General features: G+C 37.5%; 1 protein-coding gene across 5 annotated transcripts; it reads left to right on the top strand.

Moving 5' to 3' along the window:
• The first annotated feature begins 37041 nt into the window (after positions 1 to 37041).
• On the top strand, positions 37042 to 59364 carry adad1 (adenosine deaminase domain containing 1 (testis-specific)). 5 transcript variants are annotated; one of them, XM_041989337.1, is made up of 14 exons: positions 37042 to 37180; positions 37250 to 37307; positions 39344 to 39507; positions 39632 to 39772; positions 40067 to 40237; positions 42678 to 42749; positions 43922 to 44050; positions 46244 to 46367; positions 52616 to 52786; positions 52901 to 52976; positions 53102 to 53258; positions 57111 to 57345; positions 58500 to 58632; positions 58728 to 59364. In XM_041989337.1, exons 3-14 carry the CDS (start codon positions 39345 to 39347, stop codon positions 58839 to 58841), a joined length of 1686 nt encoding a protein of 561 aa, XP_041845271.1. In that variant the 5' UTR covers positions 37042 to 37180; positions 37250 to 37307; position 39344; the 3' UTR covers positions 58842 to 59364. The 5 variants fall into 5 exon arrangements, with proteins under 5 accessions (XP_041845271.1, XP_041845269.1, XP_041845268.1 ...); XM_041989335.1 differs by having other exon boundaries at positions 39337 to 39507; XM_041989334.1 differs by lacking the exon at positions 37250 to 37307.
• The last annotated feature ends 12725 nt before the right edge of the window (positions 59365 to 72089 follow it).

Genomic DNA, 72089 nt, shown 5'->3' with positions numbered 1-72089 from the left:
TTTCAAAAACATAATTCATTTCTATTTTGATAGCAATTAATATAAAAAACCCTCAGTTGATTTTTAAAGGACAGAAGGGGTACCAATCAGCAGCAGAACTCTTTCCAGTAAATTGAGATTAACTGAACTCCTTGTTTGACAATTTTAGACAATCCAAAAAACAGAAATGGGATCTAAATTATTTTACCTACAGGAAGAATTTATATATATATATATATATAACTAGTTTTAAGAACCAGCTTTTAGCTATATTATTATTAATGTTATACCTGCAGTCATACAGTTCCTAGACCCCATATATGGCCACTTTAAATCATCATGACTGAACTTATGCAGATTTTTGCATTTTTGCACCTCTAATGAAGGCTAATTTGGCATTCGTCTTGCCTCCTGTCTCGTCTCTGAGCTCCCTTCAGTCAGTAAAAGTCATACTGATATTGGCTCTAGTCTTATCTCTTGCTATCATTTTCTGTTTTTCTTTTTCTCTCTTCCTCCGATAATGCCGCTTGTGATTCTTTGTTGAATCAACCATGATGCATGTTTAAAATGGCCAGTTTGTTATTATCCAGTTGTTGCTGTAGTGTGACACAGAGCTGTAAAGCAAAACTGGAAAAAAAAAAACAAAGTTGTAAGGTGTAGTTTCTCAGCTCCAGAACGCTACAGCTCTAGTAATGTTCACAATAAATGTCAGTGTCCCTTTAAAATGTATCAGAGGCGTGGAGTTTCAAAACCATTAACTTAGTTTAAATTTTTTATGCATTTTTTTTTTATTAGATTTCTGTCATTCATTCAGAAATCTACTGATTTTTATTCCCAGTGATGTCTGAAAAAATTTCAACACTGAAACGTCACAACAAAATGTCATGAATTTTTTGCTCAAGTTGAACGATTTCTAAAGGCCCATTCATGCTCTATGCTAACGACCGGAATCAATCTTTCGGTCCATCTCCCATGCCCCTTATGTCGATAATTTGGTCTACTTCAGAGAGATTTCAGATGTGTCTTTCCATTGACTTTACACACCTGGACAAAGAAAAAGTTCACACATTCTAATATTTCACCGGACTACCTTTTGCTTTGATTTTGTCCGAAATTCACTATGGCATTGTTTCAATAAGCTTCTGCCATGCCACAAGATTTATTTCCATTCTGTTCCTTTACTTTTTTCACCATCTTGTATTGATGATGGGAGAGTCCGACCACTGTACAAAGCCTTCTCCACTGATGGAATAACCTACTCTTTCATTATATTCAGGTATCAGCTCACCTCATTCTTTGGACACATAATGTTGCTGAACATAGACCTGACCAAATGCAGCAACCCCAGGTCATAGCCTGTCCCCACAGACTTGTACAGAAGACACTAGGCATGATGGCTGCATCACATCATCTTCCTCTCTTCTTACCCTGATGTGCCCATCACTTTTGAACAGGGTAAATCTGGATTGATTGGACCTTCTTCCATTGCTCATGAGTCCAATCTTCATGCTCCCTAGCAAGTTAAAACCTGTGTCTACAGTTAGTCTCACTAATTAGTGGTTTTCTTATGGCTACACAGCTGTTCAATCCCAATCACTTGAATTCCCTTTACATTGTGTGTGTGTGAAAATGTTCTTACTTTCACTATTAAACATAGCCCTGAGTTCGACTGGTGTTTTTCACAATTACAATTACAATCAATTAGGATCTTTTCCAGCCACATTTCTTCTTGGAAGACAACGGTTACCCATTATTCTTCCAGTTTTTAATAATTTGTTGGACAATTCTTGACCCAATTTTAGCAGTTTCTGCATCTCCTTAGATGTTTTCTCTGCTTGATGTCAATGATTTGACCCTTCTTAAATAAACTAACATCTTTTCCATGACCACACAATGTGTCTTTTGACTTGGTTGAAGTAAGACGCTCCTAATTGCGTCAGTTGGGGTTAAATAATTCGTTACCAGCTGAAAGGTTTTCACCCATGCAGTAATTATCCAACAAGAGGCTCATATCTATTTCTTAAGTAAATCCTTGTGGCAACCCTGTTTTTGGTCATTTAGCAAGCAGAGCTGTAATGCTAAACCTGTGCAGAGTTGTTCAATTAAAGCAATAAAAGACAGGTTTTAGCATAGTTTTCTTCACTGCTACTGTTTCACACAAAACAGTGATTTAACATCCAGAATTGGTCTTACAAGGAATCTAAAAAGCTAACAGGCATTAGCTTAAATTTTGGACGAGTTTTGGTTGTGTTTTTGTTGACTTGTTTTGGTTTTGACTTTTACTTTTTCTTTTTTCTTTATTTCATGTTTGTATTTTATTACAGTAAATTTCTTGTGCATTTTCTCCAGGATTCCATCCTGCTCTAGTTGTAAAAGAAATCTCAGTTAGTTATTGCCACATTGTGTTGATTTGTGTTTGCAGTGTACGTATACGTATGTTGCCTGTATCGTTCTTTGTCAGATTCTTGTTATAAATCCCAGTTGGTTTCTGCTCTATCCCCTGGCTTTTAGGCTGTTTGAATTTATCTTTGCACTTTGGGATTCCCTACTGGGATAAAATACAAGTCTTGTAAACACTTATCTCTGCAATGGGGTCTTCTTCTGACACACACTTTGACAACGGTACCCACATTTGCAGAAACAGGTTTGTTATGTGTGATATTAAGGAGATGTGCACAATAAGTTAAGTTACATGCATGTTTGCTGATTTCAACAGTCTCAAACCTGGTTTTAGTGTTCAAATATTTCACACTGTGGAACTGCAGGATCATTACTAGGACAAAAGTGGCCGAAAATAAACGAGAAAAAAAGATATAAGTAAATGAAAAAAAACACTTACCAACCCAACAGCTACTTCATGCCAAGATTATTTTCTTTTCATTAAATGATGATCAGTGATTTAGAGAAAGATCCTTCACCTATAAAACAATGCTGCTGATGAGTATTGAATAGAAAGCGACTCACAGTAGGCCAGACAGCTGAAATGCTTTTGTTGTTCAACACACATGTCTGTCATCCAGAACGCTCTCTTCCTCCATCCTGTCTATTCTCCATCACTGGGTGATTAAAGCTTTGGGATGATGGATGGGGCCAGAAACACACTCTCTCTGTGCTTCTTCTCAGGGCCGGCATGTCACGGACACACTCCCCGGTGGCCATCTATCTGAAATGGCGGCCACTCAAACCTGAAGCCAATATCATGACAGCACTTCAGATTAAAGAAGAAAAAGAAGCATGAGAGAGAGCTCGAGCAATGGAGAAGGAAGCTCAAGTAGAAAAGGAAAACAAGCTGTTCATGCTGACATGAAATGTACCTCTGAGGGTCGTCAAGAGGAAGCGCTGAGCGAGAGCGGGCCCAGTATGAGCACCTACAGACGGGAAGTGAGCGCCAGGCAGGGTAGACTGTCTGCGGGAGGAAGATGAGCTAATGCACAAGGGAGGAAGGGAGAATCACCTCTTCCTCCTCTTGATTCGACTTGATTTATGTGACAACTTTAAAAACAACATTAGGCACAAATAAAATCACAAAGGATCATTTTGGTAGTAAATCAGAGACTTATTACCGTGATCCACATCATGTCAAGATGGCAAGGAAGCATTTTTGCATTTTGCGGAACACATTTACTGTATTAGTAATGATGTAAGGCTTTATGGAGATGAAGATCGAGCAAATTCATTATCAGACCATCCAGGTGCATCATTTCTTGCCTCTTCATACCAGTTAAATTGTAAAGTGCAACCTACTATGCATTAGTAGGTTGTCAAAATAAATATTTCTAATTTTCCTACTCTGACACATTTTTTGTCATAATATTATTAAACTGTTGATATTACTCTTTTCTTAACGTAGTTATTCACACATCAGCAGACAGAATTTATATAAAGTGATTAAAAATGACTGTTTTCTTTATTATTATTGAGCAAAGATTTGATTTTCAAATTTAATTTAATACATTGTAATTACTGAATGCACAATAAGGAAACTACATCATATGTTTTCAAAATGCTAGGTGTCAAGTGGAAATCAACATATTTCCATTAAATCACACATTCAGGAGAACAAATTCATGCACATATAACATGACATAATCTGTAGAGAAGTAGTAAGTTTCATGTGCTAATATGTTTTTTGGTTCAGTGACCACTGGTTACTTTGGCCGAAACTATAAAACTGGTATTCAATTGGTATACATACAAGCATTTGAGTGAAAAAATGCGTATTGAGCTTCTCTGTAGAACAACCAGACATGGCGTGATAAAATCAGTAGTTTTAAATAGGATGCTTCTTTTAATTTTACTGTTTACAAAATAAATATATTCTGTAAAAAGCAGAGGCCAAATCTACAGGATGTATATCATTCTCAAAAGAATCTATTATGAGTAAATATTTTGCTGTTTCCTTAAGTTTTTCTTTAAAGTCAGGTTCAGATGGAAACTGCAGAGCAGAGATCCTCTGTCACTGAGCTCTGCAATATTATTAGTTTGTTATTACTTTGCTTATATTGAGTCTGTTACATAACTGAGCCTACTGAAAACTCGGGTTGATGCGAATGTAATAAAGTGTTTGTGATTTTACAGAAGTACAGGATATTTTTATTTGATTTGATGATTCTGTCACATAGACCCCTATGATGAGTCAAATCAATGGATCCAGGTTTCCCTTGCCTGGACGTGGGTCACCAGGGCTCCCCTCTGGAGCCAGACCTGGTGACTGGGCCTTTGCCAATGGGGCCCGGTTGGGCTTAGCTTGAAAGGGTGACATGAGCCCCCCTCTCGTGGGCTAACCACCTGCAGGATTGACCATTGGGTGCCGGCTGCAGTACGAGTTGGGCGGCAGCCAAAGGCAGGGACCCAGGCGGTCTGATCTGCGGCTGCAGAAGCTAGCTCCGGGGACGTGGAATGTCACCTCCCTGGTGGGAAAGGAGCCTTGAACTGCTGTGCGAGATTGAGTGGTTCCAGCTAGATATAGATGGACTCACCTCGATGCTTTGGAACCACTGTCCTTGAGAAGGGCTGGACTCTCTTCTGTTCTGGAGTTGCTCCCGGTGAGAGGCACCGAGCAAGTGTGGGGATACTCATTGCCCCCGACTTGGTGCCTGTACATACCCCAGTGGACAAAAGGGTAACCTTCCTCTACCTTTTATTAGGGGGACGAATCCAGACTGTTGTTTGTTGTTTGAACTTCAATGCTCACATGGGCAATGACAGTGAGACCTGGAGGGTTGTGACTGGGAGAAACAGCCCCCTTGGTTGGAATTCAAGTGGTGTTTTGTTATTGGAGTTCTGTGCTCATCATGTATTGTCCATAACAAACACCATGTTCAGGCATAAGTGTCCACATGTGCACTTGGCACCAGGACACTCTAGGCCATAGTTCAATAATCAACTTTGTAGTCGTATCATCAGGCTTGCCGCTGCATGTCTTGGACACTCGAGTGATGAGAGGGCGTGGAGGTGTCTGCTGATCACAACCTGGTGGTGAGTTGGCTCAGATGGTTGGGAAGGATGCCGGTCATGTTGTGAGGGTCTGCTGGGAACGTCTGGCAGAGTCCCTTGTCAGAAAGACTCCCATCTCCAGCAGGGCTTCAAACATGCCAACGATGGAAATATCAGGAAAAAGGAACATGAGAAACTGGAAAAATACCAAGTACTCAAGGAAGAGCTGGAGAAAGCCTGGAAGATAAAGGCAACAGTTGTACCAGTGGTTATCAGAGCACTGGGGGCTGTGTCCCCCAAACTGGAGAAGTGGCTCCAACAGATACCTGGAGAAACATCCGACATCTCCATCCAGAAGAATGCAGTCCTAGGAACAGCTAAGATACTGCATAGGGTCCTCAAGCTCCCAGAGTACCCGAGCCTAAGATAAACAACCACCCAGCCTACCCAGGGAAAATGAGAGGTTGGGTGAGGGAAGAGTTTTTGTATAAATAAAGCTATGTTTGAAGCTATTTGAAATAATACATAAATAAACCTGTTTTGGTTGTTGTTGACATTAAACAGAGCTAAAGCTGCTGTTTAAGGGTTTCCATTTCCCCCAAGAATCCTTGCATTTTTCATGCTGATTTTAACTGAAGATGACAATAATCCTGATCAACATTGCAATAAATGCTATCTATTGATTGAAATAATTTCCTCCAGGTATGATAAAATATTGTTATGAAGAGACACAAGAATACTGAAAGTTTCCACAACAAAAGAAGACTCATCAGTCAGCCACAGCTGATAGCAGTGAGAAAGTCCTGTCAAGTGAGTAGCTCAGACATAACAGTATTAATAAAGAGCAGTCACATGGATGAATTTGTCTTGCCTTTTTACATTTAAGTGGTTTACATTTCAGATCTTGTCACTGTATTTATACAAGTACAGTTCTCTGAAGAAAACAATTTGTAAGACCATTTTGAAGACAAAGGATTGTAGAAGGCACACACACACATATAACAAAAATATCAGCATCTCCTAATGTCTCTTTGTGGATTAAAGGTAAAGGAAAATCCACTTTACTCTGCCAACCACAGGTGTGTGAAGTGTCTGATCATTGTAAGTCCAGTTCTCTGTCCTGATTGATCTGTCAAAGACAGTTACTTGAAATTGATTTATACTAATCTATGTTTAATATTGATTTGCTAATACAATGTAAACTGTAGATCTTAGCATGTAGGCTACACATTGGTTTGATTTTATTGGAAAACTATAACTATAAAACTTATTATTGTGGTGATGAAAATGATTCATATGATGTGTCAGAAGGGGATGCCGAAATGATGCAGAGTCTCATTCCTCTGCAAAAACACATTCTGTCTCACTAGGACCTTACTGTATGTGCTAACATTTAATCTTTTAGTCTGCACAGCAACATGAGCACCTTGTATGTGAATATCATGCAGCAATTGTAATACTGACAGCTACTTAATCTTGTAACTAATATTAGAGTCTTGTCAATGTGACACAGCAAATGCCTTACACTTTGTTCAGTGGACTGATTTTTATTGTATAATTTTCAGATATTTCCGGGGTGCAGAGCAACAGCGTTCAGCTGGAAGTATTTCCTCGGACACCTCAAGGCAACATGAAGAAATGCATCATTAACTAAAAATATTTCGGTGAGTACACAGGGGGTTTTTTGTTGTTATTTTTACATTCAAAGCCATGTCTATGTAAAATGAAAGTAGGATCATATTTACACATAATGTACTGTTCATTGAGGTTCTTCCCGACTTGGCCACCCAACACTAATTGTGTGTGTTATCTTGGCCACCCCATTAAAAATATCCTGGATGCGCCACTATTGCATCATGTTCCATTGGGGTTTTAAGCACAAATTGGACCTTGTTTTTTTAATTAGGCATTTCCCTGTCTTTTAACAGCAGTCACAGGATTTCGTTTATTAATTTATATACAGTTTATCAATAAAATCTTTTAATGGAAACATCAGTCTTGCCTGCAAAGTACAATCTGTCCACGTCAACATTACATTTGCTGTCATTTTGTCAATGCTGCTTTATCATTGCATTAATGCTGCTTAAGAATAGATTAATTTGATTTGAAACATCTGCACTGCTTTACCTCATACTGACAGTGGATAAGAAAATCAGATCTAATGTTTACTGTGATAAATAGAACAACTCAGGCAAGCCATAAAAGTCTCTTTAAAGAGTTCATAGCACAAGAAAATGAATCACAAAGAATCAAATCTCTCAAACACAGTAAAATCAAAGACTGGTAGTGCAGAGGATTTGCTGAAAATTGGCATGAAAGTGAAAAAGCACTTGCCTCTTACATTTAAAAACCAGCTTTCTGGTAGTAGTTTAAGTAGGTAAGTAAGGTAGTAGGTAAGTAGTTTGAAACAAATAAATGTTTTGCAAAACTGTAAAATGAGTAAAGGGCAAAACTGAAAACAACTTGAAGAAATCATCTTGTACAAAACAGGAAAATATTTAGAGAAAATCATTTGTTTAGAATTTAAGCCGTTGTTGAGAAATTTAACTGTTAAAATATAATTATATTAAATTGAGTGAGAGACAGAGTGAAAGGAAAGCCATTTTGGTTGATGCAGCTATCCAGACTAATGGCAACATCCACAGAAATGACATATAAAGAGAGAGATAGAGACAGTCCACCTCAATACAGAGGTCCTGGTAGCCACTATATGCAGAGCCCTCAAGCTCCCAGGCTTCTGGTAGTGCTTGAGGGATACATACAATTGTGTATGTGCAAGATACTGTACATACAGTCTTTCACAAATAGCAAAAACAATGCTTTCTCTGTTTTTCATAGGTATGCTTGAAGCCATGAGAAATATTACAACTGAAGTAACCAGTGTCTGAACGCCATCACTTTAGCGGATGGATGAACCCATTAAAATATCTTATGTCTGAAATGGGGTAATTAAATATGTAGGACCAAATAATAAATCTGAGCTAGTCTCTGACTAGTTTACAACTTCTCTTGTTGCCCAAAAGCTGAATCATGACTGTACAGGTGGTATTGATTTTTGTACTTTTATTTATTTATTTATTTTTATTATTATTATTATTTTAATTTCATGACACCAGAGAGGAGTCTACTGACAATTTGACTGGCAGCAATGTCAGCAGTGCCCACATGGCAACTTCCATGCACATGTCTGTCACATCCTCTCTACCTGAAGACATTGCATTTTATTGCACTGTCATATTTAAGTTAAAGTAATATTGTTCCAAATGGCAGAGCATTGACTGAGATCACCTTTGACAGCAATTACAAACAAATCCAACGCCGTATCATTTTCATTACTAATGTCTCCCATATCAAACTGATTGTCCCTCCTTATCACTCAAACTGTCATCCCTAAAATACATTACCATGATGAATGGTCAGTCAGTGAAGTAATAATTCACAGCTTTAGAAATAGATGATTTTAATTTTGACTGCTGACTGACACAAAAAAAGTGATGCAAAATGTCACACAGGACGTCATGTCTGCTTCTCATTTCCACAGTGAGAAACTGTTATTTTTTTTCTGTGTTTGTAACTGTAGATTTAATATACAAAAATTATATTGAGTGAAATATAAGTTGTAATAAAAGCTTAAAATATAAAACTGGAATTAAAAATAAGTGTTTTGAAGCTCAAACCCACAGTTTAGGGCTCCAGATTAACACTATTTAACACCTCTGCGGTGATGGTGGATCATTGAGTTTGATGGCAGTGACAACAGCTGATACCAAAAGTGTTAGTAGAGTTGGACGGTCTTCAGTAATTGATGGTCGGATGTGTTTTCCCACCGATAATGTGTCTTTGCTGCCATGGGTTTGCTTTCCTTCCTTTTGCTCCATCAGAGCTCTTTCTGTCAAAACAGCACATGTGTCTCTCCAATGAAGATGGATGACTCTTCGTCGGGAGGAAGCTGAGGGATCCATAGGAGGACTGGGAGACAGAGAGAGGGGAAAGGGGAATGATGGAGAAAGAATGCAAAAACGAGCTGGAGAGAAGCAGAGACGGTAATGGGGAAAGAGAAAGGTTAAGTTTGAACTGGAGGGTGTCGAGGAAGACAGAGGAAAAGAACAAGGAGCGGGTATTTGATAAAAAGTTGGGGAAGGTTGAGGCACATATAGAGGTGTTTCCTATGTCGTTTAAGCCTTCAGTATGTTTTGTTTCCTGTGCAGACACAGGAAACAATGTGAATTTACATTGTGACTGTCACCTGGCACCAAAACACATGAAATGTCAGCAGTTTTTTGTTTGTTTTTTGTTTTGTTTTGTTTTTTGTAACAAAAATAAAGAAAATTTGCTTTTCTTTTATAGTTATTTTATCTTATGCCGGCAATATCACAGTTGATTATTTAAGTTTTTCACATTCAAAATATTTTACATTTGAGATATGAGAGATCACAACTGAATTCATATTTGGATGTAAACATAAACTTTTCTGACCTTACTAAAAAAAAAAAAAAAAATGACAGTGTACGTTAAAAATTAAAAAGGACAAATGTTATGCTCCTTTTCATACAAGTTAATATAGTTTCCTGAAGCTTTTAATGAAATATCTGTGTGATGTGCCATTCCTTCCACTTTATTTCCATACCTGCTTAGTGCGATGCTGAGTTGTGGGGGGACTGGAGCCTATCCAGTTATTACCAGGTGAGACATATTCCCTGAACAGGTTACCAGCCCATCACAGGGCAAAATGAAAACATTAAATTTCTGCAATTTTAGGTTCTTTTCAGTGGCCGCTTGTTAAACCCAAGATATAATTTATAAATTGTCTACTCACGTGTAAATCTCTTGGTGACTGAGCTCACTCATATATTATAGATCTTATAATCCCATATTTGTGCAACAGAGGAATTCACTCTCAGCCTGCAGGTTTACTTGTGTTTCCTAGAGTTTTAAAAAGTAGTTAAGTACCTTTCCTTCTTTTGAGCGCAATCATATGGCATAACATGCAATAAAATGGGACAGGTTTGTTAAACAAACAGCAGAATATACTGGCCAGCTGACCAGTCAATATCATTTTATCATTCCTTTGTCAGAAATGGGCTTTACTGTAGGTCTCTTCCTGACAGTTTCAAGTTTCAAGAGGCCAACATTAAGATCTGTTACGTACATGGGAAAAGTTTCACTTATAGATCAAGTTTAGTATGTAATGATACATACATGGGAAATAGCCATTTCCAAATTCTATGGGAGAGAAAATGCCTAGTTATGATCCATTTCTTTGTTTGGAATTCATAACATTTGAAAAATACCTTTCTTCTTTCTTTCTTTTTTTTTATTTATTTATTTATTTTTATTATTATTTTATTATATGTCCCCCTTTGAGGAGGTTAAAATGACCAGTATCTTTATTAGGCAGTCAACCGATGAGTGCATGTAAAATTTCAGCTTCCAGATAAAAGGCAAGCTGGATAACTATGAAAACTGACAAGATGCGTTTTACGTCTTTACTCCCATGCAGATGCTGGAATGGGACCTAGTAGAGATACTTCTTTGTGCACTCACTACACTCACAGTTCAGTCACTACACAGTTCAAAATTATTATGACAGTTGCCACTGTCACATGACTTGTCACCCAATGTCATTATTACTTAATTCCACATGGCATTAAACACCACAATTAATTAATCAGAAAGATCTGTTGATATTATCACGTTCCATAAAGAATTATGTCTGAATAATATCTGCAGATCAGGAATGAAAACTATTGAACAATATGTGCGTTATCATTTGTGTTGCTTTCGTTTTGTTCCATGTTGGAGAGGGAAACTGGGGCAGAGGAATAATTATTTCCTCCTAACAATCAGATTAAATCATTCTTGTCAGATTTCTTTTGTAATAGAAAACATGATCAAGGTGTCATTGTGGAAGGACGCCTCACCTGCCTGTAAAGGATGACATAAAAAGAGTTGCAGTAAAAGGAGGAAAAACATCCAATATGTTTCACCACCAGCAGGATAACCACCAGATTTCTATGACAAAGTAAAGATAAATGTTCAGTAACTGGGTAAAATGATGTTAATGTTTAGCTAACGTAACACTGACAATAAATGTTGTATCATTTGCAATCTTATAATTGTGTATGACTCTGGTTGGACTTGCAGAGCAACATGAGCTCAGCAGCATTTACAAAATGTTACATCATATGGATGAGAAAACCAGAATACCTATTTTCTGATGGATAGTATTGTTGTTGAAGAAAACTGACTCTGCATGAGAATGATGCCATTTTTAGTTTTCAGTGTGCAATGGTCTGTAGAAGAAACCATTTAATCACAGGCATCTGATCTTTTTTCTTCATTTTCACTGTTCCAGTATCGTTTATGCCTCAAACAGCAGCTATTCTGCTAAAGAGCAGCTAGGAGTGGAGCACAGATTCTCCAAATGGGATGTTTTTGGTGAATATATACTGCTGCCTTTGCAAGACATAATCCTAAAAATAGTTTTTGTTTTCTTTTTAAATTATTACAATAAAGCAATTTAAAACTAAATTAGAGGCATATAAATAATACAAATGAATATATGTGATATATCTTATGCATTTCCAAAAGTCTGTATGTGTGATTTAACTGTTCTGTTGCTGCTGTCCCAGGACACTCTTGCAAAAGTATCTTTCATCTTAGTGGGGCTCTCCTGCTTAAATAAATTCATGATAAAAATAAGTGTGCAGGATTTAGTGACATCTAGAGGAAAATATGAAGGTTGCTAATAATTAAATACCCTTTTCCTCACCCTTTCCAATCAAGAAGAAAAAACAATGATAGACACTTAAAACACAAAAGTGCTACCGGTTTGCTAAAGAGCCTGTGCTTGGTTAGTCCGTTCTGGACTACTGATCTCTGATGTGGCCTTCAACATAAAAACAGATCAAACTACAGTGTGGTAAAACAGTATGTCAGACATATGATGCTAAAAGAGATATAAAAAAAATATAAAAATAGAGATATAAAAAAATATGTAAAAAATATATTTATATATATATATATATATATATATATATATATATATATATATATATAGAAAGAAAGAAAAAAAGAAAGAAAATGATATCACAACAAAATTTGAAATCTTTACTATCATAGAATAGAATAGAATAGAATAGAATAGAATAGAATAGAATAGAATAGAATCATACAGATGGGAGAATTTTGTATCTTTCCAATAAAGGCAACAAAATTGTACAAATACTACATTTTCTAGTCTTGTTCCAGAGTTGGGATGAAGCTTTTTCACTCTAGTGATCACATGTTGATTTGTGAAGATGAAGTAATACCATAGTGACATGGACTCTCATGACTACAGTTACCTACATTATCTACAGACTTTCATGTGTGACAGCTGTACTGTGCAACATTGTCCACAGTCCTTTAACTTTTCACTTTATTCTCATTATTCTTCCCGACAAATAGTTTGGGTTAGGGGTTATGTACATGGTTAGAGATAGAGGCTGAAACTGTTTGTTTCAGTTTGGTAATATGTTCCCATCTCACACTTTTTAACCATGTATTATGGCAATATTTTTATGTTATGTTAATGTTACACATGGTCTTATGATAGTAGGCTGAATCCAACTAAACTGGTGCTACAAAATATCTAATTTAACGGTCCATACTACCATTTGTCACACTGTATCTCAAACTAACTGCCACTTAATGAGGATCCTCCGCAGTATTTATGAGAGTATGGCCTTAAAACCATAACACAGACACACACAGACACACACACATAGATGCTCACACCCTGACAAAAAACTGCTGCCCCTTACTTCACCATCCATTAACAATGACCTTTAACCTGACCAGTTGTGATCATGTGATTGTGAAACACAGAGGTCACGCTAGCTTGTCAAAACACCCCTGATGATGCGTGACAATTTGGTAGGCTACACGACTCACTGACTTCTTCACTTCTTCAACGGCTCTGGGTGTGTTCCTGAGTACTGTGGAAGGAGTTAATGAGTGATACTGCAGTGTAACACAGTGTTATCTCATGTGATAATGGGAAAAATGGTAATGCATTATTTAGCTGCAGAACATTTTCTAAGGCTCTGAAAACATTCATAATGCATAATTTTGTTAAGAGATTTATGAGACTCCCAGCTAACACTTTTGTGTATTTATTGTTTTCTGCACTAATTCATTTTTATGTCCCATTAGACAGTTTGGGAAAACACATGATCAATAAATCCACTGTTTCATGGGAATGTTTTGAAGCCATTCTTATAATACTTCTAATCATATTTTCTCATGCAAAAAAAGTTTGTTGAACAAACTAAGGATTTGAACAGGAATGGTCTTTTTTTTTTCTTAGTCTTATTGAAGTAAAAAAAAATTACCTATGTATATTATGTATATATATGTTTTCAAATTAGGATTAGAGAAAGCAGCAACATATCGAAATGCTTTTGTACTGTTGATGTGGTACTTTCTCCGCTTTTAGTCATCTCTGATTCTGGAGGGAAATATTTGCATCCTGAGGATAATGATTGTTTATCTAGCAACAGTGAAAGTGATGTTTCTGTTGAAAATCACCATGTATGTGTCCATAATAATGATATATCTGAAGCAACACGTGGGAGAGGATAACTGACTGAGGTCTGCCTAACTGAGGCAGCATTCCCATATTTAGTTTCTGGACACAGCAGAGGCAGCCAGGGTGGAAAATGTAGCACTGAAAAGTCTGTGGGAACAGCATATTTAAAAAACACTATAAACATTGATGATGATGGCCGGGTGTTTTTATAAAATTAGAAAATTGTGGATGATATATATATATATATATATATATGTGTGTGTGTGTGTGTGTGTGTCTGTGTGTGTGTGACATCTAAAGGCACTTCCACAAGTAGGTAAGGTCAGAAAGTTATATAGTGCTACTTTAAAGGTGCAGAATGTAACAAAATCAAAGGTCAATGGCAGAAACCTGTGAAAGCTGTCTTTTCACACCTATGCTTGACATTTGAAGTCACTGTTAAGCCCATTTTCACCACTAGATGTCAAAAAGTCTTTAACACTGTACTTTTATGGAAGACATCAAGATTTGCTAGCAGTTTTTTTGTTGTTGTTGTAGGTTTACAGTGAAGGGTTCCAGCCTGGGACTCAAACCTGGGGCGACCTTGGCACCAAGGAGCCTTAACCTCTGCACATGGGGTAGCCCCTCAACTACTTGTGCTAAATACCAGCCCATGCAGTTATTATTTAAACAAAGGTTTTATTAAAAGATGGTTGTCAGTAGTTGAAATCTATATCACAGTTGGTTAACTCAACACAAATTGTTGAAAACTGGAAAAACAAGGGGAGTCCAGAAACCAGTGGCTGACATTCCAAACAATGAAGAAAGAACAGGAAAAAAAAAAAAAAAAAACAATGTTAAGAGCTAAGATCTTCATTTGTAATTCTTATTCTATTTCTTTGGTATATTCACAGAATATCAACAGAATACTTCCATCAAAGATGTCCCATGGCCAGGAGGGTGATAAGGTTTGCACACAAGTGACCATGAATAACTTGGTCAACACCGTTATGAAGCTCTGTCTTCATAATCTGTTCATACTTGATGTAGAGCAGTAGTTTTACCTTCATGATGTTGCAAACACAAACACACAAAGTGATTCTTTTCATCAAGGCGTGTAACTGATCTGTCTTTTATCCAGAACATGTGGTGTTTACCTTGTCAGCCATGAAGAACAACAGGATTTGTTTGTGTACCAGCTGTTGTGATTCAGGTAGCATATTAGCTTGATAAGATTGGAAGCAGGGAATTTTCCCTGACACTAATGAATATCAGTTTTATTAGGATATGATTGCGGCCATCAAAAAGGTTATTGCTTTCATAACATTGTATATTAAAAACAATTTAATCTCATCCTTGTAAACAGTAATTCAATCATTTTCAAACTGTATCTCTTGTGATTGATGGCAAAAGCAGAGGTATGCCATGTATAGAATATCTAGGAGACAAATGGCTTATTAAAAGACACTGTTTCTTTGTTTTTGTGCAACAGCTTAGACAGTAGATAAGATCTCTCTTCACCTCTGCTAATTTATGTTTTTGAAGAGAAAATATGATCAGTTAAACAATACAAACATGAAATGCTTGGATTCATATTTTATGGAAGACACTGGGAGGTTGAAGCGCTGTAAGGCTACAAATGCATGTCTAATGCGGTCAGACAGCATCAACATCATCAAATGGAAAATGGAAAATCCTCAAATGATGTTTAAAAAACTTTTTTTTAATCTGAGTTGTCCTCATTGCTCTTCTTCTGTGACTACTGGCACTGAAAGCAAAATAGGAGTTTTGTAGACCCATCTGTGTCTCAATTTAAGAGAAGAAAGACTGAGAAGTTAGTGAAAAAGAGGGATAGCCTGAGAGGAAAGGAGAAAGAGTGAAAGAGGGAGAGAGAGAAGCTTTTAAAAGGATTTTGTCGTTATTGACTGGTTGCACTCTTCAGCTAATAGCCATTTAAAGATTATGGGCCTGCTGGTGGAAATCAAGGCCTCCATTGTTTGCCTTATTGCATTCTGGCAGATGGGGGCTGACACAACAACACGCAGCATCCCTCCGGGCACGCTCACCGAGCACCGACCCTCCATCAGCAGATCTCCTATTGAACTGGCCCTAATAACTGGCCATGAATTATTAATCCATGAACCATATTGAAGACAGAGAGAGAAGAGAAAAACAAGGGAAGATTGTGGGCCAGTTGCAGAGTGTGTGATTGGCGTACAGGTGCCAGTCGAAGGAAAAAGGTCTGTTCAAAAGAGTCCCAGGACGATCATTTCTCGGAACGGGGAGGACATTCCGATAACTGGCATGGGAAGATAAAATATATATTCATTAAATGTCAAATTGCTGATGAAATGGGTCCGATCCATTAGTGGGTAGCGGAGCGGCCAGTTAATGTTTCCCGGTTGCTGTTGGGTTGGGTGGCTTTTAGTGCTGCTGTGGGTAACTGCTGGAAACAGGATCACTTGATCTAGCAAGAAAAAAAAAGAAAGTTTATAAGAGCAGGTGTTCTTCAAAAACAAGAAGGAAACACTTTGGTAATCTCAGTCAAATGCACCTGTTGGTGAAATCCAATAACTTTGTAGTGTTTCAAGTCAAGTGAACCTGATCTCTCATTTGGAGTTTATTTGTCTTTTTTTTCTCCGGGCAGATGATTTATTTGCAGGGATTGATTACTAACTTCGGCTGGACTTGTTGCTCGTTGGTTCTGCATAAAGTTCATTGAGTTGTTCTTTAAAAAACTGTTAAGTACATGTCTTGAACTGAGTTCATACCAAATCTTTTCTAGCAGAAAAAAATTCTCCTGATATATAAAGCGTTCTAATGGCGGTTCACAGACACTGTTAACTTCCACATGACACTCAGTGTACATATATATTAAACCCCAAGACATGAGTGATAGCAAAACTAAACAATGCACTTGTTGGAAAACATTTGCCTTATTAAAAACTACTGACTTAAAGTGCCAGTGTCAGTTGCTGCAGCGCCTGTAACTTTGGGATATTAAATACTTAATAAAAAGGGACCAGTGTAAGTGCAGAAAACTGGAACATCTGTGGTATAAAAACCCAGGAAGCGGTATCCACCACATCCACCTGCATCCACCTTAAAATACATCTGGAGAGGTTCATCACTGTAATCTGAATCTAATGTTAGCATCTATGGTATGTTAGCAAAGAGCTTGAAGCCACAGTGGTATAAATGTTAGGTTGCTACTACTTCTGTAAGAAAACAATATTAGCTCCATCAGACTGGCTCCACTGATTGTGTTCAGATAAAGAATTAAACATTTACGAAACACAGTTTCCATAAACAGTGACTTTCCATGATGCCATCAAACTGGGACCAAAGTGGAATCAGACCCATTTTAAACAAAGCGGTTTTACTGGGTCTGTTATTTTTTTTTTTTTTTTTTTTTTTTTTTTAAAGTTCAGCTGTTGTGGATTTGGATCTAAAGTAATTAAAATATTGTTATTATTATTTTTAAAGTCAGTTTTAAAAACTTTAAAATTAATACTTTCTGTACTTATTTCAAAGCCTTAAAAAAACTATTAAGATTTTTCTGGTGCACAAGTGCAGGGATCATTCAACCTGTGGAGCTGCTGTCCTGCAGATTTTACAGGTTTACCTGTAAACCTGGTTTTACAGGTTCACCGATACACTGCAGGACAGTTGGTGGTCCTGCACTAAAGTGCAGGAGTTGTATTTCAAATGTAAGTCACTTAGGATAAAAGTGTCTGCTAAATGACTGTAGAATAAAGTCCAGCATATTTGCTGCTATGAACTGCAGTATTAGTTTTTTTTCTGTGGGTCCAGATGGATTTTGGTTTACATTAAAAACTCTTGGACAAATTATGTTAAAAACATATTTACTAATCTGAATAAATTTCCATGTTCATCTACAGGTTTTCCAAATTCAGTAAAGCAAAGAAATCATCCAGTGAGGGACAGAGCATTTGTCAGTTTAAGCTACAGAGCAGTGCTGTTATTAAATGCGGCTAGATAAAGGCTGAGTACAGATTTTACATTCCTTGGATACTATAATGCAGTCTTCTAAGCAGACCAGATGGCAGGCATCGCATTACAGATTTCTCATTATAACTAAAAGTGACTTGCAACTTGACTTGGACTTGAGCCATAAGACTTGACTTGGACTGGGGGTCAAAGACTTGAGAATTGACTTGGACTTGCAATAAAGGGCTTGTGATAAGATAAGATAAGAACATATAACATAACATAACATAACAACATAATACTTTATTGTCTGCTTGGCAAGAAAATTGTACTGCAGCACAGAGTCAACAGTCATTACAGACATGACTGCAGTCATACAAAAACAATGTCTATATGTATATATATATATATATATATATATATATAAATAACAATACATATACAACAAGAAACATAAAATCCGCATTTAAAAATGCCTACCAACACTGACATAATGCATCTTTAACACTTAAAACATGTGGACATCAAACCCAAACTGTGCTTTAAACACTGTTAGTTATGTACCTTAATGGACAAAAGCCAGAATATTATTAAGTATTTACATTTTCTAAAGATCTGTGTAGGTATATTGTAATCACCCTTGTCTCATATGGTCATTGTATTCATTTATGACAATTTCGGGCATTTTTGGAGACTTGTAAATTGAGTGTATTTTAGAAAGAGGTTATTTGTTGTCTGCACCAGACAATTCAATATTTATGTATTTTGCAGGACTTTCAGTAAACATGAAAAAGAGATTTTTAACATGTTGTAGACATTGTAAATCTAAGGCAAGCCATGTTTTCCTTGACCTAATCATAGTTTTTTTGATGATTTGAATAGTGGTTTAAGGCACTATCAAAAACAGAGCATGACAAAATAATTAAATTTTAAAAAGTAATGGATCAGAAAGGAGATATAGTGAGGTTTTCCTGGCTTACAATGGCATATAAAACCAATCCCAAAATTTTTTAGGCCTCTGCTTGCAGTTTGCATACGCATAATGAAATTAATATATCTCTGCAACCACAAGTCTTATTTGAATACTTTTCGAGTCAAGGTAAAGGGAACAAAGGTGAATTTATATTACTGGTAAAGAATAAATTAAAATGGCACATAGTACAAATAAATAAGTTTCTGATTCACCTAAATGGCTCCCTTCAGAATGACGCAGCTGTAGTTCTAAACATCTATCAAATCGAAGTTCAATATGTGAACATCATGTTTGCAACAATAACCTCTAAAAAAGTTAAGAGGATGACGTTCAAGAGGTCTTAGTGCTCAGTTCAGACAAGGTTTCCAAAATGGCCATTTTGGCAGTTTTTACACCCAAAGTCCTTCAGCTGGGGGATTTTAGGTTTTGAAAGATTGAAGATTTTTAACCCGTTGAGATTGGTTAGGTTCCTTTTAAGACACTTAATCCAAATAACAGACATACTTGGGCTAAATTATGGCCTAGTCATGACCCTGACAAATGTTGTGGAGGTTACGTGTGTTCTAGATGTCAGTTGTGGGCTTGAATGTAGATTATGGCAAGTGTTGTGTGAGTCAGAAGTGGTCAAAATATGAGGACTTGACTCGGGCTGGACATAGATTACAGTTATTTCCTTGTAGGACTCATGTGGTAGTCTTGTGACTGAGTTTCGGCAGACACACTAACATGGAGTCAACACCATGAGTCAAGACAAAATATGTATCCATGTACCCAAAAAGAGACAGTGAGTATTTAATGCATCTGGATGTCAGAACTTTCAGTCAGTAATTTATGTCAGTGTTTATTTGTCTTTTCATGTAATGGTCAAAATTTGCCCGCTTGCATTTTACCTTGAAACTCATTTTGATGAGTATGGATGAAATAGGTTTTTTGTTGTTGTTTTTTTGTGTGTAGTTTAAGCCAACTGTATAACAGTTGGACTAGAAACAAAAATGGAGAGTGTTTTTCTGTCAATCAGAACGCTATTACCCATCTGTAAATGCTAAGTAAAGCTATCAAAACATGTCAGATGGAGTGTGTGGTATAGAGTACATGAGGATTGTCATTCAAGCTGTTCATAAGTCTTTGTTTTGACTTGAAACAATTTTGAGAGTATAATGTGTGAGTTTATTTAATTCTAAAAATGGTGTGAGTACTTTTTTGTGGCTGTTTTAAGTGAAAAATGAAAAAGAAGGAAACTCATAATCAGCTCTGCTCTAACCATGAAGACTAAAGTTTAGCCCAGTGGTTAGCATGTGTGAGTTTTTCCATCTCTCTTTTTTTTTCTTCCAACTATGTAAGCCACAAGCTCTTACTGAATTAAAAAGCCTTTGGCAGGGCTGTTCTCACTTTCCATTGATTCAAAATGAAGTCTACCCAGCGCCTGATGAATTGAATTTCCTGTGTCAAAAGCCTGCGATTTCTAAGAAAATAATGAGCAACGCCCGAAGAATCCCCTTTCAGATTTCATTATGAGGGAGAGGTTCTAATTGCGAGGAAATTAAATTTTCATTGCTTTCTCTCTCCACGAGTTACTCGCCTGCTGATGATGTGGTGAGCTTTGTTTCAGCTTGATGCTTTGTGTGTCCTTTTAAAAGCCAATCATCTTGTGTTAACCAAAACCAAAACAGGAATAACATAATCAGTTTGTATCAAGCAGAGGATTAATGTGTCATTCTTCAGCTTCTTACGTTCAAGTTGGTGGACAATAACAGCCGCTGCAGGTTCGCTAACATCAAAGAGGCACTGAGATGAGTCTTCTCACATCTATTTGCCTGAAAGATGCTCTTTGGATGAGTGCCCCCTTTTCATCAGCTGTACACACATCAAGAGCACGAAGGAAAACTGCAATATGGACCTGAAAGGGAGCCAAGAGGAAAACAAATAGACCTGGATCTTCTCCAGTGGCAGTGCCCCATTCCTCGCAGCAATACTTTCTAACATTCAGCTTTATCCCTTGATGATTTTTTTTTTTTTTTTTTTTGGAAATGTTATTGTAAATGTGTGTCTCTGTTAAGACCACAGCCAAAGACAAGAAAAGCCACAGCTATGAGAACTTGTCATATGTCATTTCCGGCGTGGGATTTCCCCAAAAAAGACCCACCTGAGGAAAAAAAAAAAAGAAAATTTGCTGTGAAACTCTGACTCATTTAACACCAGCAGATTGTTGTCTCAGTCCTGCTGCAATAATGTGTCAGCTTAATGCAAACTATAAAACGCAAGATGCAGGAAGACTTTACTGATGCTTTTCAGTCAGTGAAAAAGTAAAAGAAGTGGGGATGAACTGTATATTTAGCTGTATATTCAAATATGGCTTCAAATATGACGAAAAAGAAGAAAATATCCACCCATCAATTTTTTATACCTGCTAATAAAAGAACACATGAAATAAATATTTGTTTTAAAGGCTATCAGAGGCCTGATCAACTGTTGAATACCTCTCAAAACATTCACTACACAATCATAAAACGTGTACTTGTGACATCAGGGAACAATAATAGTGGCTGCACAAATAAATCATCTGGACACAAACGTGAAAGAGCTGAAATGAGCAGGATCATGTGCCACGACACAATTATATGGGTAAACGCAGAGTGCATGCATGTGTATGACTGAAGAGAAAGAGAGTGGGAAAACGCCTGCAGGCAGAGGATGAATGGGACATGGAAATAGGGAGGGGGGGCAAACACAGAGCAGGTCAAAATGAACACCATCTGGGTACATGAAAGGGAGGCGGGTGAGGGAGGTAGCGAGGTGAAACAAAACAAAAGCACCAGCGGTGCCAGCATGTAACCAACAACACCACCAGCTTCCAAGTTACAACCCCCCGCCCCTACACTCTCCCCAGTCAGGTGGAAGTGGACTAGTAAGACTCACCATCACTCATGCAGACCCTCCCCCTCTTTTCTTTTCCCCCTGTGTGTTCAGATCACTGCCAAAGGAGCCACAGGCCACTTGCAGGCTGACAGTCAGCTCCTCTAATGGGCCTGGCTGTTTATTTTGTACCGCTTGGAAGTGGATTAGCTGGAGGTAATTATGGTTAATGATCTGCCCGCCTCACCCCGTTGATCTGTAGTCACCCGTTTGCTTGGCTAGTAGCAGCATATAGCTGCCGGCGCCATTAATATGGGATAATGTTACCTATTAGAGCAACAAAAGAGGAAGGGGAGAGGGAGATTTGTCAGATGGATCAGAATGTGAAGGGTTTTTAAACACAATGAGTTGGATCCATTTTGGAGTGAAAGTGATGTTCACTGAGGTTGAAGGAGCTTTTTAAATGACAGTTTGATTACATCCTCTGACACGTTGTTTTGTAAGAAAAGGCCTTGGAGCAAACACCATTAACTTTGCAATTAACTTTGTCGAGGATGTTATAAAGCAGCGTTCATTTTGTAATCTGTAATTATCATGGTTTTAAGGAGAGGCTGTTTCAATTCAGGCTCACTGATCAAAAAGCAAAAACATCTGATGACACAATCTGCAACTAACGTTTGATGGCATGCTTAGACAAGAACTGGGATGCTTTAAATTTATTTAAATGTCTATCAATGGATAATCACGCATATTTTGTTCATTAAAATGTTATAAGAGTAACAAAGACTTTTTTTAACAGCTGAAATTATCACAATGCAGTTATACAATAAACTGTTCCTAAACTCCAAAAAGTCCATAACTGCTTGTGGAAGACTAGTCAGTTTCAGAAGCCATTTTCAGACAAATTTCAAAGATTTTATTATACTCCTGTAATCATTAATGTTTCATTTTCTTAGCCAAGTAGAAGTATTTAGGAAAAATAAAAGAAATTAACAATGCTGAAAAAAAGCATCAAAATACAGCATGTTATCACCGTTTTGTAAAATGCACATATAAGGGGAAAATATGAAAACAAACTTAAATGGGTAGATGAAGTGGAATTTTAAAGCATCAAATCATCAACACAGCTTCAATTAAACATTTAGCTTTCTAGATGCCTTAATACATGGACGTCATATGAATTTTCCCAAAATTATCACATACATAGTGTGACATAGATTACATAAATATAACGTGAGGCATACAAATACATGTTTGCATTAATCCTAATGTATGGTTAAATGGGCAAAAGAAGTGTTGTTTAACCTTTTTTTTTTTTTTTTTTTGTAAGTGGAAGAGAGAAATGAAATCAGGAAATGCTCCTCAGTTATGGTCAATGTAACTCACAGTCATCCTAAACACTTTTATCTCATATTGCAGCAATCTGAGATTTTCTCCTTTAAAATGACGCACTCACACACACACACACACACACACACACACACACACACACACTGACTGTCAGTCAAGTAAACCAGCTGAGAGTGACATCAAAAATAATGTCTTGTACAGACCACTTTTTTTTGCGTTCATCCATCTTGAAAATGCACCAGTAATAGCAACAAAGTGGTTTTTCCCCCCAAAATGAAGTTTTACTTAATCAAATCAGGGGTCAGAGAAACATATCTTCGCGTGAAAAGGACAGGACACACCAGGGTTAAACCGATTACGTCCTGTTAAACAGGCCTTTCAGAGTCTCCATCTCAGACACATTTTCCTGCCTTTTCCAGTAATTTTTGAAAGCCTTCAAGCTGTAATAAAATATCACTTTTTGTGCATTTGTGCATTAAACACTCTTGGTCTCATTGCATTTTTCTGATGATAATCTCATTTTCTCCGAACCCTCCCCCTGGTCTATTCCCATCTCCCCTTTTAAAGCACTTTGCTCCTGTTTCAGTGAAGATGACACTAACTCGGGGTGAGGAAATGGGAGGGGAGGGGGAGGCTGCAGTGGGCTTTGACTAACGGTTCCAAATGGAACGCTTTAGTCGGGTCCTCATTCTGCAGGTTACGTGGCGTCACGACTCGCTTTGACTGAGCTGGAGAGCAGCCCCCACCGCTTCCCTCTCAGGGACTCTCGTAAAGTGCTCTGATGCTTCATAATGCAGATCATTACCCAGAATGCTGTGAAAGACCCCAAGTCCCCACTTAGAATCAGAGCCTCCCCGAGCCCCCACCGTGTTATGCCTCCCTGCAGATCTCCTGCAGACACTCTGATTGTCCATTTTTGCCTGCCGTCGCCTTGCCAGCAGCAGGGTTTATTGACACTGAGTTGCCCCCACAAGACGATGTTAATACGCACAGCAAAGATGTTTCCTCTCCTCTGTGTCAACATGAAGGAGCTTACAAAACATAGGTTATTGAAACACAGAGCCATAAAGTTGAAAGAGATTTGACTGAAGATATGATTGCACCGGGTGACCGATGCATGAACACAATCAAGTCATTGGCAATGATTTCAAAACAAGAACAAGGGGCTGTGAAGTAAGGAAAAAGGTGAGCACCTTATGAGGTTGATTCGGGCTGTACAATAAGCTGAGGTGACAGGAGTGTTAACACTCACAGCAGCATGCAGACTAGCATATGCATCTAGTCTGTGATGAGTCTGACTTTTCTCTTGCATTATAGGAGCAAAAATTTATTATAACTCTTTCGATTAGTTTCCCCTTCTTATGAATACTAAAGTCTTACCTGTGTTCTAACAAAACAAAAAATCTCACTGTGTATGCAAGATGCACTGGGCATCGTAGTGCAATGATGATGGTGTACAGTAAAACCAATCCATCCATTAAAAGTTGTCTCTGTTACCTGAGGGAGCACATTCTCTTGTAATTTAATCACAAAATGAATAAATCAATGATGTGAGCAGCAATTCAGAGACTTGTAAACCATGTCTGTTTTCTTTATTTTGCAGGCAAATTTTTGTCTTTGGTCACAACTTAACCCCCAAGATACCCCATGTAGAAACAGAGCAAGTAAATTCACAGTTCAAAAACATGTACATGAACTTTTTCCATATGAGAGCACTGATTTGTGCACAGATTTACACAGCATTCCACACAATCACGTGAATGACATATTCAGCGCATAAAAACAGACATTCAGCTTGATCACCATGTTTAATCTGGGGCAAAAGGATTTTGGAAGTGTGATGCTGGAAAATCTTGAATTGTTTCTGTTGCTGCATTGCACATCTCAAAGCGTTTACACGACAAAAGCAATACTGTAGATTAAATGGTTATAACACCTAAAGACTGTATTGAACTGTAAAAAGTGTCAAAGTCTATGTTTTTGTAAAGTATAAAAGTTTATAAAGAAGGGGCTACAATTGTCTGGGCTTTTAACATTAAGTGTCCTCAAGCAATCAGTTATTCTTCTGCACAATTAGAAACAACAGCCTCTGTTATTAACTCTTTCCATACCTGGCTACTGTCTAGCGAGCTTAAAGAGGGCTTCAGGTGCTGAGATAGGAATAGAAGAGGAGGACATAAAATGAGAGCCCTGGCATATGCATGTGACTCGTCCTGTCAACGTTGCACCACCATCTCTGCCCTAAAACCAAACCCCCAGCATGCTTTGCCAGCCACTTTAATTACTTTTCCTTTTTGCATGGAATGACGACCCACAGAACTGAAAGACAGGTGCAGCGTTTCTGATTAATTAAAATAATAAAGACCAGGAGAGGATGAGGAGGGGGAATATCAATGCACGGACAACTTCTGTTGATGGGCAGCCAGCGAGGGGACGTCAGGCTGCAAGGCGGGAACATTGATTTACTCTGTGACAACTCGGGGGCCTTCAGGGTTGACAGGGCTTCACAGAAGAAAGGCAGAGAGGAGGAAAGTGGGGAAGGGGGGTGGGGGGGGTCTCTGTCCCACTCACATCCTCAGGGCCTTGGTTTAGCTCCTAGTGTGAGGACATGAAAACCCCCGTTGGCTCAGCAGCTGCAGCGTCCCACTCTGAAAACACTGGTGCCATCAAAACTATTGAAATGAGACAGAGTTAATAAAAGACGCCTCCTGGGATTCATCAGCTCTTTCATCCATATTATATTTCACCAGACAAAGGAAACATCTTTTTAAATGATAAGTCCTAAGAGAGTGTGTATTCATTGTCCTGTCACTTTCTCATTACATTCTGAAATCGCAATATATGTTGAGTCTGGCCACAAAATATATATTGAGTTACAATTATGTCACCTGTTGGGCCGAACTAAACATGAACTGATACTTTTGTTTAAAAAAAATACAAAGGCAGTGCATTAAAATCATGTGATTTTCCTGAAAGTAACAACCTTCAAGTTATTTTTTACAGTACATGTAAGCGTTTCTTTCAAGGCTAGCAGGGGAACGCTTGCAGCAACATCCACCCATATTGTGGGTCGAAATGTGAGAAGTGTAAGTTTGTGTGTGTGAAAGCTGACCTGCAGTGCCCACATCCTCAAGCTGACACTTTAGAGCTGCTCTGTCTCAGCTGAGCGTGTCAGAACAACAGAGATGTGGAAAAGACCGGCATGTTTACCACCTCTCTGTGAAATCAAATACAAGCTGTGCTTGCAGCGCCTGGTGGTGTGAAAGAAGCAGATTGAGTCATTCACAGCTTCAAAGTTGCCCTGATACTCTACAGAAGTGAGCCTGTGAAAATCTCCTGAATACCTCCATGATTTGTTTTCAAGTGTTTCATACCACTAATGTATGGAACAAAAAACACATTGCTAGTCTTGCCTTGTGGTTTATATTTTCATGGCATCAAAACTGCATATAATAAATACAACAAAAAATCATTGCATTACTTTCCTTACTTTTATTCCATATTCACTGCCACATGCTGACACTCATACATGTAGTGATTCATAGTTTTAGTCTCTACATATATTTCTGCACCAATAAGTACATGGACAATGCGGGAGGTGAACTGTCTTTCCCAAGAATCTCTTAACATTTGAAGGATCTGAGACTAAACTGCTTTTTTAACGGAAGACATCCACTCTTCCACCTGTGCTGGTGCTGTGAGTGTTATGAAATGTGAAATTTATTTTGCTTAAAAGTACTTTGGAATGTTAAAAAGTGCTTTAACATGTAATAAGTTACTTCTGTTTTATCAGCGTCATTACTATGGAGCAAAATATTGTATAGAACATCCATACCAGTAATCACAAATAATGAAATTACATTTCAATTTAGCACTTGTGTGTGAATCATTTACCAAAAATATTTGAAATACAAAACACACAATGAACAAATTAAAAAAAAAAAAATTTCACTGATGACAATATAAAAAATATGAATATTTTTTACATATTCTAATAATATTAATATAAAATTCCTAATGTGACATTTTTGGCCATGATTATTTGTATATTTTCTGCTTTCTTTTTGCCATGTGATGAATGAAAGGAAACTATTTTTACTTGTAAGCTGCCATCACTTTGGCATATTTTTTCTGTCTCAAGTTCAATAAAGAACTTGAGACAGAAGTTTTTCTATCCGCAGTGTAATTTTATACCTAATAACAATCTTCTCTGAAAATGCAAGCACCCTTGCAGCTGAAGTTTCCAGTAGCACTATAAGCTAACTTAAGCTTTATTTTAATGCATTTATGTCAATATCTGAAGATATTAATTGCACCTCTATCTCCTTAACTTCCTAATATTTTATTTTATTTTATGTTATTTTAATTTTATATGTTGATTTCATTTGAAATGCTCCATTCATTTAATTATGATAAAAATTCTAAGAATTTTAGATACACAAAGCATCCATTTCTGAAACTTGTCACTTCTTATGCTATCTGTGAAAACCAGCAACTACAGTTATTTTCTTAATAGATGGCACCTCTTTCTTTTGTTGCTTAATTATATCTTGATGACACAGTGAAGAAGAGGAAATCAAAATATAGAGCTGTATATTAAGTATTTAAACACATTTTAGGTTATGATTACTACTTTAATCTTGGTAAAAGATCCAGATTCTTCCATCTGTGGCTCTTTAAGTGTCCCCATCCACTAAATGATATTTTTTGTGACACAAAATGAAGTACAGGCTATTCATGACTGCTGATTGCAGGGACGAGAACGTTGGTATTCTTTGGAAACTGAAAGTGTTACACGCCACCTTATGGACAAATGATGCTGAGCATATTCAGTGATTGCAGTCACATTCACTTCTGTTCACGAAGCTGAGCTCAGCTGTAGAGAATCACAATGACTAATAGGAAACTGATTACTTTAGCTTTTATTTTCTCACATTTTGGCCTTTTTTTCTTCTTTCTTCTCTACTTCTCTTAAAGAACTCATTATATTGATAAGTTGCTATACACAACTTTTCTTGTTTAGTTTATTACCAAATGTGTTCTGCATTAATAATCACGTAAGATATTATATGATATGTAGAAAAAAAAATTCTATACAATTCAACAGGATTATCTTAATGTTTTTAAGAGGAGGCTACTAACAGATTTTTCTTTTTGGAGACAAACCCAAAATGAAACACAAGAACAGAGGAATAGCTAAAATATTTGTTTCTCTCTCTCTTCCTTCAGTGATGTTTTTCATCTTTTAACAGAGAGAAATGCTTTACTGCAAGAAAAAAAAGACTTTGTGTGTGCTTACAAATGCACAAAGTCAAAAGCTCTCAGAGATGCTGCTATTTGATATATACATAACTAACTACACTGATGCACTGCCTAACAGTCTTAAAGCATGATGGATCTGGCAGGAAATGAAACAAATTCGATTGGCTTTCTGCTTCATGTCTGAAGATTGGCTGCTTTGTTTCCTTTTGATTGGTCAATTAAAAGTGCGCCTCCACTTTCGAAGGCTACACCCATTACAGAAAGTAATTTCAAGAGCCAAGCTGTTTGCCCTGCGCTCTCAGCTACGAGGAATTCCCTCTTCACTTCTCCGCAGTTCGGCTGAGGGAGAGCGAGTTGGTAATATTAGCTCTCGTTTTATTGAGAGATCCATTAATTGTAGCCTCCTGCTGCTGACCCTTTGACCCCCGCTGACCCCTGGACATCATATTACCAGCCAACTAAGCTAGAGTTAAACCCAGCAGAGAAGACACATATCCCTTTAATATAAAACATTTTCAGCTTGTGGGTTTGTCACTTTTACTTCGCATTTTCCAAAATTTCACAATAAGAATTCAAATTAGTTTTTGCTTTACTGAGGGTGTGAAGATATTTCACCTATCTTAAAGTATTTTCTTAAGTGAAGCCTAATTTCTTGACAGAACTATACAATGAATTATCTAGACATCCTTTTGACAACATGTATTTATGTATAAGTAAACATACAGAAGGTGTCTGCCAACTTAAAGATGTTTTTTTTGTTCTTTACAGAGAACTACTACAGAGGAAAAAAAAATCATTAAGGCAGCATTCAAGCTTCAGCATTAGGAAAGGCATTCAGCCATTGGGGTGGGGTATGTACAGTATATACCATTAAGTGTCTTATCGAATGCTACCATTTAGTATGCCAGGTCTTTACCAGGAGCATAGAATTTCTCTGAAATTATCCTGACATGGCTGCAAGTATTGTCTGCAAATGATGGTAATAATATGGGGTGACAGTGTGAACCTTTTATGGAAGAATATACGCGCTGTATCATTCCCAGTCGCATGACAAGCTATTTTTGAAGATGATCACTGAATACATTTATTGCAGCTTAATAGTGGCTCATTTAGGAAGTATCAGTCCTTCAGTACTTTACAGGATCTCTTTATCGGCTGCTGAGCGCCTCACAATAGAAGACTTGTGTAACTTTATATACGCTTTTGTCTGATGGCTACATAAACTGCACTCTACCTGTTTTTCGACAGCCAAGGCCTGCATAGGCCCAGGACGGGAAAGCAAATACCTGATTGTATTAGTGTCTCCCCTTTAAGCTGTTGTCACCTAGCTGACCGATTATGGGCAATTACCTGCTCTGTCGGAATCCTAGCCGAATAGATTGAATTCAGATTGATTTTTGCCCAGGAAAGAGGAGGGAATTTAAAGCCTTTTTTAATTGGGTATTTGGTGTGTGCTGATCTGAACACCGTGGCCTTCCCGAGGGATCCTTTATGGGCCAATAATGGCATTGGAGTGGGGGGGTACTGCAGTCTCGTCTGCTGACTCCCTCCCAAGGCCATAACCCTGCATTTGCTCTGAGTGCTTTTCTATTATGCATTGATAGTTGAGCATCAATCAATAAGAGGGGAAACAGAAAACCCAGCGAAACCAACTTCTTAAGTGTAAAATGCCTCTTAATACCCGGGGCCTTTCAAACAACTTAACCTGGACGCTTTTTACCCTCGCCCTTCCTCCCCACAGCTCTTTGAGGGACATTTACCGGCGCCTGGCGACACAATGTCTTATTTAGGAGGGCTGGAAATGTGCAGCTCTCAGGTGAAAATGCACCACAACTCTCTAGTTATACCTCAGCAATACATCACTTGATATGTGCAGGCTCAGAAACTTGCAGAGCAAATATAACGTTGCATTTGTACATTGTGTTCTTCTTGCTGTAGAAAGAAAGAAAGCTAAGCCATGGTCATCAGTTGATGGGGTTTGCATGATTTTACAGCAAATAATGACCATCCTCAAGGTTGATAAGGTCAGAGAGACTCAGCTTATTACAGTGAGAATGTAGCATGTCATGAAATCAAACACCAAACATGATTCAAAAATGATACTAAAATGAGCTTCTTTACAAAAAATTTTGCACTTGGTTGACATTCCAGGAAGGAAAATGGGTGGAAAACATAGCCTAACCCACAGATAAGAAAAGCAGCTCGGATCGGACCCCCCTTTGTGGAGGAGATAAGAGGTAGACAGTCACAGCAAAGGCCAGCCACACAATACACAAGCCCACCTCCAGCCGTCTAAATCTCCCATCAGCACCAGTCCCCACTGGCCCTCCTGTCACCACTAATGCACCTTTTCCTATAGGACGAAGATGCAGATACAGTAAGGTTATCTGGGGCTTTACGGGAATTCTCAGAATTGGCAAGTTCACCTTTCCCTCAGTCCAGATGACAGGAGAAGATATAGTCTGAGGGAATCGATTGTTGGTTGCATAGCATGTTTTCATTTAGCATCTCAGATAGTGTTCAGCTACAGAATGTTGTGTTTAACTTATCAACAAGTTAACGTTTGGAGGCAGTTATGTAGTTTATTAGCTGTATGCATCATTTACATTTTTTTCAAAAGTAATTAACAATACAAACATGAGGGAAAATGATTTTCCAGAAAACACTTCTCTTACATTTCTCATCTAGTGATGATTGCATAGCCCCGAATTTGTCATTATATTTATGTGCACATGATTAATCATCACAATTTTAAAACAAATCACATTCTAAAGGCCAAATTACTTCAGTATTAGTTTTAGCCCTACTACAAGCCATCATCGCCTCATTTTTTAAAATGTCATCACCACCCCTACAGGTAAAAATATCAAACTGGCTCGGGGTTGGTGGGGATGGAGGGGGTAGACAAGATGCCCCCAAACTACTTTGGTTACACAAACTTTGTTTTCGGCCCCAGTGCATCAGAGCCCTCTCTCTCCGTCAGCCATCTGCTGCTGAAGAATCTGTTTCACTCGATGAGCCAAGCCCAGCCTTTATTGGTCCTAATGGCACTATCAGCTGAGCCGCCAAACCCAATTACCTTTTAAAAAGGGAGGCCACCCCAGCTAATCATGGCTGCCTAACCTGATTTGCCTGTGATGAAGAGACGGGATAAAGAGCAGTTAATGGAGGGAGAATGATCTCACAAATACAAAAAACTCAATTCATTTCTCCGGGAGAGCAATCTGTCCGATTCAGCGGTAATGGAGTGGAGATTCATTAGTCCTCAGGCCTTAGTAGTAGCACTGTCCCCTTATCAAGTGAATGACAAAATAACATTAAGTGTGTTTCACATATATGTTTTTGAGAATGCAAATAGAAAGCAACTAGACTGGTACCTGAGATTAGATATTAGGAATAGTATTCCAGTTTTTTAGTTTTGTAATTGTAAAAATACTAAAGTCATAAGCATTAATTTCATTGTAAATGATTTTGGGGTTTTTTCCACATCTTTTTGTCAGTTACAATAACTGTGCTATTTACTGGCCATTCAAAAAGTATAGCTTATTCCTTTTACTTGACATAACGATACAAGCTTGGGACATGTATATTTAATAGATTGCATTTCTTGAGGATGAGATAACATTTTATTGCCAGAATGGGGTGTAAGCCAGCAATTTATATAAGATCAAGTTAGAGTAGCTCCTGCATGTGAACCAAGACATTCATCTTGTGCTCCAGTAAACTGAAACTTATGATGTAAGTCACATGCATGAATGACCAATTGATGCCAACAGTGTTATGCAGGGGATGAATCACTGAGAGCAGGGGGTACAGGACTGAAATGACCTGACCCCAAACCCTGCAGAATTCATACACCACTGCCACTTCAGCTTGGCCTGGTCCAGATATCATCCAGAAGACGTCTCCTGGACGGGGCATAGGGCCATAGCCAGGGTTTGCAGACGGACATAAGGCCAATGCCAGAGTTAAAATCCTATTAGTTTGAGTTGGGAATCGGATTATCGTCGTCGAGAATCACTCGTCTGGCAACTAGGGTCTAATTTACGCCAATCAACGGCAATTATTGAGGGGAAGGGAGCCCCTATTAGAGAGCCTCATCCACTTAGTCTAATGAATGGGGAAGATTCAATCTTGGCTGTGGAGACGCATTGGAGAGCTGCTGCTGAATGCGACTGCACCAGCAGCCTAAAGAAGAGCGGCTGTTATTTATCAATGGTGGGGTGCTGTCAGAGCAAGCATGCGTTAGCCATGGGGCACCAGGCTCTGGTTTCTGATGGTCTGAGGGTACTCTGTTCAGTAAAAGAGTTACTGTAGCGCTCTGTAGCCCATTATGTGTAGATCATACTTATAAAGATATATAGTCACATGTATGTCGTGAATTTAATTTTTCTCAAAGCTGGGTGTCCTATTTCTTTTCATAAATCATAAATTTGGAAATCCGAAAAGTTAATTTATACCACTTTTTACTTAAGATGCAGTCTTAGAGACCGGTACAGACACAATCCAGTAAATAAAATATACTAAATGTACAGATGTGTTTTCTTTTTATATTATACTGTTACACTGGATCTTTCTAAATCTTTATTTTTACACAGCATTACAACATTTATTTACCCTTTTTTCACATCATTTAGATTTTACTTTCAAGAATTCTAATGGGATGAAAGTGAGAAAAAAGGTGGGGGGGTTTACCTAAATGCATGACAGTAAATAATAACTGCTTGAGGAGCTATTTTTAAACTCAGTTACTCAGACTTAGTGACTCACATATTATACGGGTAGGATGTTGATCTTTTTCTCGTTTTTATGTGCCATCAGGAAAAATGTGAAACCTTCAACTTGTGCAAAACTCTTCAGTTTAGTTTCCATTCTTACACTGCCCTCTACTGTTTCAGAAGTAGAAAACCCCATGTGAAGCTCAGTGGCAATCAGATTACATGGGACCCCAACATTAAGAAAAGTATGTGACGCGCTTTAATGATGGTGAAATGTTAATAGACTTTTTTATTCTCTTACAATTTCCAAGCTGTGTTAAAGTTCATGTTTGCAAGGCTGATAATGTTCTATTGCTATTAGGTGGTTTGGAAGCAAAAATAAATATTGCACCATGGAAACTGTATTTGCATATTCACTAGTCATATACAAATGATTGTGGTATTTCTTCAGATTACATCAGATCCTGTGTCATTTCTACTCTCATGCAGGTCTCATGTACTACTGTTGTGCCTCTATGTCTTTCCTGTTTGTTTATTTCTAGCGAGTATTGATTGTGAAAAAAAGATAACTTTCTGTATGGGTTTGGGTCCTAAAATTCTCACTCTGTGGGGGGAATTCCGTTGCCTTTAATGGCTTTTGTTGGGGTTTAGCTTTTCCAAAATGGTTAGAGACAAGCACAAAGTTATTAATACCAAAAATTTCCAGAGTTTAGGGTTTCACTTCCGATCAAAGCCACTGTTATTTTTCCGTGCAAAAACAAGATCCCCCAAATAGATAGATAATCTTTTCAGCCCAGTCTTTCTCAGTTTTTCCTTCTGTTCTCTACATGTTTACGTGGGATTGTGTTGCAAAAACACAATCTGCTGATTTTAACTGCATGACCTATTTAACCTATTGACTTGAAGCAATTAGAAGATCAACTTTTGACCCCACCATTCTTTTTGCTTAAAGAGTTACTACCTGAAATAACATGTAAAATATGTAAAATAGAAAATAAAAGGAAGAAAAGCAAATTATAAGCTGCAGCTCCTAAAGCTTCATTAATGGGAAATCCAGGTTGAGGTTAAGGGCACACACTCAACTCAACAGTGACTCAACTTTTTCCTTTGTCTTAGCGGCTTGTGGGAACAGGGGGATGGAGCATGCAAACTCATTTCAGACTGCACCCTTTCAAAAGTGACTTACTGATCAGTAAACTGATGTCTGCGGAGGTGTCAAAACCATAATTGTTCCTGTGGTGATCTTCACTATTCATGGCCTGTGGGCTGCTTGTTCCATTTTACTTTTATACTCTTATAACTGGTAATCATCGGTCCCACTGATGGTACCTAAGGCTTCTGAGGTGAGGGGTGAAAGGTGACGTGAAAGCAATAAAACTAGTAGCCTTTCAAAACAGTTTGCAATTAGAAAGGTTTTCATTCTGGCAGCTGTCTGTATGGTAACAACATCAAGCATCCCCTAACTATAGGCAGCCAAATCGTATGGTAAAAAGTCTGTATAGTAGCTGCTAAACAGCAACATAAATATTTAGCACCACTAATACAATCTGCAACTATAATGGGACGAAGTAGGTCAAAACTTGCTTATCCATCTTCCTGCTTAAAGCTACATAAAAACTATAATGTTCCATTTGTGTGTGTGTATAGTTTTCATTCATTGCATTTCGGCCTTTATGGCTTAGTTATGACACTGGCAAGTGTTTTGTCAGCCAGATGTGTACTAGATGTCAGATGTTGGTCTGTAATTAAAATTGCTTTAATTTGAAAATAATTGACAGCAGTTTCCTTTTGGGCCACATGTGGCGGTCATGTGGCTGAGTTGTGGCAACAACACTCACATGAAAACAAAGTCAAGGTCAGATATTTTTTAGCTATCTCTTCAGTTAGCTTTTATGTTTGAACCTTTCATAGGTCAGTTTTATGAAGCAGCTAAACACATTTTAAAAAAACACAGTTGTCTGAAAATGGTTTGTAACAAGTACAGGACAGAAAAAAAAGAGTAAAAAAAACATGTGAGTAAACAGAAACATAAAGAAGCACGGGCCAAGCCTCTCGTGAGATGATCTGTCATGTTATTGTCATCTGAGACTGGATTATAGAGTGGGAGAGGCAACTTTTTTTAATTCTAATTTTAAAAATCCCCACTTTATCAGTGACTTAATAAACCACAACAGGTAATGCAAATGTGGGGGAATTCCACTTACACAAAGTTGTCCATTTATGTGACTTTCACAAGGTCATTTTGTGTTTAAGAGGATATTGCCACAAATGTCATGATGTCAGAGGGCAGAGAGGAAGCCCCCTTTCATCCCACTTCTTCACTACTTATACTGAGTGAATCAAAAGTTGTCTAATGGAAACATCTGCCTGAAGTCAGCCTGAGATGAGACTTCAGTTGAGAATTAGGTGTTAAGGAAAAAGTGTTTTGTCTTAAAAATAGCCTAAGAGTGGGCAAAGGGCATTACATTCTCCCTCAACAACCACTGTAAGACAGATGTGATAAGTTTTCTATTGTTCTAAACTATGACATGTTAAATATGTAAGGTTGAAATAATATTAAATATGTTTAATTTGTTAAATGTATTTTGATTTTTTTAAGTTTTGAATCCTGCAAAGTTTTGTGTTCATTAATTGAGATTTGACTTGTTCATCTCAGGGACTTCCTGACTGGGAGACAACAGGCAGTAAGGGTCCACATTAACACATCCAGCACCATCATGCACTGACTTCATTTACCTATAATTACACATCATCACACAGCTTCAGTTTCTTTGTCAAGTTTGCAAACAGCTCAACTCTGTTGGGTCTCAATAGCAACGGAGATAAGACACAGGAGCGAGATGAGCCACCTTGTTGTGGTACAATCACAACAATCTGTTTTCTGAATGTGGAGATGATAAAGAAGATTGATGTGAACTTAAGAAGAGAGCACACTCAGCATGCTCCTCTGACCGTCAATGGCGCTGCTGTGGAGGGGGCTAGCACCACCAAGTTCATGGGTGTGCACGTCACAGAGGACCTCTCCTGGACAAAAGACATTACATCACTGGCCAAAAAAGCCCAGTAGTGTCTACCTCCCAAGCAAGCTAAGAAGAGGGCTAGAGATGTTATGTTCATGAACGAATCAATTCTTTTGAATGAATGAACGATAGGAACCAAGTCGCAGATGTGATTTGTTTGTTTGTGAGCCATTCTTTTTTTATATACAAATTATTCTTGCTGTCTTCACGTGATGAGTGTGTGACAATATGGGGATATGGAGCCACCTCATTGAATGGTTACCATGAAAACACAAGCTAAATGAAATTATGACCAATATTTCAGTTTGAATTATTGTGATCCAAATCTTACCTTATAATTGCAAAAAAAATTGTTATCCCGATTTGATTCTGAAATAAATAAATAAATAAATAAAAGTCTTTTCAATGGCTCTGTGAAAAGAGCGGCTCCTCAAAATCTGGCTCCTTTGAAAGAGCCATAAATCCCATCACTAGTGAGGGCCCTGATTCCTTCATTTGGAGGCTGAACTCTCTCCCTGCTCTGCCCAACTCCATCTCCCCTTCCTGCCTCTGTGCACAGACACCCACATCCATAACAGAACCCTGGCATGCCCCTCAGAAATGTCCACCTCCAACCAAACTAAACTTTGAGGTATCTGCAAATTGAACTCAGGCCTGCATCAGTCACTTGATGCACCTGCCACTTTAAATACCAGACACTTGAAACATACACTCCTTACTCTGCACTGAGTGTAAATTTGTGCTCATAATATACAGCATTTGTTGTTAAAGAAAGAAAGAAAACACACACGACAGTGCAGATTAATTTGTGCAAACCTACGCATTTGTGGTTGTAAACATGGGTGGTTGGTACAAAATTTGCACAGGCACTAGGATTCGGCACTAATGTGAAAAGTCGGACCAGCCCACAGTGGCAAACCGCTGAGACCCTTGAGGGAACGGCAACGACCGGTACAGAAACGGCTACTGCGAGAGTGTGGCAGGCCGTTTGTCGTATTTGGACCTCGGCGTCGCTCCGACCAAGAGCAGTGCACTGCGTTCAGTTCGTCAGAGCTCCAGAACGTTATGAACATTTGAAAAATAAACGGTGAGTCGACCGAAACTGTTAAAATGTGAAGCATTGTGTGTATGTATTTAAAAATATAATTTAAAATAGCACATTCGAAGCACACTTGAGAAGACAAGGGCGCAACATCCATTTTACTGGACTGAAGATAAGTTGTAGTTTCTACTTGGTGGAGTTGCCACCAAGCCCGAGGTGTTGGAACATAACTTACGGAATATGTAAGTTTAACATTACAAGTACAACGTAACGGAAATGCGAAGAGAACCGCGATGTTTAGCTAACCTTGCAGGTGCTACTAAGCTAGGTATCAGCAGTTCCAACGGCAGTTTTGCCAGCTAGTTTGTCTTCGTAGATTTTAAAAAAAAAGTAGCTTGGAGCTAGCTTGGAGATAAAAACTAATATTTAAAGTTTGGAGACTTATAAATGCTCTTTTAACACAATTTTGTTTTTAATCTGGATTTTATACCGTCAGCCATATTAGTACACCGAGTTAAATCATCGCGGTAAGTCAGTAACTGTTAATTGGTTTTACTCAAACTGGATACCAAGTGATAACGAGAGAGAAATTAAGAAACATACCTTTTTTTAAAAAATGTAATAGCTTAAAAAAAAAGTCGTTTTATCTATTTGAATCGATTCAAATTAAAGGAGGTCAGGAGGTAAATAAGTAGATTTACTATGATTTGTTGTTTTATTCTTCAGAATTTCCTCAGTGTTGTGTTTAAAGTGCTCTATAAATAAATTCGATTGGACAGTTACAATAGAGAAATCATATGGGGCGTCCAGTACAGTGCACAGGGCATAATATGAAAAAAACTATTTAATATGAACAGGTTTACATTCAGCAGTATGTGTCTTAGCATGAGCATAAAGATGCCACAGTTATTCTCAAATTATTGTTCTGTATAATACTAGCATTTAAGAAAGAAGTAGGTTAGTGTGTTTTTCGCAGTTATATTAATTTTAAATACAACTTGTAAAGTTTTATTTGTATTTGCAAACCATCTCTTTCCCATTTTCCAGGATTCAGTGACTGGCAACGTTTTCTAAAATTTTAAAAAAGTTGCATTTGGAACCAAGTAGTTTACAAAAACAAGAACAGTTGATTACATTGTTGTGAAAACAACTTATTTCAGTCTAGGCCTACATTTATGAGCGGTTTTACATTTTAAACAGTAAACTAAAAAGGAGCAAAGCCACTCTGGAGACAAACTGAAAGTAGAGTGAATAGGAAAACAACATAAAAAAATAAAACCTTATGAAAACATTTTTGTAAATCGGCTACAAGTTTAAGCCAAACCATTTTAACAAACCGGTTGCACTATTTGTGAGCTCATGAGTTTCTGTGAACACCTCCAAACAATCAAACCTGTACATGGCTGTAACTCATAACAATCTGCTAACCTTACTGGCTTCAAAATATAACTCAGTTTACACGACAGGTACGTTGCTGTAGGGCTGGGCGAGTAATCGATAAAATCGATAAATTGAATCGATTTCTGGCAATTTATTTTTATGAAAATCTGTTTTTTTTCCCATAGTTAGTTAGCAGCAGACTTAGCCCTCCCTCCAAACCAGAACAGTGTTTGTCTGACAGATTTTCAGTAAAGTGACCCTTCACCCATGCCTGGGATTTAGTTGTGCGTATAACTGCAGTGAGAAATGCTGATCTCTTTGAGATGCAGCAGTAAATTTTAACCCACAAACTCTCGTTAAGAGACAACCTTCATCAGGGGAATTATTTCTGCAGTGGATCCTGTATGATAAGATCCAGATGGAAAGAGATCACGAATGCAGTTGTGTTGCATATTTCTATGTAAGATATGAAGTCATTATTATGGTGGAAAAGTTAAGACATTATATGCTTTTTTTTGCTGGCATTCATTTATATAAATAAATAAATGTTTTTAATAAGGTTATGTATTGTAAAAGAAAAGAAAAAATATCTATTAAAATTGTAAATCGGTTTGGTTATAAAAAAATCTGAGATTTTATTTTTAGGCCATATCGCCCAGCCCTACATTGCTGACAAGCATAGAAAAGCCATTTTACGTTTTGCAGATTAAGCTTTAGAGAAACCCACCACTGTTGCAGAGTCTTACATGTTCAGTCTGTTCTTCTTCTTCGTCACAGTATCGAGTCAAATGTAATTGTTCTCTGTTTAATAATTGTGAAAGCTTGCAGGATGTTTCCAGCTGGTGGATCTAGAGGAGCCTGTTTTGCACAAATCCTCCAGAAGAATTTGCCAACAGCACCGGAAATGAACCAGTCATACAGACCATCAACTACTTCAAATAGCCCCAGTAAACATGATTCTGACAAACAAGAAAAAGGGTCATTCAGACCTGGTTAGTTTGCAAGTTTTTATTTGTTTAAGTTCCAAAAGCAATATATATATATTTTCCCATTGATTTATTAATTCGTATCATCTCTGAATGCTCTTTCTGTGCTTTTTCTTGTTTACCAACTAAGGTTCTTTTGCCAAGCCAAATGATTTGCCCAAAATATTGATAGACAGGTACAAGAATGGTGAAACTAATGCAACAGCTCTGCTCCATCAGCTCGCCCAGAATTTACAGTTCCATCTAGAAGTTAAGGAAACAGTAACCACAGGTAAAGCGCCACTGCATGGTTGTGTATCAATGTACGGTGCAATTAAGTTGTAGTTTTGGCCTTTAAGGGTAGCCACAGTGCTATTGGCTATATGAAAACAAAAACTTCTCTGCTGAACTTTACTAATTTCTTTCTTGACCACTGGTATGTCAACATAAAACTTGCCCTTGTATGTTCCTCATATGATTTTAAAATTCAAGCAGCTTAATATTTACTTTGACCAACAGAACATGCATCATTAGCCAGCACTGAACGAGTGACATTGATCAAAAGATTCATTGCTGTTTTTCTCAGGAAATGTACCAGGGTTTTATTTTGCCTTTTGTGTGGTGATTGATGGGATTAAATACAAGACTGGCATGGGAACAACAAAGAAGGAGGCTCGCCTCAAAGCAGCAGAGCTTGCACTGGAGGACTTGCTACCCACCTTGGAAAGTCTGAAGTCTGTTCTTCCAGAGGCATCAGGTTAGTGTCTTGTTGGTTCAAAATGGGTTTGTGAAAAGGATTAACTTTTGATAAAGGAAACTTGTCTCCAATATACAACTTTAAATTAAGGCTGTCATAAAAATGCGTTTACATCAGTAACTAATTTTTGTAATAAATTGCTTTAATTAATTTTTAACACAATTAATGCGTGCCCAGCATCCATCTAGAGGCAACATGGAACAAGCTGGTTTCCAGAGGGTCAAAACTTTTAAACAATTCTGTATGTTTATATTTAATGTACCATATGTACTCTGAATAAAAAATTCCAGTTACAAATAAATTCTTACTCTTATGTAATTCTAAAGAGCACATATAGATAGCCAGAAATGTTGCAGACTTGGACTTTGTGTTAGGGTACAGATTAAATCAGCACATTGACTGAGATGTAATGGAGCACTCAGTCTTACTGTAAGGCAAGGCTAATTTATTTATATAGCACATTTCATGTACATAACAATTCAAAGTGCTTTACATAAAACAACAAAAGCGTTACAGTAGAGTGCAGGGAAAACATTCAAAGAAATAAATAAAAACAGAAAGAAAAAGCTAAACTAAAATAAACGCAAGAAATAAAGTTCCAGTATGGGGAAAAAACAGTATTAAACATGATCAAGTTTAAAAATTTAAGCTTTAAAGAAAATGTGAATAGTGAAATGCAGCAGAGAGCAGGTAAGTCTTTAACTTGGATTTAAATAAGCTGAGTGTTTCAGTTGATCTGAGGCTTTCTGGGAGTTTGTTCCAGACATGTGGAGCATAGAAGCTGAATGCAGCTTCTCCATGTCTGGTTCTGACTCTGGGAACTGATAAGAAACTGGAACCAGATGACCTGAGGGTTCTGGTAGGTTCATACTGGGTCAAGAGGTCACTGATGTATTTTGGTCCTAAACCATTCAGAGCTTTATAGACCAGCAGCAGAACTTTTTATAGTGTACTCTCTGATGAGCAGACAGCCAGTGTCAAGACCTCAGAGCTGGACTGAAGTGGTTTTGGTGGTTTTAGGTGTATAGACTGAAGCTCTGTGGTAACCTTTAATCAAAGACAATCACCTCAGCTTTGTTTTTGTTTAACTGAAGAAAGTTCAGACACATCCTGTCATTAATCTCCTCAATACATTTACCAAGAGCCAGTACGGGGCCTAAGTCTCCTGGTATCACCGTCTCTCTTGGTGCATTTGTTTATTGTTCAGCTGAGAAGGAGGAAACTAGCGATTCGTGGTTCACACAGGCACATATTTACCCAAAAGTATTGTTTTTGGATATGATAGCAATACTAAGCTAAATCTATCACTCTCATGTCAATCAGAGTAATGTCACTGTCACATGAAGCAGTTAGATATTTTCTCCCTTTATTTTGTATAACTTTTCAGTATTAGTGAGGTTTGCTAGTGAAACAGCTGTAAAATCTACTAGTTGTTGGACACACATCTGTGAAGATAAATCAGGTTTAGATATCTAGTGGTTTTTATCTACTTGGGTTTTGTTTTTCTGTGTGAATTTACATCTAATGTGTTAATACAGTATGTCAAAATGAAAGAAAATCTGTAAAGTCACATGTGAGGTTGTGCTGAAAATAATGACGCCAAACAAGAAAAAGTAAACAGTTTTAAAGGTGAAATACAGAGGTTAAAACAAAAGCAGTCAGAAGAACATAGTTTAACATCAGTTAAACATTAGTTTCAAGTGCAAAACTTAGATACAGACTTAATGAACTGACCTAAAATCAGCTTTGCTAAGTCATGTGTTCATGAACTCTAGCTGTAACAGGAAACCTCCCTAATACAGTGGGAATATGATGTAATAATGACAAAATAGCTTTATTTAAACATCATGTGACAGCTAGACTCAGCTGTGACGGTGTCACATTTACAAACTTCATTGGAAAGCAATTTTTCACAACTGACCAAAAGGCTTTCATGTAACAAAAAAGAAAAGAAAAACGTCATGGGTTGATGTTAATAAAACCTACAAAAAATATAGAATTAATTTTAAGCCATAACATGACTCAAATGACTGGGATGAAGTTAGATTCAGCTTGATCAACTGTATACATTCCCGCATGTTACAGCAAAAGGCCCCAACCCACCCACCAACATGGGTGCACACACACAAAGTTTTTTGATTTTTACCCCTGAAAATGATAGAAGTTAAATGCTTGCTAGCTTAAGATGGTCAAAAATATTGCCATTTGTTAATTTTTGGGAAGCAGTATTAATCATTGATGAAATGAATTATCAAACTATCTTGTTACAGGGAATAACCAACATTATATAATGCATAATGAAAAGGATATAAGCTCATGTAAAGAGCATGTATTGAAGGGTCAGTGGTGCCAGATAAACACTGTTAGGGTGAGTTTAACTATATTGTATGGTGTCACTTACCACTGCTCTTTTCCATGTATGTTTCTTTTTCCTGTTTAGATGTCCTTCCGCACCTGCCAGTAAAAGAGAAGCCCACCATGTCTGACATCCATCCTTGTCGAGCTATTTATGGTATTTCTTGATCTCAGTGTTACTACATCTTAGGCTTGGATGCTGTTCCATTTCCAAGTTACATGCCCTTTACACCCTAAGAATAACATTTAAAAGACATATTTCATCACAAACACACAAGCATCCTGCACTGTTTATATCCCTGAAGGACTGGATAAATCACTCTCCATTTCAGAGCTTCAGACAAGACCGTTTCCTCAGGGCTTGAAATACATTTTAGAGTAAAGGTGCACTGGTGCTCATGGCAAAAAGAAATCCTTGCACCAAAATAATTTGATGCACAATCCAAATTTGTGAATTATTAACCTTTAAATTTAATGTTCTAAAATCTTATTAAAAACTAACACACAAATATAAAGGTTTTTTTTTTAGTTTTCTTGAGTCTTGTTTCATTTTATTTATTTATTTATTTATTTTTTTAGTGACCCATTCATTCATTGCAAGATGTTCAGAACATGTTGCAAAACAGTTAGAAAGCTGGGTTAGAGCAAAGGAGCTCATCGGCCAAAACTTGTAACATAAAGTCAGGGTGACATGAGTTAAGGAGTGCAGACCTTGGGGTCTTCAAGGGCAAAAAGCTGTAAAAACCTGAATATGTTGTAATCAATTAACATCTTAAAATTGAAATACTTGCAGTGAAATTACTCAACATAATTTATTTTGTTGCTTACTTAAAATATTTTTCTTGTTAAGGTGATCAGAAAATGTTGGTTACATGCCTGTGTCTTTTAAAATAGGTAAAAACTTGATCAGGTTAACATCAGAATGTTGGTCCCACCTTAACTAGAGGAAACAAAGTGTGCAGATATGGAAATTTAAGGCTCAGCTAAAATAAACTAATCAACTAAACATCACTGTTATCATTAATTTATCTTGCCTTTTTATATTACAGAATGTTGTGCTCCTGAACGTTCATATAAAATATTTTAAACATGAAAGTATTCATAACTCACCTTAAAAGCCCAGCTCAGATAAGTCAGACTTTAACAATTATAGAACACGTTTTAGAAAAGTTGGTGAAAGCACAGCAGCAACATGCTGGTTTCCATTCATCTGTCCGTCCGTACGTTGTATATTCTTAGAATATACTTAGATGTGTTGATACAAATCTCCTTGCTCATTTGTTGTTGGTAGTGATATTAATTTAATTGATATTATTTTTTACTTTTTAGAGAGGAGGAATTCTCCAATCAACCTCCAGATTCCAAATGCTGTCAGGGATCAACTAACTAAACTGATGAACAGCTACCCTGAGTTCTCCAACTGTGCAGACACTACAGCAGCATTCATTGTTCAGACTTGTAAGTGATTGTGTTATGGTCCAAGGAATGGACAAAAAAAAAAAAATATTTATTTATTTTTTGGTTCACTGTAGTGTACCTAACATTTTTTTAGACCTAGATGTGTGACTTTTATCTCCCAAATGTCTATATATTCTGTGTTCATTGCCTTCTTGCCTGAGCTCAGAGAATAATTACACTGTCATAAAAAGCCAATTAAAAAGAAGTTAGGGATCTTCTCTTTTTATGGGCTCTGATCAGCAGTTTTACACTGCTGGTTTGAAATTGCAAGTAGCACACAGTCGACAACGAGTATGAATGGAACAGACGGAATCGTTGAATTTTGCAATTAAAGTGGAATCAGTTGTAAAACATGAAGTATTGTAGTATTTCATCATATGAGGATGCAGTCTGCTTTCTCTTTTAATCTCACTGGCAACCTCCGGCGGTGAAATGTGAAGCCTATGCGAAGTGCAAAAAATTGCAGTTCACCCCTCATCCGCTAGGGGCTGGCTTCAAAACGGAGTAAATCCCCATAGACTCCCATGGTACAAAGACATTTACAGCAGAAATAAACATGTTTAAAGCCTGGTACAAAAATCCATTTTAGGATTAATAGGTCAAGTTTACCTTCATGACAACTGTGAGGGGGGTGAATTTTTTCCTAACTCATCCATTTGGATGTTATTTAATCTTGAAATTCGGCATAATTAGGGGTGTGTCCTTTTGATTGACATGTATCGGAAAGAAAGGAGAGAGCAGCACAACTGCGCTTTTTAGCCGACTAACAGCATGTCTTAGCTTTAGCCCGCCTACCTCCGTTAGCTGGTTAGCTACCATTTCTCAGGGTTAGCTCTTAGCTATAGGCAGCGCTGAGTTTGATGGTTGTCAATCATCCATCCCCACCTTCACAGTCCCCCTCTCAGCTCGACCTCTTTGCCCATTTTTGGATTTTCCGGGACTAACGACACGCATGACGCTGCCAAGATGGCAACAGTGGGAACCGCCCAACAAGCTTCACTTTTGCTCTTCAAAAACTACGGGTGACGTCACGGAGGCTCCGTCCCTCTTAACAATCTATTGGTTCAACTGAAGGGGGAAGCGTTTCAAAAGCAAAGCAGACCAGCTATGTCGCTCCAATTTCTTTCTTTTTCTTTTTTTCTTTTCCTTTTGAATCTTTTTAATCATTCTGAGGTAGACACACATACAATAAATAAATAATTGATTAACATCTGGGATTTCTTTGAGCTTGTATTTTAAATAGAAAATGGCAAATGCTTACCACATTCACTTATCAGCTAATATAACAAAATTAAATATTTTTTTTAAAGCGACATTGAGTAAGAATTACAGCCATCTAACGTTGGAATCGTGTGTCGCATTCTAACGTGCATTCTAGTGTCTCACTTTCTCATTAGCTGCAGTGTGTCAAAAAGCCTTGACAACATCGATGAAAGCATGCCATGCGATAGTTAATAGTCTTCACTCAGTTCAAGAAGTTCCCTCTGGATCATATTTGGTCATGGGTAAAACATCTGGTGGACGGAAATTCACTGTTACATATGGTTCCTCTGTGTTTGAAAGGAATAATGGTTCTCACGGGCAATGGATCTTGATGGGAAAACTGACCTTGACACAACACCAGTTTTTGTCACAGTAAACAGGATGGGGAGGCTGGTACGTGTCTCTTGAACTGTCTGGATCAGTTCTGTTTATTGTTTATCAGAGGACATTGGAGAACATGGACCTATAAACAGACATATGAAGGTGTCTGCTAACTAGCAGAGATTTTTATTTAAGCAGAGACACAGTCTTATTCTGCTGGATGCCCATGGTTATAAATAATAGCTTGAGTCTCTGTAATAAGTTAAGCCTTTGAGCCGGTCTGCAGCACAGATAATTAACATGGGCACAGGGTATAGTAGTATATTCATTTTGTCAATGACAACTATCGGATGGTGTTTAGACAGAAATAATCCCTGATCTCCTGACTTTTGTCAGGATCGGTGAGTATTTCCGATAATAATATTTGTATTGGCTCAACTTTAAAACAACGCACAAAACAGTTGCTCTGGAGCCCTGAATTTATGTCAAGTACACTTGGTAAAAAGAAATGCATACCTATAAACTGAAGTTTATTTTCTCTGCAGTTGAGTGGCAGTTTGCTGCAAATGCTCTATTAACCTTAACACACTGTCCTTGCTTTCCCTCTAGCCACTGGATGTGAGGTCATTGCTCTTGGTACAGGGAGCTTCAATACAAAAGAGTCTGTCTCATCGAATGGACGGCTTGTGCATGATTCGCATGCAGTTGTGACTGCAAGAAGATCTCTTATGAGGTAAAAAGCAAACTTGAATCTGCTTATGTTCTTTTCTTATTTCATGATTATTAACAAAATGCATTTTCTTTATAAGAAGAATATGCCAAACGTAGTCCTATCATCCCATGTAAATTTATTCTTTTTCCACAAGTAGTAAGTTCATTCATAATAGATGTACCACATTATGGACACAAACTTCTAACAGTTTTTCAATATTCTTTTTTGCATTATACCCATATATTTTGTTTTTGATTGCTATGCGCCGGTGTAGTGGCAGCAAATCCGTGCTTCTGTGCTGTTTTATTTATTTTTTGTTTGTTTTTTTTCACGGATTTCCCTGTCGAGGATAGGACATGGTCTAAACATTTATTTCCAACTTATCTGAGGAGCTGTACCGTGGATGCAGAGTCAGGGCTAAAATAAAGTCTTAGATGTACAATAAGAAGTGAAGGTACAAGCCTTTTCTGCCTAGGATAGAGCCAAAATCTGGATGCTTTCATCGAGATCATGGGAGATGTCAGTCATGTTTCTCTGTCCTCCTGCCTGACTAGTTTTGTACAGTATGTTGACTGTCCAAAACATGGAGATAGGACACTGGATCTGTTCTGTGACATCCTGTCAAGGACCAAGCAGTAAAGCAGCGAGGACACAGAAAGTAATTTCAAAACCTGAGTTTTTATTGACCCAAAAATACAAAAGAATGAATAAACTAGCCGGCCATTAAAAGAGGTCAACTAAATTTAACGATACTCAAAAGTTAAACAGAATCAAACTTAACTGAGGGAAAAACTGACCTAACACACTGACACAATGAGGGTAACTTGTAGTGGTTTGGCCAAACTAAATAATACACACAGGGGAAAACAAATGGAAGACAATAACTAGACAAAGTCTCCAAACTAACTAAACTTGAAACCCCCCCCACCCATGATCCAGCAGCACATGGTAGAGCCTGATGAGCCGGCGCCCAGATTTAAAGCTCCTCAGCCCTTTGCCACGCCTTTCATCAATCGGGAAATGAAGCTTGCGCCACCACGGTAACTTAAAATACATGTTAAAGCACATAACCTTCCATAGTTGATATGTGTGCACTCTAAATCATCAATGCAAGGTAAAACATGAATACAAATACTGTTTAATATTTATCTGCAAATAAATGTATAATGAAAATATGTGACCAACATTACCATTGTGGGGCTTAAGCCATCACACATCCTAAAGAGGCGTACAGTGTTGTACCTCTCCCACCACTGGGCATATCTGACAACAACATGGAGTATCTCCAACCCACATACCAACCTTGTGTACAGAAGCTTCCTGTTACTACCCGATCTTTCAGGAAGTGATCACCAGATGCACTGACAGACTGCTTTGTTTTTTTTAACACGTTTATTTTGGATTAACAGTGGTAACACTTACAGATGAAAAGAAGAATCAAAATGAACAAAGCACAGAGACAGTTGCATTACGGTTTGAATACTCTATTGAGATCATAAAATCTCTATTCCAGTCCAGGTAAGTTGGACACATAACTTATCAGCGGGTCCCAGATCTTGCTAAATCTATTTCTGAAGCTTTCAAATGTACGTCTGATTTTTTTCCAGTTTTAAATTACGCATCATATCCTTTATCCATTGGTTGTGTGATGGAGGGATTGCATCTTTCCATTTACATAGAATAATCTTCTGGCCCGCAGAAAAGAGAAGGCTCTGACCCTCTCTGTAACTGAGTGGAAAAGATTACATCTGTTTGAGCAAGCATTAATACCAAACAATGCAATTGCTGGGGATGGCATAATGGTATAACCATAAGCATTAGAAATGACATCATAAACAGAAGACCAGTAAGGAGTGAGTTTAGGACAGACCCAAAACATTCTGTAGACAGACAGATCATCCATCCATCTGTCTGTCCATCCGTACAGATGGCTTCAATTTAATCCCGTCTTGTAAAGGGAGGACATCACTTTCTAATATTCCTTCCTCTGGTTGAGCACTTTTATGAACTCTGAATTAATGACCCTGGTCAAGCGCCATACCTCTGTTCTGAGCCTCCCAGACCAGTCATTCCCTTCTCTAAATTGGTGGAAGCAGAGGATAACAAGTCGTGGATATCCCTCTGGGTCTCTTGCAGAAGTTTCAAAAAGAACTGTGGACCTTCAATTCCCTCAGGGAGCCCGATCAGCTGAACATTGCAGCGTTTGCTTCTCCCCTCCAGATCAGTTAACTTAGCCTTTAACTTTCTGTTATCAGTTTGAAGCTGACTACATAAAGTCTCCATTTCCTCCAGCTGCTGGTGTCAGCATTTTCTTCTAGTGACGACTGTCCATTGTGGTGGCTAGTGATGGTTGTTTGGACTCTGTCAAATTTGTCCTAAAGTTTTTGTAAGGACGTCTTTAGCTTGGAGAGCAGGGCTGATCTGTGGCCAGCTAGTAGTGCTGTACTGTTGCATTTGTTAACATGGGCATTAGCCTCAGTCTTTTAATCTGGTTTTTTGGTTTTTAGTGGTTTATATCTTGATGCATTTTTTAAAAATGTGGGTCAATTACACAGATTATTCTCTTTGCATTAACCTGTTAAGTTTGACAGCACTAGTTTTTTCATATGAGTATTGGAGTACTTTTATGACTACCGAGTATGAGTACATGCACATGGTATCGCACCAATACTCACTACTGGTATCGGTGCATCCCTGGAATATTTGGGACCCTTCACAGTCTTAAAGGATGGGCTTTAGTCCTCCACTTGTTGGGGCTTATTGCTCATGATGTTTTTGCAGAATTTGGAGAATGGCAATTATCCAGGAGTTTGTGTTCGTTCTTCTTGGCGGTGCTTCGTAATGCCATTTTAAACAGAGATTTAATCAACAAAAAGAAAAATGTGTTGCTCTAAACAAAGAGTTTTTCCTGCTTTGTTTTAATGCCAGGTTGCGCATGAAGTGACTTTTTTTCTCAACCAATCGACAGATTGCAGTGTGTCAAACTCCACCCTTTCCTGTCGGTTAGTTAGATTAGTACCCCAACAGAAGGGTCCTTTGTGTGGAAACACAAACAAATGTGTCTCGACCCGCCTCCACCCGGTTCCGTCAGTGGAAACAGGCCTTTAGAGTCTTGTGCTCATTTTGTGCAGGTCAGAAGCTATGACCATTATTTTATTGCTGTTTGGTCTTTAGCATATGAGTACAGCAGAGTTAGTTTTACGAAACCAGAGGAGACCTCACTGCATGCCTGATTGTGGGCGTTTTGGCAGGGCTTCATCTGCATAACTCTGGATTCCTGTTCACTGATTAAGGAAGAACTTAGAATAGCACACGATGCAGTATTAACTTATTTTCCTCCATGGCAAATATTTGGAAATATACAATTTTCAGAAATACAAATGAGGTAATGGGGTATAATAAACTGCTTTAGTGGGACAATGAGAGCACTCAGAGCGCTGACCTCCACAAAGCCATTTTATTTATTTTTGGCCAATGATTATGGTCATTAGTTGTTGAGTTCTTATCTTTAATATCAGAATTATCCCTCCATGGGCAGGTGCAAACCTATGCCACAATGTGGTGGTCATGTCACCATGAACAGCTTTTCGGGGAAAAGAAACCCTGCATGAAATCAGCATCTGTGTTGAAGTGTGCAGCTTGTTCTAATGGTTTTAATTTTTCTCCATTGGCCATCAACTTGAGCAATACTCAAAATAAAATGCAACAGAACACGTGATCCGTTCGCTTCACCCCAACATATTTGGTATCTAATGAAACTAGAAAAGCTACACTTTGATACAGAGCATAATCTGATCTTAGCCGACTACCTCTTGTCAGTTTCAAAACAAACACAAAGCCAATCTTTGCATTTCACAGCCAGTGCATCAGATTCCATGTTTATCACACAGCATGTCACCAAACCCCAAAACTATGCTTACCAAAAGCAGTATATTTTATTTGCTTACCATTTCGTAGTTATTTTTAGTCTTTCCACACTAGTCTTTGACCAAAACTCACAGCACACTCTTCTATAGTAGAGAAACTGCGTCATATGTCAGCATTTCATATGCTACCATTCACAGCCATCTTGTTGATTTCTCGCAGGTCCTTGCAGTGTAAATAAAGTTCAAACACTTGAACAAGACTTTATTTATCAAGTATTTATCTTTGAGTGTAAATGCAGGAGCATCCCCATTATATAAGATCTTTGACATACGCCGACTCACCAGAGCGAATATAGAATGGCAGTGATTTCATTAATTGATTTAGAGATTTTACTCATTTACAACAAAAGCTAAAAGTGATCAGCATGTCCAAGAAACCTCAAAAAATAAATACACCCTCTTAGAAGCTCTCAAGGAAACACAGACATGTAGTTATATCTAGTCCTGATGATAGCAGCGATGCTAATGCTAACTGTGATTCTGATTTTATACATATTGATTATACACGATGCACAGTGGTGGAAACTGATGATATAGTGGCTAAATACCAGGGCTAAATCCTGAATTGTATGCACACAGTATTTTGTAGCCGGATTCCCTTCCAAGAAGTAAAATACCTATGTGGCACAGTTTGGGTATTCAGTTGGCCAAATAGAGTGTCTGCCTGCTACTATTCACACTGAAACCTTCATAAAATCTATGAGCTTTGTGCTATTCTCATGTAACTTGGCACTGTTGCAGTCAAGGCGTTGCTGAATGCATGCAGTGGCATATTTATGCCAAATATAATAATAATAAAAAAAAAATGCATTATTATGCATAGAATCATTTCTATCATGATGTTGGCTATTGTGTAACTTAAAAACAATTAGACAAGGATAAAGAAATTAATTTTTTTCCTTTGGTTTATCGGTGAGGTCTTATCTATAGATTGAGACCAAGATTACGCATATTGACCTGATAATTGTAGAGTTATTGTTAATTTAATTTAGGTAGGTCTGTTCAGGCGAACCACGCCTCCAAAACCCCAAGGTTTCAACAGGTTAAACAGGTATTGTAATATCAACTTAATAGCATCCAGCGCCATCTCCCAAACTGCATGTAATTGAACATGTACTAATTAACTTTGAAATAATTATTGCTAAATAAAATAGTAAATGTCATTGTAGCTTATCTATCAAAAAAGCATATGTAGCTATGCTGTTTTGATAAAGTAAAAGGGCAATGGCTATAGTATACTTTTCTGTCAATGTATGTCAAACCAACAGAAAAACAGACAGCTTCTTCTTCTGCTCTTACCTGGGCTGGGAACACATGAGGTGCTGCCGCATGGTTGTAGAATTATTATATTTTATTTTGGCTTTAAACTTTTATATGGAGTAAATAGGCCTTGTCTGTCCTTATGTCCATAAAAAACAAAATGTTTCCAAACACTATCCTTCAAACCCTATGAGTAAATCTCACGAAAAAGCTGAAAGGCTAGCTGCCACCTTCCTAGTATTTCTGTTGTTTACTGTTTGCTGCCGTATTACGAGGGCCAGTCTGTCCTCCGAAAATGTCTGGGCAGCGCACACGACCTTTATGTTTCTGCATCACTTTGTAGCTGTGTCCCTATCATTTAACTATTATGAAAAATAATTTTAACATTTACGAATCGTAATTGAATCGGCATGTCACATCGATTAAAATCGATTAGTGAATCAACTCACCCCAAATATACCCAAATAGAACCAAACGTTTTAAACAGTAATATATTGTTTTACTTGTTAGTCACAAAATGATCTAAAGAAATTGTGGAATATTTCGAAGGACTCCAAGGTATACCATAAGCTTTGAAACGCTTGATAGCCACTAGCCAGTTACCACATCTTTCTGAGCGTTTGTGTCTATTTGGTAGTTCAAAAAACAGTCTGTTTTCTGTTATGGCAGCCTGCTACAACCCAACTTTTCAGCACATTTAAAGGAAGCTTTACAAAAAATCAAAACAAATTTGAGGGTTGATGCTGAAAATGGTGTTAGCCTTTAGCAAACTCTTCTTTTCACGGGTAAAAGACCTGGATGTGACAAAGTTTACCGATTTTCCCAGATGTTTGAGCCTGCCCTGTGCCTTTAAAGAAGCCTTTAAAAAATTCCTGCATCCAAGCAGTGATTCAGATCATCCCCAAAATCTAATAACTTGTTCCTTTTTCCACTTCTGAGATTTCCTGAAAATTTAATCAAAATTCATCCATTATTTTTCAAGTTGTGTTGCTAACAGACAGACAAACAAAACCGCTGAAACATAACCATATCCTTGGTGGAGGTAATTAAATATAATGTGCCATTTTCACACTGTGTTTCCAGGTATCTGTATCGGCACCTGCTGATGTTTTTCAGCAAAAATGCCAGTTTGACTGAGAAGTCGATCTTTCAGCTTAATGGCAGCGGAAATCTTCTCAGCCTGAAAAGTGGCATTACCCTTCACCTCTATATGAACCAACTTCCAAAGGGAGCTGCTGAGATTCCTTCTACCTTGTAAGTTTGTGTAAACTTCATTCCTTGGATTTTATCACTGCTGTTTTCCATGTTTTTACCCCCCTTGTAACACCCAAAATCAAGTGAAATTTCTTCTGCTATGATTTTTGTCAGACGCCTGAACCCTCTCTCTATTTCTGCTTGGCATGTCAACAATGAGATCAGCCTACATGTGTCAGTTGAGGGCAAGGTATAGTACTAATTATTTTATTTATTGGGATAACATTTATCTTTAATTGTAGTGTCTTTGTTTTTAGAAATGTAGTTGTTGTGTTTACTTTGACTCATACCTACAAACGTCATTTTCTTTTAAAGGTGTTCTCAGTTTTGTCATCAGCCTTTGACCAGTCTGCCTGCAAGCTGGTCAGTATGTCGACCACAGACAAGATCACTCAGTGGCAGGTGCTAGGGTACCAGGGAGCACTACTAAGCCACTTTATCGAGCCCATCTATGTTCAAAGCATTCTCATAGGCAAGTTCAGTTATGCTCCTTAGGGTCGGAACTGATTTTAATTTTTCTGTCAATTTAAGTGCCCTTTTCCCAATTCTATCATTACCAAATGTAAATGAAATAGTTGAAACATTCATTGTTGAGACAGCACATTGTAGTGTAATGCTGGACTTTATTCATAAAAAGTTGAATGTCCTGTATTTCCCTTCGTGCTAAAAGAAATTAACTTGATGGAAGCATTGCTTGTTCCAGATATTCTTGTTTAAGGCATATTTACAGCAGGATAGTCCAGGAGAAATTTCACACCTTCCTTTGGTTTGGTTTGCTTTATCACTGTACTTAACTCTAGCAGATCAAACTGCCTGGACAGTGTCACAGCGTGTGAATGAGCTTTGACAGTGCTCCAAATGAACCATGGCGTCTGTGGAAGCAGACCGTGGTTTATTTAAAGTGAACCAAACAATGCCAGTGTGAATGTAACCTTAAAACTATGTGGTACTATGAATATTTAGTACCACAACAAAAAGCTCCCTAGAAATGCAAATGTAGACCCTTTCTGTGTATAGAAGCAGAAAATGTCACCTCTAACAAAGTCCCACTGAAATCTTGCTGAAATTAGTTTCATAAAGTGGGCAACAGTTTAGGAAGGGTAAAATCTCTCCAGGTAGAATTAGGTTGACAAGAGGATGATTTTAAAAATGTTAGGGTTTTGTGCTACATTCACATCAAACGCAAAAAGTTTACCTTGCTGTATTTGTTGTACAGTCAGTTTATGCTGTATGATTGCTTTTCCACTTTTGGTAAGGTTGGCAAAATCTCAAAGCTGATAGGCTGCTTCACAAAAGAATTTCGACTCGCAAATATATGCATTTGCATCCTTGTAAAAATGCATCACGTTCGTTTGTTTATGATGTAATAGCATTAGCTTGGGTTTTATGAAATGCAGACATTTTTGTTGCCTTGACGCCGTTTGAGCGTGCTTGAAGGAGAATTGTGAACGTATGACCATATACAGTCAGAAATGACATGTTGTTGATTGAATCAGAGAAATAACATCAGGCTGTTTAGCTTTTAAACACTTTGCTGAGCTTGGATTGAAGAAGTGTTCAGGGACACAGCCTGACCTTATTGAAGTTGACTTTTGATTTGAGTGAGTTATACACAAAGTGAATTCACTGCTGTTTTGGGGATATTGACCATATCAGACCAGGTCCTGCTGAAAATCCTGCTGGATTACTCAAATCTGGACTGAATTCTACAGAGCATTTGGATTTGTTAAAGGTTCCATATTATGCAAAATTCACTTTTTAATGGTTTTGGAACAGTCATACTGGTCCCCCCGCATGTGTAGGAGACCCGTAAGTGTGAAACTCTTTCAGGCGCTCTCTCTCCCCCCTGCTCCACCTCTAGGGAAGTAAGCGCTGAAATGAGCTTGTTTGAAAGCGTGTACGTTATGACGTCATAAGGGACAATAACCACTCCCCACAGAGCGATGGACCCGTCTACCGGCTCTCAAAGCCCGCCCTCTAAAAATCACCTAGCGCCCAGTGTTTTTCCCTCTTCGGCAACCCTCGTTAGCGGACATGGCTAAGCGACAGAAGCACTGTTCTGTTTGTGGCTGCATAAATGAACACGAAAACGTTTTTTTACTTCCATCCACTGAACCCACGAGGACTGAGTGGATTAATTTTATTTTTGGAGGAAATGTACCCGGAAAACTTCCAAAGGTTTTGCATGTCTGTGGCCAGCATTTCAAAGAGGACTGTTTCCACAACATGGGGGCATGGAAAGCAGGCTTCGCCAACCGTTTGAAGCTGAAGCCAGGTTCAATACCAACTGTCCGTGACACAGCTGGAGAGGTAAGAGCTGGCAGTTATTTTATCGTTTCGGCCTTATTAGTCTGATAGCTTGAAAATATATTAACCTGTCAATCACCTCATGACGGGCGATGCGATGGGCGGAGCCAACAGCTGAGCTGCTCCACCAGGGTTCCGCCCACCATAAACGGCACATTTCTGAAGCTGCTAAAAAGAGGGAGGTGAAGAGAAGCCGCTGCACTCAAACTGAGGGTCGATTTGTCCATACCATGGCGGAAATATTTCATTTAGATATTAATGAATGGTCTCAGATTGGGAATAAAGTGTATAATATGGGACCTTTAAGACATAGTTTTTGATTTTTGAAACCCTTACAGTGTTTATGAAAATGCAAATAAGGCTCACTTTATTTATTATTTGCATCTACAGCAGGGACGGGCAACTCTGGTCCATGTAGGCCACTGTCCTGGAGGTTTTAGATGTTTCCCTGGTGCAACACACCTGATTCATATTAATGCACAAAACTTGATGACAAACTGTTGGATCTATTTAATTTGAATCAGGTGTGTAGGAGTAGGGAAACTTCTAAAATCTGCAGTACAGTGGCCCCGAAGGACAAGAGGTGCCTGGCACTGATCTAGACCACATCAGACAAGGTCCCTTTTAAAGAGACAACATTTTCTGTTGTTACCTGGCCAACATTGATGTCTGCATGTTTATATGTGTTTTCATTGGTATATTATGATTTTCGCTAACGATCTGACACATTCTCATAAACAAAGAATTTTAGATTTGTGTACACATATGACGGGTAAGCGGTAGGAAAGCACCGTAACGGAGTGTCATCTTGAAACAACAGCCGCCAGCAAGGAACAAATGGTACCAACTATGTGTTTTTCCTGCGAATTAGCGCACAGTGAGATGTGGCAAGAGAAGATAAACAGGAGTGACTTTCTACCCGAGCAAGTTGGAAAATCTGTTGAATTGTTATTCACATTATTATTATTACTGGTATTACTTAAATGGCTTTGCTTAGGCTGTAGTGTGCATTTGCATGTAATTTTATATATATATATATATATATATATATATCTTCAAATGTATTGTGTTAAGGTAGAAAATCCTCATGGAAAAAAAAAAAAATTGCAGGTTTCTTTTTTGCCTCAAATTTTTTACAAGTTGCCCAGTCTTATTGTGTGTTCCAGTTGTCTTCAGAATTTGTTTTCCAAAGTAATTTCTGCCAGAAATGACGAGTTGAACTAGTTTTTCCTAACAGAAAACATTAAGTTTCAGAGGACACCGAGATTCCGTATTTAAAAATGGCTGCTCTCAATACTACCTACAGTAAATATAGTCCATTGTTGTCTTTATTAAATGTCTTTCTATTATGTTTTGTGTCCACTAAGTTTCCAGTGTAAACAGCAACAAGTTGTTATTGATAATTACATCGTTACAGTGTTTATGAGGGGAAAAAATGTGTCAGTATGTGTGGTTTATTAATCATGGCTGATGTTTTCATTATTGCACATTTTTGTAGTGTTTTTTGATTTTCTAGTTTTATACTGCCTAATTGTAAATTCTTAGAAATTGTCTATTTGGAAGTCATCCATTTTTTCCCAAGTTGGTGCAACAGGAACCCTAATTACCTGGTAATGATGTCACTTACTCTCTGCTGCTCAGAATTACGAGACAACGAGACCATCAGTCCCCACCCCCTCTCTTAAAAAAAAAAAAAAGAGTTCATGCTTTAACTCCTGTAATCATTATAATAACATAAAGGTGTAAAAATATTGGGTTCTGTGGTTTTAGCCTTTTTCCATTCATTTTCTGTTTTCTGTGATAATAGCAGTGAAAGTCACATTTGTCCTGCTCATAACAGACTGAACTGTTGAATTTCCTGTGTTGATATGAATGAAAAGGTGACAAAGCAAAATATGCAAATGAACATATGTAAAGATGAATTACTAAGTAAAAGTATAACAGTTTCAGAAATATACTACGTGGTTGTTGAATTTGTTGTGAAGATGCTATGAATTAACTAAACAAAATTATACAGGTGACTCTTGCTGTGAAGACACCCGTGGTATGGAGATGTCTGTGAGCCAGCGTGTGGAGGGAATCACCGCTCAGCTGCCCATGTTCTACTGCTTGATGAGGCCCCAAATAAGCCTGGTTCCTTCAGTAGCCACCTACAAACCAGGCACAAGCCATCTGACACGAGCTATCAACTGGAGTGAAGGAGACAGCTCTCCGGAAGTTGTGGATGGTCTCGAGGGCAAGACTGTAGAAGAGTAAGGGTGACTGCATGGACATTTTGAAAAAAGCATGTCATATTCTACTTCAATATGCCTTTTTAAATTCATTGGCTGGCAACTAAACCTGGAACAAAAAGTAATGAAATTTGTTTTGTAAATAATTTCTTTGTAAAAATGATTCATGGCTATTAATCTTACACTGTTGGAAAGCCTGTTTTTTTCCCCTTTTTAATGGTGCCACATTTGTAAGGAAAAGGCAATTGTACGATAGGCAGTAGATTTAAATATGTGAATTGCGTCCATGGAAAAAAATTGCCAAATCTTCTCTGCCAATGCCTTTTCTACAGCTGACTTATGTTTGGTGCCATTTATTGGACATATTGACAATTCAACACTTTATTTGTCTAACAAACTGAGGCCTCAGTAGCATGTATAAATACCATATGCACAGCCACAGCAGCCTGGCACTTTCTCCTCATTCTGGTTACCAGCTTGGTCACGCACTGCTTTGGGCGCGAGCGTTGTCATCTTGGAAGATAGAAATCGATGAAGATATGCGATTCCACTGGTTACAGACTCTCATGTTTATGCAGTGAGGGAGATGCTGCCCCACACCATCACACTGCCTCCATTCAAAGCTGTTACCCTGTCGATCCAGCATTGCATTTTCCACATCTTTTCCACACTTAGATTCTACTATCCAGCTATCAGAGGCAGAATCTGGACTCACTGAACATAATGTTCCTTCATGTGGTCGGGTGCCAGTGCATGTGTTGCTAATACCAGCCCAATTGGGCCTGGCAGTGAAAGGCAGACATAGCAGGGCTCCTGGCAGCTATAAGACACCAGAGATTGGCTGAGGGCAGTCTGTTCCGGTTGTAGCTATAGAGCTGTTGGCCATGTCGTTGAAACGGGCGTCTGGTAAGGTTGTCTTGGGATGTCAACTTTGCAGTGACATCCTCTGTTATGTGGAACTTTGCCTTAAATTTGGAGGTGGTACCAGGGTTCACTACAAATAATACTGCAAACTAGTTTTGGCAAACAAGAGACCATATATAGACCAAGGTTTCTTGTAAATGCATTTTGTAACTTGTCACTTATTTGCTATTTCCTCTGTAACAATTTACCTGCTTCTGGAGTCCTGAATTTATCTGTGTTTATGTCATAAAAAGTGATTCCCATTTGTGTAGATCTCCATTTAAGAGTGGCTCTGCTCTGGCAAGTCGGCTGTGCAAAGCAGCAATGCTGCATCGCTTCAAGTTGGTTGCCAAAGAGGCCAAGAGACAGGATCTGCTGGCCACCAGCTCCTACAGAGAAGCAAAGGTAAGCTAGCTACAAGCAAATGGTATTTTACCTTAAGAAAAGTGTTTTATTAAGACTGCTTCTATTAATTCTACCTCTATCATTTGTCACTGTAGAGGATGGCAAAGCCATACCAGGAGGCCAAGAGCATGCTGCGAGCATACCTGTATCAGCAGGGTTTTGGTTCCTGGCTGGAAAAGGTATCGATTAGTGACAACTTCAGTATGTGAATAAAGAATTTGAAAGTCAGATTTTGTTTGCAAGAACTTGGAGCTGTGGTATTTGGTTTAAAATCAATCCATGTTCATGGTTTTGGAGTAGTTCTGTTAAGATGTGTGAGGACAAGTAACATTTGCTTCCAAGCTCCTTTCTGTTTTCTTTCTGAAGGCCATAAGTCTTTATCATAGCAATAATTCCACCTACTTTAGTTCATATTTAATAATTTCCATACTCAGTCTATGGTAATAAGAATGTGTATTCTTTATAGTTCAACGCTTTAAACAGTATTCTCTGTTGTTAGGAAATTACAGTGTTCAGTGTGTAGTCATACTAGTTTTCATCATTGGCTTTAAGTTCCTGAATGCTTTATTGCATATATGGAGGGTATGTTAACTTTTTATAAAATACGTTAGTTCTAGTTACATTGCATTTTCATATCTTTGGGAAAAATTCAGCAGTTTGATTTATTACTGGACAGTGCAATATTTGAACTTGCACACAAAAACAGAAAAATAAAACAAATATTTAAAGAGATGTAAAGCAATCAGCTTTTTTTTAATTGCACTTGTACAACTCACAGAATACAACAAAATATCTAATGCAGCATTTTTTTACAGCAGCAAAAAGGCCTTAAAGGTCTCCGGCATGAAACAAACAATGTTTTAGCCTGTACAGTGCGGTGTGCATTCTACCGTCTGCTAATGCCTGTCCAAAAAGGTAGTCATGAAATTTAAAGCAACCCAGCGAACAGTGGAGATGGAACCAAGGCTAATTTGCACATTGGTAAATCCCAGAATTTAAATGTTGTTTGAGAGTTGCATCCAAGTAATTGATCTTGAAATCCAGTTTTAAAATGACAACCTGCTCTCTGTGTAGCTTAAGGATTACAAAGACTTAAATCTAGGCAGCATTCAAGTGTTGATGTAAGTCTGGCCTTTCACTTGATTCAAACAGGTTGACCCCCCTCCCCCTTGTAAACACTGTTGATTTGCCTCAGTCTTTAGTTTACACACTGCAGGAAATGCATTGGTTTCCTGTGTATGCAATGCAGCACATCATTTACTCTTATGCAGTATTTTGCTGCGTCCTTGTGACTGGACATCTGTACATGTTTACGGGTCTAGCCTTATGAAGGATTAACCACTGACTGCAGGAATTTTGGGCCAAGGATCAAGTCTTTCATCTGTATGTATAGCTCCACAGTTCAAATATATCTTACCTTTTTACATGCTTTTTGCTTTTACAGCTCATGAAGTGCAGATCTCAAAGAGTTATGTTTGTCTAATCTGGAGAACTCCTGCAATAGTTTTATTTTATTTTTGTAATGCAATTACAGAATTAAATGCATTTTAAATGTATTTGACACAATCAACTTCACATTTGCAGATCGAGATGATGTTTTGGCTAAAGCACTTTACATAACGTGCTTGTAAGGCACTGCATGCAGACCTCTCCTTCCTGATAGAGCCAATGCACTTCATACTGTATTTCTATAACATAAATTTGACTTAAGTATTGTATTCCAAGCAGTCGATTAATTTGGTTTTATCTTTATGTAAATTGTTTAAATCCAACCTTTTTTTTTTTTTCAATTGACACTGAGTCACTGAGGTGATAATAGTAGGTTTAGAGATAAACAGGATATGCAACTCTTTTGATGTGGTTACATGGTGAAAACATTTCAGAAGTGAGGGCTTAAAACCTGTAGCAGTTTTGCCACTGTGCTGTGAAAAACGTTCGCCCTTCTTGTAAATACAAGCTAGATTAGACCTACACTGGCACAGGTGTGCTTTTAATATTTGCTTTTTTATGTCTTTCCTGCAACATACACCTTTTAATATAAATGGGGGTGGGGTGACTGAATTCCTGTGTTAGTCCATCCAAAACCAGAATTTTAAAATGTATGTCAGCTGAAAATCAGTCCAACCTGTTGCAACTCAGGTTTTCTACTGCATTACTAAATGATTGATTTGCTTTATTAAAATCCAAATTTTGCTACTGTAGTGTCATCTAATTAAAACAGCAGTGCAGTGTGTGGTTTAGGATTATTGAGCTTCATCAGGAAATATTTAAAGTTTCAGAATAGCTTAAACGACTTTTCAGTCAACAGCATTGCAGCTTTCAGCATACTTTAGAGAACAACTTGATTCTCCCTCCCTGCATTTATCCTGGCACAATTTAGCTCCAAACCTTGACTTGACTGTTCATGTAAATGAGCTGTTACAAAAACAAGGAAGAGGTTTTCATTAAAACCTTTACTGAGCTTTGAGTTCAACATTGCCCCACTTTTCACCAGTCCATGGCAGCATTATTGCTGTTTTTGAAATGTAGAATCAGTTTGAGTTTCTTTGCCTCATTGATGTTATTGACACAAAAATGTCTACATGATATTTTTAGTTGTAAATTAAATGGAAAATAGTACATTTTCAGTTAAACTAATCATTGCCACATGGTATAGTTTCAGGTTAAACTGGTATGGATAGTCAAGCCAGGTGTCGCTTTTAAGGTCCCACACATTGCCACTGTATCAGAACCCTTTGCCATCACAAATGAAAGCACAGGGTTCTTAAGTAAATAATGAAAGGTTGTATTTGACATTACGAGATAAGAATTGATTGTTTAGCACTTAGCACTTGTTTTAGTACAGTCAGCAAATTCAAATGCTTCACTGTTTAAATTTTTCTTGAGAAATGTGTGTAATAGCTTATTTTATAAATTAATGTGATGCAAATTGGTATCATTGAGTCAGACCTCTGGGTGATCTTTTCTAGCTCAGTTTGTAACTGTAGTAAAACATCTGGGGCCGCATTCATGGAGATTCTTTGTGGAAAGAGTTGCTCCTTGTGGCCAGATTCTACAAATATTCTTTGAATCATGATGTGTTCTTAGAATTTTCCCTAAAAGTGAAGAGTAGACCCTAATAAAGATAAAAGGTATTCCTAAAGAATCTTGGTTCTTAAAGTAGCTTTTAAGGTGAGATCTGTTAAGAGCAGGGACCAGAGAAGAGGACTTTTAAGCGGCCTTTGTTAATATAAAATAGTTAAAAAGTTGAAAGTGCAAAAATTACCGGAATGATAATGAATGTAAGCAGATTAATATAACTATCAGCATGTCTGTGCAAGTGGGCCTGAGTTTCCACATATGCTGTAGGATCATTTAAAAGTATAGCTTACTGTTCATTTAACAGAGATTTTATTTTTATGTAAAGTATTATTTGTATTTGCACAGTTTTCATGAGATGAGATTCTACGATTGTTTATTGATTTGACCTTCCATTCCATGACCATTATCACCACAGGTGTAGTTTTATCTAGCTTTTAGGATCAACCAATCACAGTTTTAGAAATGATTATTTGTACCTATCAACAGGGCCAGCCACACCTCCTCACCAAGATCGTGTCTGTTCTGTTCATTCCCTGCTCAGACTACTTTGAGAATGTTCTGGAATCACTCCTAAGCTAAGACTCCTTGCTAGGATTGTTTTGGCTAAGTTATGAGCTTTCTTTAGAATCTTTAGGGAATATGGGCCTTTGACGTATGTAGTGACCTCTATATCAGAAAATGATGCGTACTGCTCTGTGGACCACCCTTTCACAATTTTGTGTATGATGGCTCGAATAGTTTTCTTTCTTAAATATCATACCATCATGGAAGGAAAAATAAAATCTACACTTAATCTTTGGAAACCTCGAACAAAGCTGTTCCATTGCTGGATGGTTGCCAGAGCCTAACTGAAAACCAAGATTTTCCTGTTCAGCTACTAAAGCCCAGGTTCCACTGGCTACACTGACACCAACTTTTTCCAGGACTGGACTGGCTTATATCCAGAGCCGGAGGGTGGGCTTACAGAGGTCAGCCAGACCAATTAAAATATAACCAACATGCTTAAAATTCCAGAGCTAGGGTTAAACTTGGCTAAGTGCGTTAGTGTGGTGGGTGGTTGTCCTGGGTTGGCCTGGTCCTCATGGGTAAGCAGCAGGGCCTTTGGATGGGTGGTTCTCGGCCTTGCAAGGCCCTGCATCCTGCGCGTGACTTACACTTGGGTGACTAGTGCCCGATAAGGCTGGCAGGCCACTGACCCCAGCCCCTCATGTTTTCTTTTGTTTTTTTCTTGTAGGTGCTCCTAATGATTATCTTCTTTGTTTACTTACAGAAGCTTTCAAAAGTAGGAGATAGTTGTCTCCTTTTGTGTCTTAACTCTCTCCTCCTCTTGTCTTCTCACCCTCCCCATTTCCTTGTTTCCTCTGTAAGGTCCAACATTAACATGTAATTCAGCAACAAAACTAATAAAAATACAGAACAATACTCAAATGTCAGGAGGAGTCTGAAATCCACCAAGCATAATTTCCTTTACATCCATTAAGCTCCCCCTTTGTAAAGCAGATTTTTTCAGCCCAGCACAGCAGACACATTAACGATCATAAAAATTTCTGTCAAAATTATATACAAGTCCCACTTGAAGTAAAAGGCATTGCAAATACATTTAAACAAACAGAATTCTATTTTTTGTATTTATCCCAGAAGGAATTTGCTCATTTTACTAGCAAATTGTTATTCTACTGAAAACCAAATGAAGGCAACTGTGTAGACATGTTTAGAATGTGGGGAACTTGACAGTTGGCTAACTATGACTAGATTTTCCATACTCTTACTTCTGATAGAAAACGAGACAAATACATTTGTCCTTAACACTGAGGAGGAAATGAAGCCACCCACATCTATTTCTCTCCCACATTAATAACTCCTGTTATGAAGAAAATGTTCCAAGAAAACCTGTTTCCATAATTAATCATCTTGAGGGAAACAAACAAAAAAAGAATCTAAATTTATAGTCAAGTTGAAGAAAACACAGAAAGACTGTGTTAGGTTTTGGACATATTTATTCTCAAGTAAGTTAAGTTCTTTTTCTAAACATAGCAAATAAAAGCAATACACAGCATGTAAAATATAACATTTATTACACACTTCAGGTTTATAAAACCATTCTGCAAAATAAATAACATAAATAAGAAAATAAATATATAAATAGAAATTCAGATCTTTGCAGAAGTTACCTTCAAGTACATTCTGTTGTCAAAAGACTGAGAACTTTATGGAAAGTTATAGAAATGATAAGCAATTAAATATGCATTATGCAAGTAAAAAAAAAAGCACAGTGGTTAAAAATACATTCAATATAAATAAGATCTTTTTTCCATTTTACAGTATCACGGTTATAAATGTAAATATTTGTGTGCAGTGTTCAGAGTCATAGCATCAGTAAAATCCATATTAAATTCAATAAATATTATTGAAACAGTTTATACATTCTTCAAAAAAACCCCAGCAAGTTGCTTGTTTTTTCTGTCGTGAAATTCAGTGTATCTTTATTGCTGCAGTACTTCTCTGTGCGGCTGATAGTACCCATGTCACCCAGTTGAAACTTTGTTTTCAGTTGAAAAAACCTGTTTAAGTAAAGAGTCGTATCTTTCCAGAAACACGCTGAATTCAACTTGGCGCCATCTCTCGCATGCACAATCAGTATTCTAGAGAGAAGATATGTCAGTTAACATCACTTCAGAACATCTGTTTGTAGTAAATCTTTATGATTTGCTCTTTATTAGGCATCAGAAAACGAGGCAGTACTTACAGTGATCTGGTGCTGTACGGTTTCATTTTGGCGCTGTTCTATTTTCTGATACAAGGTGTCGAGTGCACTGTTAATTCTTTCATTGGTGTCGTTACATTCTGCTTTAACTGTTCCGTTTAGTTCTTTCATGATGCATTCCAGCGCCGCTGTGAAACATTCTGGCTGTTGGTGAGAGAAATGTTTTAGCTTCCTCTTACTGCTCTGAATGAGGCAAACTTGTGGCTGCACACAGTAAAATCACCAAATAGTCAGAGGTGTGTTAGGTTTCAGCACCTAGTAAGCTCATTTCCTGTACTAGAGAATCTTTACATGTGGTTTATAAAAGTTCATCTGAAGCCTTCAGCTTTAAGTTCCTTTGATGATGGGGAGTACCCGGCATGACTTGTGTCCTGACTAACATATTCACTGATTGGTTAATCAGCATCCTCATTTTTGTGACTGTTATTATAAAATTATACAATTTTATTTATTGTCAATTCATAGTTACTGATGCTTCCAGCTATACACAACTTAATTTTACAGAATTTATAGATTAAAATGTGGCCTTACCTTAACATTTTCTGGAGCATAGAATACTGAATCTGATTCCTGTATGAACAGAAGGAAACATGAAACAGTATTAGCAAAAATTCAGAAGTGAATCAAGATGAGCATGGAAAGTATTTGGCTTAAAGTTACTTACACAATCAACTTCGTTTTTCATTAATTCAATTTCAAAATCACTTCCCGAAATGGGCCTCGCTGAAGAAACTGTTGGGTAACCAGAAATAGTAATGCTGAGGGTAACCATCCAAAAGGCAATCTTAATGAAGCGCTCCATATTCAGTTGAAGGTCTTCTCAGTGTGACAAGCAAGTTGTTAAGAGAAAATGTTGTATTGCTTTAATCACCTACCTTGTGCTCTGCTTGATATATATAGCTGTAGAGCTGTAGGGTGGAAATGGTGGGCTGAATTAGTTGTGCGTTACCTACAGCATATAGCGCCTTTTTTTTCCCCTCTTTTAGATGACTATTGGAATTTTTTTTTTCTGACTTTTCTACTACACCGTGGTAAAATCCCTCAAGTGGTCTTTTGTTGCACAGCATTGAGCATAAAGCTCTTATGAAAGTAGGTTGAAGTCAGTAGATTGTGGTGCTTAGTGGTTTTCTTGCTTTTTCATTTTTGTAGTTAACAGTTGTAAACAGTTAAGAAATTGCTCGTCAAACTGACACCTGGCATCTTTTAGTCTTTTTTTTTGTGTGTGTGTTGTAAACAACCATAACATATTAGCTATCATTTTCCCTTTTATTCAAAATAGGATAAAGTCTTTATACAGATGATTTGTAGTATATAATCAAGTTGAACCAAGATATATGTTTCCTTTATCCTGGAAGTTAATGTGCATTAATCAAAAATCTGTAGTTTTATAGATTACCCATGTCCACTTTTTTTTTTTTGCCTTCTCTCCACTTAGTCTTTCCACATGATATGGTTTACTCATGTGTGGTTGGTGTATTCCCACCACTTCTACCTTATGGTTTTGCATTCTTTCTGATTACACATTAACTTTAACTGCTCTGAGTTTAGTTTTAGATCACATAGGTATAAGCAAACTTATTTAAACCTATTGTGGAACATCCCAAGTCATCATTAATAAGACATTTGAGGTGTTATATAATTTAGGAAAACAGTGGTACTGCTTTTCTTTAACATGGTTAATGTTTTTTGTTATTTTAATTTGAAGTAATATGTGAATTATTACAACTTTGTGGCTGCTGTTCTTTATTGTAGATGATAGATGAGTGAGTCTATCTGCAGCTGTTGCTTTGGTGTGGAAGGTCTACATTCAGCTGTTGAAGTGGGACTGTAACATTTTCAGGGCCACTTCATCTGTAGTGGAACGGAAACCAGTGGAGGTTGAACTCAGCTTTTAAGGTTAAAGCAAAAATTCTGAATTCTGAGCTGATTTCATTATAATTCTATTATTAATCCCTGCGCTAAACACTAATGGTAGAATCACCAAGTTAATAGAATAAGGTTTTAGTATTCTTTTATAATAAGTGGTGTTCACAAAGCTGAAATATTAAATAGCTTAAACACTGACTCACCTTCCAGTTTTGGAATATGTTTCCAACACTGAGATTTTTATCTTATCTTTTCTATACGCCTAGTACTCTCACTGCGAAATCAAGTAGCTAGGCTTTTTTCCTCTGTTGTCACTCGGTGGTGGAACAATGTACTGAACTCTGATCCGCAGAGTCTGCTTTTAAGAGCAAGCTAAAGACTCGGCTGTTTAAGGAGCCTTTTGGCATTTGGCAATTCTAAGTTCCACATGAAATGAATCTGCATAAAGCGTTCATTTACTAGTTATTTCTGAAAGTAGTTAGTAGTCGGAGTCCAATTTCTAGTACGTTCCAGTGTTAGCGCTGGGGTTTGGTTTTGTTTGCTTTTAAGGAAATTGATAGACAGCTTAACATAACAATTCTACAATGCAGTAAAACACAGTTATCTGTGTTTTAACATGTTTTAAGCATCTTTAGTTTTACATGTGTAACTTCTTTTAATGCAGATCTTCTGGACTTGGTTCCCTTGCACTTTAGCCTTTAGAATAATAAGGAAAAAACCTTTAAGGACTTTATGAGGACTCTATGTCACACGAACTTAGTTGGTCTCATCTTACTTGACTGTCTGACAGCAGTCAGCTAAAGGATGCTAAGGCACACCTGCGTTGCCAGTTTGGTGTAGCCTTTTTATTGTCAGGCCACTCCTTCTTGCTGTTAAGATAAACGTAATGGGTCCAATTTACTTGGACATGGTGTCATAAAAATTTGTATTCATGTTTATATTAGACAGAATTCTTACTGTTTTCAGTCGTTGCGGTTGTTATGCAAATATTGTTTGATGAGCCACGTTAGCTCTTGTGATCTAATGTTAGCTTATAAAAATTGCAGTTTTCTGAAAGCACAGTGAGGAAAACACAGCTCTCACAATTTTTAACACAAGGTGTTGGCATGTAGTGTTAGAGCACAGTCTTATCACTTTAGCGATATTTAAGAAAGTGAATATATATATATATATATATATATATATATATATATATAAAATTATAATTATACATACATAAAAGTTGAGCACTGACTCAAGTTATTTTTTCCCACCTCAGCTGCCATAGATGCATTTGCATCTCTGAGAGTAATGCATCACTACTTGAAACAAAGTCATGACAAGCAAGTGTAGTTTACGTTTTATTAGCAAATACTTTCATATATTGTAAATACAATTGGCACAGCAGTTAAAATAAATATATAAATAAAAAAATAAATAAACAACTAAATAAATAAATAAATATGTTGAGAACTTATTACAGTATTTTCTAACTTAGACATTACATTTTAGTGCTGTGTAGTATCAGATACACATAAAGGAAATATCTGTTGTATCATTCACTATTCATCTGTCCAATGAAACTTTCAAAGTTCTTGAGAAATGTTACAAATGTCGTTTTTCCCCAGTTGCAGTCTGAAGATTGTGTCTGTTGGAACAGGAGGCTGTGTTAGTATTGGATCATGTTTACCACATTCTGTACAGATAAGAAAATAAAACAGTGTTCATACTTACTTCTTGATTTGAGATATTTATACTTTCCAAAACATCCAGTGTGATATCAAGTCGGGAAGATTTGTCAGTGCAGTTGATTTTGGCATGTTCCAGCCCATCCATGATGATCTTCAGAGCTGCACCAAAACAGGCTTTCTAAAAGGTAAATTTCCAAGGGTTACAAATGGCTTCAATACAATTTAAATGTGCAAGTGTTTGATAGAGCTCTGTTCATTCTTTTAGTTAAGTGACAATGTTGTTCCAGTTATTTTGTAGCAATTTTAAAAACTGAGTTTAACTTTAAGACTTATATCAACAGCAAACATTAGAGGGCAGTGTCTCCAAAGGAAATTACACTGCCAACATAAACAACTGTGTGTAATGATGTTGTTGCAGTTTACAACAGCTGCATACCCTGAAAGAAAGAAAAAAAAGAACAACTTGGTATCTTACCCTCACGTTTGTCGGTGACTGGAAAGTCACACTATCTTTCTGAAAGAAAAAGGAAAAGGAAGTGTCACTTTTAAGTTAGTCTACATTTTTCAAAATTGAACACAATGGCCTTGTTGTCTTGTAAAAAAGTATCTATAAAGCAAACACTTGTAACTTTTGACTTACACATGAGACCTCGTCAGTTAGAAGTTCGAATCCCAGATCAGGTATGTTGATTTTTGGTTTGATTGTTGGTTTTGCTTGATAAAGCCCAATGAGAAGAAACATCAGTAGGACAGTTCTGAAACAGCACTCCATTCTAAACTTGATAACAAAGCTTGATCGTAGTTTTCTGTGAGGATTTCCAGTGGTTCTGGTTATCTGATGCTTTCTGGTGCTATAATTTTCAGGGTGCTAATTTATAGGGTGCTGCAGTTGAGAGGAGGGGGGGAGCAAGTGGGCAGGCAGAAATATGTTCTATAAGATTTTCCTATCGATCATGATGCATTTTTTCCCTTGCAATCTTGGTAAAACCCAGATATTATGCCAGGTGGCTCAAGGTGTCTTTCTGATGAGGACCACAACCAGGTCATATCTAGTTATGTATTCATATTCCAGACACTCCTTCGCTCTGGCAGATATATTTATTCGATATTTAACATTGCTATAGGCAATAAGTTTAGTTTTTTTTTAAATTTTTCCAGGCTATTAAATGACAATAGAAGGAAGTGTGTCTGACTCAGGAGAACTGGATGAAAAGTGCGTGTAATGCCCACACTGTAGGGGAATCCCCATAGGAATCCCTGTTATGTAGAGTTTTTCTTTTTTTTTTTTTTTTCTTTTCAGTGCTAACTTACGTTGTTTGGTCACATTGGACATAATTCTCACTTTTCTTTACTGCTCACTCAAACCTTTACTGGTTAGGTTTCAGTCTTAGTGGCTTTTCAGGAGTTTGAATAGTAATGAATGTGTCAGGATTTTGACATTCAAGAGGGTGGGGAAATTTCTATCCATGGAATAACCTCTCCATTTGGGGCTACCCTGCTGTTTCCACTTCACGCCATGAAGGCCTTGCTAACCCTATACATATGGTTTTAAATTTCTTTACATTTGACCATGCACACAGTTAAGTTTAATGTCGAGCTTACATCACATTCCTGTGCACAGCATCCATTCAATGATTTATTTTTCCAAGCTGTTACATTTTTCTTCATATACAGATAAAATCCTGGGTATAATTCAGATTTGAGGTGCTGCAGATTTCCTGTTTTTATATTTAGTCAGATTCTGAGTTGCAGGCTTGTTTTATCTTTTGAGCCACAATTTCAACAAATAAGGATGCTGCTTGTTTGCACATTGTCATGCAGGCTTTGAGTTATGTTCTCATATTCGTATTCACAGTTTCTGAGGGATATTTTATTGTTTTTGCCTAATTTCTATTTGAGCTTTTGCTTATTTTCTTTATTGCTGATCATAATAACTATCTTAATATTTCCTTTGATGTAACTATTGTTTTTCCAACCCACTTTACATTGTATGGGTTTGTAAGTATAATTAAAATTTTAAATGCTCCAAAAAAAATTCACTAACTTTGCTTTCCCAGTCGTTTCCTATGTGACTTTTGCTAAAAGAACATCTACAGGGCATGCACTCTTCCTTTTCGTTTTTTTTTTTTTTTAACTAAAAGACGCAGGTGGAGAGAATTTATTTCTTTTGGCTGCATGGTGGTGTAATAGTTAGCACTGCGGCATTACAGCAAGAGGGTTGCTGGTTCGAGCCTTGGCTGGGGGGATGTTTGAACAGTGGCCTTTCTGTTTATTGTGTGTGGGTTCTCTTCGGGTACTCCAGCTTACCCTCACCGTCCAAAGACATGCATGTTAGGTTAGTTGGTCACTCTAAATTCTCCCTAGGAGTGAGTGTGAGTGGTTGTTTGTCTCTGTGTTGGCCTCTGCGATGGACTGGTGACCTGTCCATGGTGTACCTGCCTCTCACCTGCAGGGATAGGCTCCAGCTTCCCCGCAACCCTGAATTGGACTAAGCGGTATAGAAAATGGATGGATAGAAATGAACATTTATCTTTAATGGTCAAGGCACAGCAATAGATAGGTATATTATTAATATTTAAAAGCCATCATTGTTACATTGATTACATTACTTCAAGTCACAATATTTAGTTACTGTTTTGATGTAGAAAAATTATTATATTTTAAAAATCTGCATTTGGTGTTTAATGAATTAGATATTACTTTAGAACAAACAACTTACCAATTTTTTAAAAATCATTTATCAACATTAACAGTGAGACAACATCTTTCTGATTAACCTTTATTAGCCTATTTGTTATTGGTAGTAGGCTGAAAGCAAAATTCTTTTTAGGTCAAAATGTGTTAAAGGAGGCTTTTGTCAGTATGTTAATAATGCAGCTGTTTGCCTCTGTATTGGGGAATCCTATCGTTCTGGACCTTATTTATTATTATTATTATATTATATTATATTATAATATATTTATTATGTTTAAAAATGAATAAAAAATCTCTGTTCAATCTTTAGTTGAACCTGGTTGAGATGACGTCTCCAGATGAGGAGAGCAACAGCAGAGAGACGGTTTCTGAACTGTTGTCATCTGACCCATTTCTCACGTCTGTTCTGTCCATTTCTGTCTTCCTCCAACACAAAGTAGGATTAAAGCTGTTATAATATTCATCAATGTGGTGGAGTATGGATTTTTATTTTATTAACAAGTTACACTTTTTGGAAGTATTTAGCAAATCAACGCTCACTGATTCCTGCTAACTCACTGCATGGTTTTAGTAGTTTTTAGAAGTTGCACAGTTGCTATTTACATTTAAGGCAGGACAAAGATTTGTGGGGTATATGACTGTATATATTATTTATTTAGTTAGTTAGTCCCAGTTTGCTGCTGTTACTGTATGAATAAACAGAAAAAACACTTATCAGAGGGCACTGAAGAGTGGAGGATTTGGTGATGGTTAATACTGTTTTATAAGAAGTTTAAGGATACACATATTTGAAAACTGGACAATCATACGGTCTACATAATACATTTACATGCAACAAATCTTGTAAATCAACTTTCAAAGAAGTGAAGACAGGAAGAGATTAAGCAATTTTATCTTCTTTTTAGAATAGGTGACAGAAAACGTATAAACCCTGATTTTAATTTCTAAGATGTAAATCACAGATGACTTAACATGAATTGATAAAGATCTTGAGATTTAGTGGACTTTGAGATGGTTGCTTTCTTGCTTAACTGATAAATGACATGATTAATTAACTGTTTTGTTTTGTTGTTGTGTTTTTTACTCTTAGCAATCATATTGTACCTCTTTTTGAAAGTAAAGTGCAGAGATTGTGACACCTGAAGTTATTTATTTATGTTAGTCTTTTTATCTAGCTGCACATAGCAGTTAGCGGCTCAAATCCTTTGCCGTATGAAGTTCTTTTCTGGCCTTTTCTTGAGTCATTTTCCATTTTGATGGTGCTATAAGTGGGTAAATTGATTGAAACTACTACTTTGACCAGAAATTCTCTTTAATGTCAGAAAACCTAAACGTCAATGTGTAATCACTCAATGAATCAAAGGAAACGAGGCCTTTTGATT

This window comes from Melanotaenia boesemani, chromosome 7, assembly GCF_017639745.1.
Source record: "Melanotaenia boesemani isolate fMelBoe1 chromosome 7, fMelBoe1.pri, whole genome shotgun sequence".
Classification (NCBI taxonomy): domain Eukaryota; kingdom Metazoa; phylum Chordata; class Actinopteri; order Atheriniformes; family Melanotaeniidae; genus Melanotaenia; species Melanotaenia boesemani.
Note: the sequence above shows the minus strand (reverse complement) of the source record. Positions and strands in the feature narration are given on the sequence as shown.

What these genes read in the sequence shown, in the direction of transcription:
- adad1 (XM_041989334.1), top strand. Translation starts at nt 39,345, where the DNA reads ATGTTTCCAGCTGGTGGATCTAGAGGAGCCTGTTTTGCACAAATCCTC. An exon ending in AAAAGGGTCATTCAGACCTG is followed by an intron (nt 39,508 to 39,631) that starts GTTAGTTTGCAA and finishes TTACCAACTAAG; the next exon opens with GTTCTTTTGCCAAGCCAAAT. An exon ending in TGTTCAAAGCATTCTCATAG is followed by an intron (nt 53,259 to 57,110) that starts GCAAGTTCAGTT and finishes AAAATTATACAG; the next exon opens with GTGACTCTTGCTGTGAAGAC.